The sequence below is a fragment of the Phaethon lepturus genome, unplaced genomic scaffold, assembly GCF_000687285.1.
Source record: "Phaethon lepturus isolate BGI_N335 unplaced genomic scaffold, ASM68728v1 scaffold55639, whole genome shotgun sequence".
Taxonomy (NCBI): Eukaryota; Metazoa; Chordata; class Aves; order Phaethontiformes; family Phaethontidae; genus Phaethon; species Phaethon lepturus.
Window position 1 is genome coordinate 1 of NW_010562507.1, and position 68,327 is coordinate 68,327.

At 39.7% G+C, this 68,327-nt stretch overlaps 3 protein-coding genes across 3 annotated transcripts; all 3 read left to right on the top strand.

Annotated features, from left to right (window-relative positions):
* Window positions 1-16,228: 16,228 nt before the first annotated feature.
* On the top strand, window positions 16,229-29,900 carry TGM3 (transglutaminase 3). The gene is made up of 13 exons (XM_010294265.1): window positions 16,229-16,314; window positions 18,177-18,344; window positions 18,651-18,893; window positions 19,465-19,583; window positions 20,089-20,217; window positions 21,673-21,850; window positions 22,015-22,150; window positions 23,059-23,162; window positions 23,633-23,878; window positions 25,351-25,656; window positions 27,355-27,512; window positions 27,719-27,852; window positions 29,753-29,900. The coding sequence occupies exons 1-13, from the start codon at window positions 16,305-16,307 to the stop codon at window positions 29,898-29,900; spliced, it is 2,079 nt and encodes a 692-aa protein (XP_010292567.1). The 5' UTR covers window positions 16,229-16,304.
* Window positions 29,901-33,490: 3,590 nt separating this feature from the next.
* Window positions 33,491-48,940, top strand: LOC104614316 (protein-glutamine gamma-glutamyltransferase 6-like). Its single transcript, XM_010294266.1, has 13 exons — window positions 33,491-33,497; window positions 35,421-35,594; window positions 35,796-36,035; window positions 40,333-40,451; window positions 41,197-41,325; window positions 41,488-41,668; window positions 41,922-42,057; window positions 43,663-43,766; window positions 43,865-44,107; window positions 45,517-45,834; window positions 46,773-46,936; window positions 47,660-47,784; window positions 48,790-48,940. The coding sequence occupies exons 1-13, from the start codon at window positions 33,491-33,493 to the stop codon at window positions 48,938-48,940; spliced, it is 2,091 nt and encodes a 696-aa protein (XP_010292568.1).
* A 3,098-nt stretch (window positions 48,941-52,038) lies between these two features.
* On the top strand, window positions 52,039-66,313 carry LOC104614416 (protein-glutamine gamma-glutamyltransferase 6-like; the record flags this gene model as incomplete). Its single annotated transcript, XM_010294267.1, has 11 exons — window positions 52,039-52,045; window positions 54,730-54,903; window positions 56,283-56,522; window positions 57,045-57,163; window positions 58,347-58,475; window positions 59,665-59,842; window positions 60,688-60,823; window positions 61,864-61,967; window positions 63,898-64,140; window positions 64,811-65,155; window positions 66,156-66,313. Coding segments are annotated over exons 1-11 (1,833 nt in total), but the record flags the coding sequence as incomplete, so codon positions are not given.
* Window positions 66,314-68,327: the final 2,014 nt, after the last annotated feature.

A 68,327-nucleotide genomic window follows, 5' to 3' on the forward strand; every position in this document is an offset into this window, starting at 1 on the left:
GTGTTTCTGTGATTCTGTGATTCTGTAAACCTTTTTGTGACTTCTCAGCACTCTAGGGCATGCTTGCCACAAGAAAAGCTGCCCTCCCTGGGATGCCGTGCCAAAATCCTGCTCCAGGGCCTGCCTGCCTCCCTGTACTTCCAGGCAGCCTGTGTCCACAGGGGCGAGCACACGCACTCTCTGGTGCTGGCAAGGAACTGGGATGCTAATGGTGATACATTTTTACGAAAAGGGATAAGGGAAAAGGAAAAGTCAAATCCACGCACTGGGAAGGCCATGCCCTGTGCTCCCAGTAAGGGCCGGAGCTGAGCCAGAGCCCTCCACCTCTGCCTCCAAGCAGTGATAGCCCCAACAGGCAGGAGACCTCCTCACCCACATTGCCTGCAGCCATCTGAAGGGCCACACTTACCTCACAGGGACCCCGGGCCCTTGACAACAGCCAGCCTGGCCCTCACCTGCCATCGGGAGAAGGAACCTGCCCCACCTCAGCACCATGCTGCTCCCGGGTACTGTGCATGTGCCATCCATGAATGCAGCAATGGCACAGGAGAGAAAAGGGACAACGCAGACCCCAAAAGACATCTCTAGCACATACACCCCCACATGCTCATACACAGTGCTGCTGCCCACACTGCTGCCCCCACTGAGCAGCGACCACCTCACACACATGTATCAGAGCATGCTACTTACACCTGGGATGACACACAGCAAGATCTGCACTGCAGCAGCTTGGCCTGTCCCAGAGACATGAGCAGACAGCAGCAGAAACAAGCAGATTCAGTGCCATTGTGTGAGCCCTGCAGAGCAGCATCAACCAGAGACAGACTGTGCTGATGGCCTGTGAGCCCCAGGAAAGGGCAGCAAACACAGCCATTAGCCAGAACTCTGGTGAACTGCACCAAATGGCACCTGCGTGAGCCTCCGGGATGCAGTGTGCATGTGCATGCCTGCCGGCTGCAGTACTGAAGACTAATCGAGGGAGGGCACCCGTGAACAGAGCAGGAAGCAGTGCACATGTCTGTCGGTTGGCTGTAGTACTAGAGTCTACCGCTGTGCATGGCAGATGTATTGCGCACGCGTAAACCTGCTGGCTGCAATATTGCCTTGGACTCAGGGAAGGGCAGTAGAGAGCATCCCCTTTCAAACTGCACTTGCGCGAGGTGGTTGTCTGCACTACTAGGTTGAAATCAACAGGGGGCAGCAGAGAACACGGCGGCCTGCAATGCGCATGCGTCAAGCAACTGGCCGCAGTACTACAGGACGCTCAATCGAGGGCAGCAGTAAGCGCGGTAGGCTGCTGCGCCCATATCCGTGTCCCAGGCACATGCAGTACTGGACGGTAGTCGAGAGGTGGCAGCAGTGCAGCACGGTCGGCCTTACTGAGCCTGCACGAGACCTCTGGATGTAACACGGCATGAGCTTTCCATTGGCGTGCCCGGAACCACTCACCGATTGGCCACGAGGGACGGGGTTGGGAGGGGGCTTTCGGGCCAGGCTGAGAGGAGGTAGGCTGAGAGGAGGTGTGAAGTGTACGCACTCCCCTGCCTGGCCGTTGGTGTGACGAAGGCCTTTGGGAGTCCCCAGTGTCCCGGGGTGACACCGGCTATCCTGTCTGTAACCTGCAGGTGCCGGCCAGTGGGAGTCTTGGGGCAAGGCTTGGGGGTTGTTGAGTGGCCTCTGGGAGCTTTGAGGAGCATGAGTCAGGCTTTGGAATGTTTTAGGGTTGATGGGAGCTTTGGGGCAGGGTTTGGATGAGTTTGGAGGTTGGTGGAAGTTTCGAGTTACAGCTCAAAGCTCCAGGGACCTTTGTGCAGGTGTGCGTTTGCATTCTCCTGACTGCTCTTGCCTTGTGATAGCTTGTAAAGGTCTGTGGTTCTTTGTGGTAGTGTGCAGTCATTCCCTAATGTTCTAGGGTTAATGCAGTTTATAAACACATACATACTATTGCTGTAGAGTGTTAAAACTGGATTAAAAATTTGTGCAACTGCAATAAACCTGTTCCAGTCAGACAAAAATCAGTTGTACTCACCAGTGCCTGTCAAGCAAGGCTAGCAACTTCTCCTAAGCAATATTCTTCCACATATCTCAACTTCCCAGTCTCAACTTGGACTCTCTGTCAGCCAGCGCTTCTGGAGGTGTAGCAAAACCATCACCCTATAGAAACATAAAGGAAGCAAAAATCAATGTTCGCAGAAAACCATGAAAAAATAAAGTTAGTATATAAGTGGATAGGCCAATTAAAAATGAGAATATACAAGCCACAAATACACTTCCCACTCGCTCCCTTCTAGAGGTAGAATAGGATGGTATTTGGGCTTCCCGTAAGAGAGAAAAAGGGCCAGTTAGGTTAGACTAAGAAGCTTTTGGAGTTTGATTTCTCTGGAACTTTCCATATTTTGGACATAACTGTGCTCTGCGCATCATTCCATTAATGCACAAGTAAGATGATCCACTTCTTGTAACGCCTGTTACAGTAATCCCTATGTTTTAATACTAGTGCCCACTGTGCCACTTGGGTGGATGGTACTCTGCTGCCTACTCATTTCCCTATATTGGATACTTCAGGAGGGTCTAAGCAGATTGGATTGCAACCAGGCTATCAGAGGTCAAGACCACTGTAGGCCAGACTGCTGCTAAACAGTCTCTCTCAGAGTGAAGAGAGTGAAGTTTTGATCCAACCCCAAAGCAATGCAATTCCAATGCTATTGGTACTCGCTTTCATGTAGTCCTATCAGTGAATGTGAAAATCCTTATTGTAAAAGGCTTTCTTTGTCTCAAGAACTTTAAGGCGGCAGTTTTTACAACTGCTTATTTAAAATCAGTGAAAGCAGCAGCATAGTCCTTGTTCCAGCTCCATTCCAATCCTTTCCAGTAATTTTCATTGCAGTTTGCAATGAATACCAGCAAGGTTACCTTCCACTGCTGTGAAAAATTTCATCCTCCTAAACCTGCTTTAAATTGGAGTTGAGAAGAAGCAGCTTTTATTCCACATAAAGCTTTAATCTTTCGTCTATCTATCTGTTTTCCCATTTCCCCAGTTACAGTTCCTGGGGTAGTACTAATTGAGCCTTACTGCAATTGATCTCTCAACTTTATAATTTAGATAGTTCTCCCACTTCCTCTTCCATAGCCTCGGTCACTTGACAACCATCCACCTAGGATAATAACTTGGTGCCTTGTAGCTTTTAAAAGACAATGCTTCATCACACACAAATATATGTGTATGTATCATACTTCGTGTTACATATACAGACTTTGCAGTACCTTTTGGTGAGCTATTCTCCTAATCACCAGGAGAAACTTGGCTTCTCTTATTTTGAGATAGAGGCAGCTTTCAACAGGATCTATTTGGTTTTATTTCTTTAGTCTGTTTATATTTGTCTGGCATCTTCAACTTCAGCCATGACAATCTAAAAACTAAGCATGGTATCTTTCTATTTTAACGTATGCATGTAAGAGTACAAACAGAACCATCCAAGGCAAAGCTAAGAAAGATACAGTTAACAATAGCGACAGGGTGAAAGCACGAGACAGAAATAATGAACAACTGTTATCAATAGCTATTTTAGTTAACCAGGCTGGAACACTTCCTTCTGTAGGAGCTTCTGGTGATATCAGGGGTTTGCTAAACCCATTCGCAGATCTTCTGGCTGTTATCTTTTAACATTTGCTGTCATTGGCTTCATCTCTGTAACAAAAAAAAAAAATTCACATTTAATTTTAGCTGAGGTACTGTTAAATTTATGCGTGTTCTATATGTTGAAACACAGACTGGGAAAACAAAGGACAGCCTATAACTAAAGATAGACTATGCACAGAACAGGAGGCAAAAGGACAGGCAGTCAATAAACAACATTGTTTAATGATGACTCACAGACCTGCGTCCCTGAAGAGTACAAAAGGCACTTCCAAGACGAGCACATGGTCACCCAGCAAAAAGAACCCAAAATCTGGATTGACTCCAAATCTGGCATCCTTTGTCCTCTCTTTCACTGCAAATCATCCTGGCTGGAGTAGCCAGACATACACGTCTTGGTCCTTGTTAAAACGTGGATATGGAAAACAAGTATGAAAGACTGACTGAATGAAATCTATAGGAGAATGACTGTGAGCAACAGAAATCAGTTTTGTTTAAAATAAAATCACCTTCCCCTTCCATACAGTCTACATATAGCTTTGGTATATTCATTTTACATCAGTAGCCACTCCCAGTTAATTATTTTAAAATTTCAATAAAACCTAATAGTGTGCTTAGAGAAGAACGTCAGAGAGAGAGAGCTGTTTAGGAAAGTGAAGACGCAGCAAGCTTGAAATAGCTTGCCTTTTTGAGGCAATACTTCCCCCCCCCCCCCTCTTTTGCCCAAAGGAAGAGACTTGGCACATTTATAATATCTGCTATTACACCAATAACTTCTTATTTCACAGTTCACAAAGATGAAATAACTGTTAAAACCAGTTGGTTTCTCAAAACTAGCCCCAAGTGTGAAATGACAGGAAATGTCCTAAACAGTTTTGTACAGTGACACATGCACAACTGTGCTAATATGAGCAACCTGAACAGAGGGAGGGCAAAAAAAATTAATATTTCTGTTTACCTGAAGATGTGAGGCTTAGAAACCAGATTTCAGATGCAAAACATAAATTGCAGGTTAAAGCGCCCTGCAGATTTCATGGCTTCTCAGAATGCTACTGAGTATTTTAAATTGAATGGAAGGAAAAAAGCCAGAATTGTTTGCAATAGTCAGTGTTGTTATTGTTAATACCAACAGCAGTAGTGTAAAACTTGGGGGAAATTTGGTACCAGTGACCTGTTCTTTCCCTGTGTAGCCACTTAGTCATGCTAATGATTATTCTGCTAAACGCAAAGGATAAATTACTGCAGTATCATTTATTACAAGGTTCTTTGCTCAAAAAATTTCCAAAGGGAAACATTATTCCTATATTTTTATCGTAAAAGACATTATTAAATAGGACAAAAGGGCTGACAGTAATGTACTAGGATGGGACTTAGGATATCAGATTACTTACAGTGTCAAGTCATGGCACCTATCTTGCTGGTTTCCGCAGCTATAAAATAGGGATACTATTCACTACAGTTACTAGCTTTAAAAAAAAAAAAAAGAGAGAGAGAGAGAGAGAGAAGAGTTCAAGAGAGTTCAAGGTAAACTGATAGTGTTATGGATGTTCTTTCTATAAGATTATTATGCTTTCAGGGACACAAAATGGATAGTATCAAAGCCATAATATCTGCAAATAAGAACATGTTATTTACACATGTCCGTTCCCCTCTTTCACAGTTAAAAGTGGCTTCAGACGTTCAAAAGTAAATCTTGCCCAAAATAGTAAGTTTCTGCTGTTGAACCTGTCTCATGATTACAAATGACAGCAGCCATCATTCTTTTACAATGGAAAGCATTTGCCTTCTTGTACAGCTAGAGAAATTTCATTTGCCTCATCCATAAAAAGAAACAAACAAGGCAGCTTCTTTAACATTTTAATGCTTCTTTAAATCTGCAGTGAGACTCACTTCACTCTCTAAAATGCAAATATAGACTGATCTATTGCCTTGGAAATAATCCTCAGAAAGTCCCTTGGTTTGATTGTTGTGTTTCTTGCTCGCCAATCTCTCCCCAAATCTTGTTCACTCTCTTTACTCCAGTCAGACATAGATTCAGTCTAGTTTGGGAACTAAATGGATAATACTCTATTTTAGCTATAGTCATGTATTCCAAACTGACCAGATGCTTTATTGCTGGAGGAATGCAAAACAAGCACAGGATGGCCTCAAAGCAAAGTAAGATACCACACTGGTGGCCAAAAATGTCTCCAGTCTGATTTGAAACTGAGAAAAGTCATGTGGTTATGAGCAAAGATGAGCTACAGAGACAGCAATTGTGTACAGTGCTAGATTCTGCAGAACAGGTTTGGTTAGTTTAGGTTAATGCTATGCTAGTGACTGGGGAGAAAACCTTCTCAAAACCATAACACAGTGTTTGTAGCCCAGTATACTATGGGCATGACCTGTTCCTTGGCGTTCATAGATTCCAAAGAATTCTGTTTCAGAGACAGCATCAGACACAATTATCTACTATGGAATATACTGTGAACTCCTAACTATCTAGTTACAGTCCTTCTAAATCCCTAAGTGCCTGTCTGACTGCCTCTGCTACAAGAAAATAGAATAAAGGGGCAGACGTGCCCACAGGGAGAAAAGGGACTGCTGGTGTGACAGGAGGTGTGGATGGTAACCACTGCTTCTGGGAGACACATCCCCTACTCTGCAGTAGTTGCCACCCCTAACAGCAGGGTGTCTCCTGCTTGGCAGCAGTAACAACTGTTGGGACTTTCCAGCACTCCGACACAAAAAAAAAGGCATCTTGTTGACTCCCCAGGAGCCTCTGTCCTTGGCAGTTTCCTACTTTGCCAACTGTTAGAGTCTGACCCACTATCAAAGGTGCTGGCAAATTGTGGAATATTACCTGAAATATCCTAGTTATGCACAGCCACAGTGTATAGCGCTACATGATTTCCTGCTAAAAGGAGAAAATGTCTAGCTATGAGTCAAAGGATTTGTGGACAGAGGTGCAAGCACTTAGTTCCAGGTGAAGTACTGCTTTAAATGCTTAGGATAAATCCAGCATTGCCAAAATACCAATGCTATTCTAGTGGTACAGTTTCTGTAGCTGTAATGGTCCAAGGTTACACAACAAACAAAATCTGCAGTGTGAAAAAGTCGCTTATTAAGCCAGCAGGTGCAACTGGAAAACATGGAAAAGGTATGGCCACATGAGATTTCTTACACTAGGTCTTGCTAATTCTATTTTAGAGAGCATGTTTGATTTCAGTACAGGAATTGAAATACATTATCTATATATATACTGATCATGTACTTTTTTTACTCACCGTCTCCTCACTCTTCTTGCTTGATTTGGTCTTCGATGCTCTTAAAGCTTCCATTTCCTTTGTCCCAGATCTTTTCTCTCTCTCTCATACTCCTATCCCTGCCAACCATACCCAGGCTAGGGATTCCCTCAGTACCTCTTCCTGATGGTATTTCCTCAAACTTCATTCTCCTCTTCCTCAATTCTACTCTTCTTGCACTTTAGTGAATACCAAACCATCATCCTGGTTCACTTTTCTTCATCTTTGACTCACTCCTAGATTCCTTCATTTCTGTGATCTTTTTTCCTCTTGTAGGGGAATATTTCTTCCATGAAAATAATAGCAGATGTGTGGTTTTCCTCTTCCCCTTAGCTTTACTCCTGCCTATCTTTCCATCTTTAATTTCTCTATTTCTCTTTTGTCTCAAATGTATGAATTTTTCATCTTCCTCTCCACTTCCTGCTGTGCTCCATCCAAATTACTGTTGTTCTTAATTCTGCTCCTTAGTCTTTCACACTTGTTTGGCTTCTCCCTAATAACAATGTTCTCTTCCATCTCAAACAATTGATTCCACTGGCCTTTCCATCTATTGCAGCATTTTCCTTGCAGTTATCAGCTCACTGAGCATGCTATTTACAAGTCCCTTGCAAATTAATTTCATACACTCCAATCCTATCCTTTCTTATTACGGATTCCACCCATCAGGTTGTTGTGCAGCCTCACTTCACAAGATTTCAAATATGCCCATTTTTATCCATCCACACAGCTAAATATCTTGTCCAGGGTCCTGTTATTTTATATCTCATTATGACACTATTCCTTTGTACAGGATGAACAAATACTGTCTTGTGGGCTGAACTAAGCAAATTCTTAACTAACAAACAAACAAAAATTGCATGAATAAAAAGTAGATCAGGAAATACTAAAAATCATTGTCACCGTTTTATTGATAGTGTATTCTCCCTGCTGATTCGTGTTCAATTCTTTTTCCTTTATACTAAAAAGTATACAGAAAAAATTGAATGAGTTTCAGGAATGCATGACATATTCAGACTAAGGTATCAGCATGAAAAGAGAAATTATGTCATTTGGAGGATTATAGTATCGTATCCTAAAGTATGATATTAGAGAGGAATACAAAGCGCTGAACAATAAAGTGAAGCAAAGCCATGGGTACCTTTTAACCCCAACCGTGTAAGAACTAGTGGATCTTAAATAAAGAAAGGACATGTTTAGAACATTATGTACACAACTCATAATTAGTGTGTGAAACTCATTGCTCTAAGGAACAAAAAAACCCAATGAACTTTAATGGATTCTAAAAAGGAAGCGGCTTTTCTCTGCACAAGAAAAAGATGTGGTTATTTTCAGGTCATTTGTGTAAATTCCTTCTTTCAGGGACCAAATACCCGAGTGACTGAAGGTAGGACAAATTTTCCCTTCACAAGATAATCAAGAAAGACTGCTGTGGGCCTTCCTGGTGATTCTTGTGAACTGGCTTATAGTGGCAGAAACAGGAATCTCAACTGATGCAGTACTGGACAGATACAGTGCTAACATTCCTCTGTTTCTATGTGAAACATTCTATTACTTCTTTGAAATGAGCAGTTCTTAAGATGAACACGACATGCAAGAAGTCTGCAGGCTTGTGTGTCATATTAGTCAGGAACTTGGTAACCCTTCACTGTAGGACACAATGTGAAGTTTATTCAGCGTGGGTAAGTTAGTCACAGCAATAAACCAATAGCAAGGAAATGAGACTGAATCAACACTGGACGCAGAATACTTCGTTTCCCTGCTAAGGCCCTCTCTACATCATACAGTTCAGCGTCAAGTACCAAGAGTATGCAACAGGGGGAAGAAGTGTCACTGTCACAGCTTTGACATCAAAATAAATTCCCTAAGGACAGCTCAACTACACACATATGTATTATCCTTGACAAATGTTCATTCAGTCCATTCTTAATCTCCACAGAAAAAATTATTAACATTTTTACAACCTACCTAGAGGGTCTAGCGAAGTACTTTTCTTCACTGCTTACATTTTTATTTTATGCTTCACTTCAGTGTCTTTAGTCAAAGACTAAAGTTTTTATGACCGTGACTCCTGAACTGGCCTCCTCTTTCTATAACCACTTTTCACCTTTTTCAAAAATCATCCTCATATCTCCACAGTTGCCTGTCTTTTAGACTGATCCAATTTGAGCCTTCTAATTTTTTTAACCTCTCCATTATTTGCATTCTTGACATTATCCAGCTGAGGGTAGCCCAGGGCTGACATAGTACTTCAGCTGAAGTCTTACTAACAACAGAAAACCAAGGGAGCTTTTAATGGTGGTTCCATCAGTATGCTCTTCCAGTTTGACAGTGATCCATTGAAACAATGCAGCATTTGTTTTTTTACAACAAGTTATGCAGTTAACTAATAGAAGTCTTGTGTAATCAGTGTTTCCAAAGTGTGCTTATGAAAATACCATGTGGGATCTTGTTGCAAATCAAAGTCAGTCTGTATGATAACTGCCGCTTCTTACTTCCCCTCTGGTGTATGGACCTGTCAAGAAAAAAAATTATATGGGCTTGACTGACTTCTTGGCAACTCCATGCTAGCTGTTAATAATCTTCTAGATGCTAACAAGTTTATCTGTTTCACTATTTTCCAGGAATTGACATCAACCTAGCTGATGTCACCTATAATTTCACAGCTTTTTTTCTCATGCCTCTTGCCCCATTTTATAGATAGATATTGTGCTTGCCCATTGTGAAATTATGAAATTTCTGCCCTTCAGGTTCTTCAAGGTAAGCGCTAACATTCCTGAGATTGCTTCAGTCTCTTCTCTTCATTGTAGATAAGTGAGATGAAGTAATAATAAAATGAGAAAAAAATACCTTATTCAAATCTGTGTAAGAAAAGGGAAGTTCCTGTATAAGGGGGGAGAGACAGAAAGAGATCTGTGCTAGAGGGCTGATATGAAAAATGAAGAATTAGCCTGAAAAAAAGAAATATTGTGAGGCCATGCTAACAAATTAATTTTCTTTAAGAAAATCATATCTATAAGATGTTCTATATGTGCAGATCAAAGTATTTTAACATTTATAGTCAGAAACTAGATGAGTACCTACCACAGAAGTACAAATTGTAGTCGTAATTTGTACCTGCTGCAAAACAAGCATTTTATTTTATGAGGATGAAGTTTCTCTTTGTGCAGGGAGAGTTACCACTTGAGATCCACTCCTCAAACCTATTCAGCATTCAGTGGTTTGTCAAGTTAATACTAGCTTACGTTACATTTACAGCATTAATACCATTAGTATAATTCACAGAGACTCTAAGGAGGGGCTGACACAAAGGCATTACTGTGGTGATCCCCAAAAAAGGACTGATGAGGTAAATGAAAAGTTTGGGGTTTTTTTCCTAGACTTATGAGTACATTCAGAGGGAGGGAACTCTATGAATTTTATTATGAATATATACTTCTATTGCATGAATACTCATCTGTGGATCACACTGGGAAAAGATATTAATTCATACTGACTCAAAAAATATCCCTTCCCAAGTGACGCATCATTGTATGTGAAATTTTGTATTCCAGGTATGCAATTAAATAGTCTACTTTTCTAAGCATCTCAGTCAACCCTCTGGATAAATAGCCTGAATTGCCTAAGTGCAATGTGTTAAAACCCATGAGCTAATATATGGTCACTAGGAAGTTTACATGCCCACTGGTATGACTTACCTGCCTCACCCACCTAATGTGAATTATAATTGGTTTGAACATAAGGAGAGGCCTCAAGTTTTCTCTATAAATGCTGCCACACAACCAGAGCTTGAAGTCTTATCATATATGCCTACAGTTGCTCACAGAAATACAAAGTCCAAGACACAGAGGAACAAAGAAGCATGGCTGGTAAGGAAAAAAAAAAAAAAAAAAAAAAAGAAAAAGAAAAAAAAGAAAAAAGTATCTTTGTACATAAGGAACGGGCAACTGAATAATGTACCATATGTTAGCTTTCTCTGTGGGGTTATGTTTTGTAAAGGGCTCTGAACTTTTGGAGTACTCTACATTTTGAGATTATGAATATGTTGTTTCAGCATTTTTCTTTCCTGAATCTTCCAAAAGACACAAACAAGGAAAAGAAAATAATCCATCAATTACCATACTGGAGCTAAATATTATAAAACCGCAAATAGTGCAGAAGAAGTTATGGCAAACTGCAAACTATCTTTTAGCATGAAATTTAATGAATCAGAGAGTAGTTCAGGTATGAATGAATCTTGCATTAATGGGAATATTTGTGCCAAGAATAGACTATGGGTTAGGTTCCTTCCTGTAGAATCGGAGTCAGCAAACTGCGATGCCATTTTAACTATTTGTTCAAATTAGTGTGAAAGGCAAAGGCACTTTAAAATACAGACAACACAAGCAGATGTACAGCAGTGAGGTCTTAGGAGGAAAGATATTAAATCAATACACTTTAGCAAGGTTGGCCATGTTCTCGCTTGGGCCTGACTTTGCTAGGACCTCTGTAAAAATGTATAATGATGAGGCTTGAGTGCAGATGACGCCACTTTACCCCTTCTAGGCATAAAGCTCGTGCTGCACTGGCTTTCTGTGACATAGGCTTGAAAAGCTCAGGAAATTATCAAGAAAAACAATCCACAGAGCAGAGGCTTGAGTGCAGAAAGGACAGGCATTGTTTTCCCCTCATGGAGGTTAAAAGAGGCATGGTTACCCCATTCTCACAGTTTTAGGAGAACCGATTGCATGAACTCTTAGGACGCAAGTGTTCATCCATATACTATTATTTGAAATAATTCATGTCATTAACCTATCTACTTGTGCCAGCATCCCTCAACAGCATCTGCTGTTTGCCTGGCCTGATGGTGCTTAGTTAATGACTGTCTCAATGCACCTGCTAAGTGTAATACCACCTAAAGGTTTACCTGTTTAAGAGCAGAACATAGGCTGGGAAGGAATCAGGTGCATACGATAGGCAGGAAGGCATTGATTCCCTCATAAATCTCCTCCACTGAGCAGAGCTTAAATAAATGGAAAAACACAATTTGATAGTCAAGCTGAAAGATTGGACTGAGTAGAAAAATCTTTAACAAAAGAACTATACGGTAAAGTGGACAGTAAAAACCTTCATCTACAGCAATGGGGAAAAAACCACAAACCAATTGGTTCTGCATTGTAACACTTCCTCTTAAGCAATGATTTGCCAATAACTTAGCCAAGACGTTTTAACAAGATGATCCATAAAAACTTCCTCTTTAAGTGTCATACCTCAATCTATCCTTCTTAATCACAGTTTTCTCATCGCACAAAATGCAAGAAGCAATAGGAGCATTTAACGAACAAACTGGTATTTGCTGATCATGGTCAGCACTTCCTTGTGAAATACCCAGTACCCAAGAAATGTCCAAGCCCAAGTTCAGTTGGAGATGTCAAAAGTGCCCTGGGATACTCCTTACAGTGCAATGCACAATTATAATGTAAAAAACTGTGAGGGTCTGTGTGCATGTGTGTGTGCTCATAACTGTTTTCACTCTCTCTCTCTCCCCACACCTCCTCCCACACCCCAACACACGCATCCTGCAAATACACTTTTATCCCAGAAAGTTTTTATGCATCCATGGGCCAATCTCTAATGGATCTACTTTAACAGAATCCAGAATGTGGTGCATAAGGAAAAGGGAAAAGCACCTAAAAAGATCCTATAAATCTGACAGCATGAATTTTTTTTACGGGTTTTGATAGTCTGCAATGCATGACTGCTACTAAGGATTCAGCAATTTGTTTCATGGTCTCACACTCAAAATAATTATCTCAGCTTCTGTCTGTCACTTTTATGCTTCAGTGTCATTACAACTAAGGCGTGAGTCACACCTGCAAGCATCTTGTTTGTGTATTAGAACTAAGGGTGCTTGCCTGTAGAATGGGACAACATGTTTGATTCCTAGATGAAATGAGCAGAACGACGTAGTGATGGGAGCCTGCAAAGAAGTGTTCTTTGCTGATGAGTGTGCAGCAGTAGCTGGAAGTTAAAACTTGCAAATAATGTCTTTAGTCCATTCCAATGAGAGAGATGTGTGCCTAAGTGGGAGAGGTAAGGAAATACATTTTAATATAATAGGCTATAAATAACAGGTTGCGTGTGACCATGTGGGAGCTGTCGGGGGAGCCTAGCATAAGTTCGTCCCAGTCTGTGTGCTGTCAGTTTGGCTTATTCCTGTGTACTGGTCCCATGGTAATTTTTGAAGTTCACATATTAGTATATGTCACTACTATGTCACTGTCAGTCTCCCTTCTGGAACGAGCCATGTCATCTGGAATGAGCCAAAATCCCAAGAGAAGATCTGAGCCCAGCTAATCGGGTAGCCTACTTTACACAGACGATATGGCAGCTGACTGTGCCAAGTTCAGCTACCTTCAAAGTCTGGCTACTGGAGAACTTCAGGAACAATCAGGAATTTCAGGAAGTATTCAGGCTGCAGCAGGCTGCAGGCTTCCATTCAGAATGCCCCTGCTACTTGGGGCATTGTGAATGGAAGAGGAAGACAGAAAATAAGAAGTACGTCTTGGACAACATATAGGGGCCAGAAGAGATCTCAGCCAAATGCCTTTCCATATGGACTTGTCCAATCTACATCACGGGGTTCTACTGTTCCAGGGACCCAGGTCTTTCCCCTTAGTGTGGTTCACAAATACCAGTATAGCTGTAGAAAATCACTTGACTTCCTGTATCCAGGAAAACAGGAGTGGGTTTTGCTGATGAAATTGCTTAATTATCCAACAAGGGAATGCAAGGGGAGACAGAATAGCCCAAACTTCTCAGGGTACTGAGGCGGTTCCCAATGAGTCATGGCCATATGGTTGTAGCATGGTGCTTTAGCGGTATATGTAAGGAAGAGCTGTGCTCAGAAAGAGTAATGGAGCAGATAGACTATTCTAGGGACTGGTTTCCCATCCTGAAACAAATGCACAACTGATAATAGGTGATATTTAATAGAATTCAAATGTCCGCAGTGCAACTGTGGATTCTTACAGGATTGGTGGGGAAGAGAATGACGATGCAAAGAAGGAGAGAAAGTAATACTGAGGGGAATTAGTCTATTACAAAAGATGTCCTTCACTGTTCAGTGTTGAACTCTTCCTCCTATATGTTCTTTTCTTTAACAGTTACTGGAATGAGGGAAGAAATCTGGGTATCACTGGAAAAGGATGTCATTAGTTATATGACTGAACAGCTTTGCAAAAGGTGATTCCGATACAGTTTATTCTGAGTACATGAAACAAAATACTAAAATGGCTTAGAGCTTTCATTTTCTGAGGTACAGTAGAATCTTCTCTTGCTATCCACCAGAGTTTCAAGCACCTACCCGTGCAATCCTTACATTTACAGTCACCACACAAGCTCTGCAAATACTACCTGGCTTATAGGGAGCTGCCTGGGTCAATTGCATTCTGCCTGACTAGTGTTCTTACTAGTGTTAATATTTCTCATTAAGTCAACCCTCATTCTCAACCTTCACCCATAATCTTTAATCCAAAGGTCTGGTATGTATCATTCATCTGTTTTACAAACAAAGCACATGAGAGGCCTGCAAGGCAACTCAGCCAGAGCTGGGAATAAACACCAGAATCTGATGCAACAGATGCAACTCATTCTCCTTACCATACTGTCTTCCAGAATAAATGAACTATATCTGTTTTTTCGAACATGCTGTTTATAAGTATACTATCATACCATCAAATACCAAAAACAATTATGCCACTGACCTATAGGACAATGATATCCAGCACACTATTGCTGTCACACAAAAAAGGGTGAAACATGACCAAATAAGCATCGGCAGCTATTTGGTGAATAATCACTGACTTTTTTTGTTTTCTTTCAACGGTAACTAATCTTGCTATCAGAGAGAAATGGTTTGCTATGTACCCAAGGATAGGCTGAAATCTTAAGGCAAATTTATTCTGAAAATTGTTACTGTGTCATTTAAGAGACTTTAGAAGTATGGGTAGGAGAGTGTAGCTTAACATCTGAAACCTCTGAACTTTGGACTTACTATTTTAAAATCAAATTCTAAGAATTTTTACATTTAAGAATTAAAGTCTTATCATTTTAAAATCACAGTTGGGCTTTGCATGTGATAAAACTATGGTCCCTCAAACTAAATATTATTAATGAAGAGAGATTCAAAGCAGCAGTCTGAATTATACCCATTTAAAAACTTTCTTCTAAGCACACATTTTTATTGGAAATATGTATAAAATATGTCTGCATATTAAATAGGTTGAGCAAGTTCCAATTCCAGAATTTCCAGATATGATCCAAATCTGGACACAGAAGGATTTGGGCTGCTGAAATACTGAGCCCAGCCAATTAAAATTCTGCATTTGGAAAGGCATATAGCTATGGCTAGTCCAGCATAATGGGTATCACTCAGAGACATCCTTAAGTCTGTGCACTGAGTACATCCAATTTTACAGGTCATTTCATAAAAGTATCAGCATTAGTCTCCCTCTCTCTTAACAGGAAGTGGACCCACCTGCAAAACATAAGCATAAATCATTCTCCTTGCAATTAAGTGAAAGATTTTTGTGCACAAATTAGAATTGCCAGTTTCATGTTCGGAGATACCCTATCAAAAAAAAAATAGTACCAGCTGAAAACAATGATAGCTATTTTATCACATCACAAATGTACTTACCTACCATCTCTGTATTGTGTCATGAAAATATGACATGGAGCTCTTGTATATTTAACGTTGTTAAACAGCAATTATGTGATAAATTAAAAATTGGTTTGATAAATTTGGCCTGATTAAATTTGGGGCAGAGGCAATAGCTTGCTTATTGTTTTGCAGTTACTACAATGCAGTGGAAAAACACACAAACAAACAGCTCCAGGAAAACAGTGGATTCAGTGAATGAACTTAAAGAAAAAGTCACTGTAAACATTGCTCATGAAATATTCCAAATTAAAAACAATGATGTGGTGCAAGGAGGAGTTATGCTATTCCTATAATTTTATCATTATAACAGCAAGAAAAGGAACTAAATGCTGAAATTCTTATAAATTTAAATACATTAAGAGACTCCTAACAGGTGGCCAGACTGTTAGGGATAGATATCATCCAAGCTTCAGATACTAAGTTGCAAGGAAATGAGCTCAGGATGTGGGGACTGAGAGAGCGAAAAATGAATGAAAAATGAATCCTCAAGCCCCATTGGTCAGATAAAGGTTGGGGAGCAAAAAAGGCTCCACCCCCACAGGAAATATTGCAAACAGGCAACTTTACACCTACACTTTTAAAGAAGTGAAAGGCACCAGCCATTCCTTGAGTCAACAGAAGTAGAGGAGGCCATTCAGAGGAAAGCTGCAGAAGCTGCTTATACAGGACGTATTGATCAGATATGGGCCAAGGTGAGCAAGGGGGAAGCCCCTTCTATGGTGCTTTGTTGTTTTCTTACATCCATACCTCATATTCAGTTCTGTAGTGGACACTGCAAGATCACTACTTCTCTAAGGAGCTTTGATCCAAGGCAAAAAAAGGAAGAGAAAATTCTTCCATCAAGAGTTAGGAGAAGGATTTTCACAGGAATTGCATTTTTTCCACTTACTGTGTACATGAGAAAAGCAAGCTTATCAGAATGACATTTCAGAGAACAGGTATATTATCTGATGTAAAAATGTTGTATTTTGCAAATTAGGAAGGAAGGGCAAGTCTGCAGGTATTTGAAGTTGTCAGAAAAGTGCAAATGAGAGGCTGAGAAATCCGAGAAAGAAGCAAAGCAGAATTTGATGAAGGTATTTTTGCAAAGGCTGAGGGAGGCTACAATGAGCAAAGGTTGAAACCTGTAGTTAAGGCAGAGAGGATACAAAAATTAGGGGTGGGTTTTTTGGTGGTTTGTTTGTTGGAGTGAGGGGAGGGGGTTTTCTTACACGCTAATATTCATACATATGCAAATTGACCAGTTTAATAATTATCGTAAATGGTCCCATGTTGTTTTTCCAACTTTGCCAAATAATTCCTGGCTTTTCTGAAGACAAATCTCCCCACGCCCTCAGTTCATTCAACAATAGATGTGCTTCATAGATAACCTTCTGAAGATGTTGCTTTTTTTAAAGTAGGTATGTTCCTGAAAAAAATCAAAGTATATGCTGCTTACCTCAATACTGTAAAAAATGTGTTCCCCCCATTTGAACTGTGACTACATTGCCAAGACTACTAATGTAGTTGTTTCAAGGCTTGCCTAAACTTGGTAAACTTAAGATCATAGTGTAAAAAAATCTTTACACTAATAAATCTGGTTGAAGATGGGATAATGGTTTTTTACTCAAAAATGGCACAGGGTAGCTGTGTTCCACTACTAAGGACCACACTATTACTCTTTCTTATTCTTCCTCATGGGGTGGGGGGGGAGGATGGGGAGTAATAAAAATATTTCTTTAAAAGCACACAGTGCCCTTAGGGAAAAAAAAAAAAAATCTCTCTTTCTTCTGTACTTCTGCACTTCATTTAAACCATTGAGCTATCTTCTGCTAGAGAACCCACCATAGGCTCTGATGATGTCCGAGCCAAACCAATCTCAGCCTCTGACTGAAGCCATAGTTCACATGCAAGAGCTTTCTGCCACATATTATTTCACATGCATTACTTTAGTAGTGTTCTCTCTCCAATTCTGCCATCTCCCCCACTGCTAAATGACAGCCCAGCATCCATAAACATATTCTTATTAGGTGCTTCCAACAGATAGCAGCTGTCAGTTATATCAGAGGTACATGACACGTAAGAGGGGCTAGAGATCATGCCATGGTTTAAAATGCAGAAGTGTTCCTCATCTCACTCAGATTTCTTTATTTCTTATTCAAAGGCATCAAGGCTGTGCCTCTGTTAGTATAATACCATGTCTTGGAATGGATGACACCTTAAAAAAATTAGCTGAGTTCAGCCAAATTCTTTATCCAAGGAACTCACAAGTACTCAGTCCCCTCAGGGTTCTCTCCTCTTAGATGCCTTTCTGATTTTTCTTTAGTACCAGATATACTACTCCTTCTATATTTAATTATGCAGATAATCTCTAACACTCAATGCAAGGTGGAGTCTCTCAAAAAAAAAAAAAAGAATAAAATGCTCACAAATAAATTATTTCCGTTTTTGATGGAAACCTCACATGGCTACTAGTTACCTGTAGAAAGTAACACGCAATTCTTGACAGTGTGTCCATGCTCCTTCCTCCTTGCACACACCTTCAAGTTTTCCTGCTCTTCTCACTTTTTCATAGCTGCAACGCAGCCAAGCACCAACTGGCACCTGAAAGAAAATGCAAGAGATCACCACACAAGTAAATTTTCTAGCAACGAGTTGATTGTAAGGAGAGGACAGGCCTTCATTGTCACCTTCAATGAAACAGAACAGCCTGAGCAAAACTTAATATTCATCGCAGAAACAGGTATGGCTCCCAACTTCTTTCACAGAAAAAGTAATGCTGCCTCGTGACATTCTTTTGGCCTGATATGTGCTATAGGGCAGCAAGATAATACCTTGGAGCCAACATGCTGGTTCACATAGCCATGGAACTGTTTGAGATGCTTGTTGTATTACTGCCGTCTCAGCTAGCAGTGATAGCTTCCTTCAGTTTCCAACATATGGCATAAATTCATCCGAGGGCAGGGTTACATCCCTGCTGAGTTTGTTGATGACTAAATCTCTATTTCAGCAAGCTGGGGAAAAAAATGTTGTTTATTTTCCTTAAAAGGTCCAAAACCCTCAAAGCTGGCTAAGACCCAGGCCACATTTGGTATCTCCAGCACAGTGAGCAAGGAGAGCTGGAGTGCAGTTCTACAGTCTACCAGTTCCAACTCTGTGAGCATCTCCATTTCCAGCCCACCTAATGCTGTCATTGGACGTTACAAGCTGAGTGTTCAAAGTACTTCAGGTGGCAGCTCCTCTCCAGCAAGCCTTGGCACTTTTGTTTTGCTCTTTAACCCTTGGTCTTCAGGTATGAACATGTTGATTTTCCCCTTAAAGAACTAAGTTGCTTGTAGGTTCATTAATATTTGCAGCTTCCCCATTTGATCTATACTTCTTTAATACAGGGGCTGAACATTCACCACATAATGTATCAGTGAGAAAAAAAAGGATTTAACAGTTTCTTAGGACCCTCTGGTACATAAAAACAGCTCTGTGTCATGCACTTACTGGAGAGCTCCTTGCCCTAAAAGATTAAGTTCTGCTTAAGAAGATAAAGTTCTGCTTTTGCCAGAGCTTCCCTACTTTTGCACAAGCTTAGAAGAGTGTATCTGGTCTCTGTAGAACCAAGAAGAGAGACATATCTACCAGCTGCCATCTTCTCCCAGATTTGACAGTGTCATACCTCTGTCTTCACTCAGACACCCCCCACCCCTTTCTCTAATTATAAGAAATCCTGAGTTTCACTATCTGTTTATAACAGCAAGAACAGCAAAGGGTGGATATTTACAAGCATTCTTATTGATGGAAACCAAGGCTCCTGAGGTTTTGTTTTATTTTGCCTTGCTGTGGTTGTACATACCTCTGCTTTGGCTTTTCAGGTGATGATGTGTTCATGCCTAACAAGGCTGAGTGTGAGGAATATGTGCTAGAAGAGTTTGGCATCATTTTTGCGGGCAATAAAAATCATATCAACAGCTTTGGATGGAACTTTGGCCAGGTAAATGCAGCACTGAAACACCAGACAGTGTTTTGTGCTCTCGTTTTCATGTAAACTGGATGACCAGGGCTGGTTTGATTTTTCCAGCTCATCGCAGTCATACACCTCTGAAGAGCAGGAGTCTGATATTGAAATCAGAACTCGTGCCAAGCCCTGTTGTACTGATTAATATAAGGATTTGTAATTGACTAGTCAGTGATATGACCTAGGACTCAGAGGTGCAGCCAGCAGAAACCTTACTGTCTGCTGGGTAGTAGAATACTGTAGCAAAGCTGAGAGGCAAAGTCCTGGCCTTAAGTCCACAGATTCCAAGTTTTGAAAAGCTCTTTGAGTTCTAATCTTCACAGTTTTTGAGGCTGCATTTTTATATGGTAATTCCTCACTGAGCTGAAGCACTTTATTCGGTGGTTAAGAAAAACATTAAACACTTATGTGGCTCTACTTATCCTGATTTTTAGGAGAGTAATCTGTGTTTCCAAAACACTGACTTATTTCTATAACACAGTTTCAAGGAGATATTCTCAATATTTGCCTTTCCATGCTGGATCGAAGCTTAAACTATCGTCAGGATCCTGCCACAGATGTATCTCACCGAAATGACCCCAAATATTTGGGCCGTGTTCTCAGTGCAATGGTAAGCAACATGTTCAAAAAGTCCAAACTACTAACTATTCATTTAAAGTAGTTAGTGAAAGTAAGTATGAAGACACTTCTCAGAAAATTTTAGGTCACTGTTTGTATGCACCAGAAATGTGAGCCAGAGAAACACCTAGATGGCCATCTAATCTGTGGTATTTCTGAAACTTATCACTTTCATATCCAGCAGTCAAAGTGAAAGTATAAGACATGGAGTGGTACATTGAGGGACCTGTCCCTTGGAGGTCTTTAGTCCAACCTTCCATTTGAAGTGGTACTAGATCAGCTCAGCCGTGGACTTAGGCTGCCTTGAAAATCTCCAAGGATGGAGGTTTCATGGCCTCTCTGGGTGACCAGTCCAGAGCTGCACTCCCCTCTTAGTGAGGAATTTTTCTCTCATGTCAAATATGATTTTCCCAAGCTACAACTTTCTGCTGTTGCCTCTGCCAGAACAGAGAAAAGTTGGATTCTGACAACTTGAACGTTCCATGGAACTTGAATGTTCCATTCAAGTAGTTGTAAGCCACTATCACATTCCCCTTATACCCTTCTTAACCAGGCTGAACTAGCCCAGTGCTCTCAACTTCTCTTTGTAGATTGTGTGCTCCAGGGTTCCTGACCATCTAGGTAGCCTTCCCTCCTGGGCCATCTTCAGTGTCTCAACATCCCCTTGAACTGAGGGACCTGAAACTGGAGACAGGATTCCTGGCACAGCCTCACTAGGGATAATTAAAGGGGGTTATCAGCTTCCCTCAGTCTCCTGGTCACACTTTTCACTATGCAACATAGCGTGGCCTTCCTCTTTATGAGGAGAGCGCACTGTTGGCTCAAATGCAACCTGCCATTTGCTGTAATTCCCAGGCCCCTTTCAGACAGGCTGCCACTCATCCAGCTGCTTCCCAGCCTGTACCAATGCATGGGTTATTCTGCCACAAGTTCTGAAATCCACACCTTTTCTTCCTGAACTTTGTGAGGTTGCTGTTGACACAGTACCCAAGATTTTTAAGGTGGCTGTGCCCCATTTGTTGTGTTAGCCACTTCCCCTAATTTAATGTAAATTTTCTGAGGGCTCACTACATCATGATCCAGGCACATTCTGAAAGCTTAGCTGCACGATATACATTGCTGAAGCGCCATTCAATCATACAGTGGTAAAGTTGCCACCTCATGTCAGGAAGGTTCACTGAAATCTTGTGTTTGCCTTCTTGCCTGGTACTACAGTACTTGGAGAAACAGTGAGAGAAACAGTGATTAAAAGCTCTCAATTTCTTGAGAGGACATATATTTCATTTCCCTGAAAAGCTATGGCTTCTTCTGAAGGCCAGCTGTATGAAGCAGCGACTTTGGTCCACTAAAATATCATTCAAGGCTTTTCTCCTGCATGTTCCCCTACTGCTATTACATCTGTTGTAAACAGTTTATCCCATCATAAATTTAGTGAATATATTTACAGGTCAACGCCAATGATGACCATGGGGTGCTGCTAGGAAACTGGAGTGGAAATTATGAGGGTGGGAAAAGCCCAAGCAGCTGGACTGGAAGTGGTGAAATCCTGCAAAACTGGAAGAAATCAGGATTCAAACCTGTTAGATATGGACAATGTTGGGTTTTTGCAGCAGTATTGACTACAGGTATGTTTTATGTCATACACGTAACTGACACTGCACTGATTCTGTTAAAAGAAGCACTAATAATACTTCCTACATGAAAGTCTTTCAAGACATTAGTACATTATATGAAATTTCATATTCCAGAAATACTGCTTTCTGACTATGGTTTTCTATTCGTTCTTTAGTGCTTAGATGTTTGGGGATTCCCACTCGTACAATTACAAACTTCAGCTCTGCCCATGATGCAGATGGCAATCTGCGTGTGGATGAGTTTTATGATGCTTCTGGAAATCATTTGGACAGGGCAGCTGACAGCATATGGTAAGGCTCTACGATATTTAATAGTAGGACCTATCAATGCCTATAAAGTCTTCAGGTGCAGAGTAGAGATTCTAACGACAAATGCTTTGTTACCTTCTTAAAACCAGCCTTAGAAACAACTACACACACAGAGGACCAATAAAAAATACTACAAAATAATACTACAAACCTCAGTGTTTTTACAGTTTCTTAGTTGAACAGAGAATTATGACATGAGTTACAACAGCAAATTGAAGCCAGGGCAGGCAAACTTACAGTTATGATGCCACAGATGACTGAAAATTTGTCATATTAAACTGGAAATGTCAAACATCCACAAAGTGGGACTTGACTTAGTTTGGAAATATTCTTCAAAAACAGTTCATGTTAAACTGTAGAAGTTCAACAGAACCAGCTTCCCTGACTTTTTTTTTCAGTGACATCATTTGCAGTGAAAATAATGTAATTATTGCCACTATTAAGCATCAAATGCAATTCAAACAAGCTTGCATTCAGCAAAGAACAGGTGCAGTCCCTCACTTTTTGCCTTGTTTACTCCTCTGCTTGGTTCTGGACCCATTCTAAATATAAGTGATAAATATAACTGTAGCATTGTGCTATAAAGAAAACAGCTAAAACCAAGGACATACACATGCTCAGAACTTTTGGAGAAAAACAGTCTCAAGACATTTTGTATAATTTTACAAATTTGCTTTCTGCCCTTGAACATTTATGTCTGTTCCACAATGCAATCTTCAGCTCCTTTCTAGTTAATATAGTCAGGATCAGAGTGAAAGTGGTCAGTCTCAGATAAGAACCTATGCAAATTAAGGAATTTAATACATTTAACTAAGAAAGCTGAGTAATGGATATGAACAGGAATTTAGAAACACATTCTAGTAGCTTACTTCGTTCATCCTTGCACATAGGAATTTCCATGTCTGGAATGAAAGCTGGTTTTCCCGCAGTGACTTGGGCCCCTCATACAGTGGATGGCAAGTTCTGGATGCAACTCCCCAAGAAGAAAGTGGAGGTACACAGATTTTATTTCAGAAATAATGTTGAAAAATTGTAAAGTCAGTCACTTTCAGGGAGCAGAAAAAAAGTAAAACCTTGGTAAAAGTAATTTCTCATGCTGCTCAGAAATAGAGTGGCAGAAGAGGATACTTTATCTTTCGGATTAGAAAAGCCTCAGATCAGCTATGGACGCCAAGAAACAAACTAAACTTCTAGGAGCAGTCTTTCACAGCAATCCCTATATTTCCAATGTAGCAATCCAGAGCTATTGAAAATCAAGGGATACTATAAAATATCAAGTGTACCTTCAGAATAAACACAAGACGCATTGATGATTAGCCTGGTATGAAGGTGTATGTGGATGAAAGGGCTAGAATGGGACAACAGCACTGGGCAACTCAAGAGTCATTGATAAATATCAGTCTAGTAATCTGCTTACCGTCAAAGAGTCAATTAGGCCTAAATTATTTTTTCTCAACGCCATAGGAATTTATCAGTGTGGTCCTGCCTCACGGAATGCCATCAAAGAAGGAGATGTAGATCTGGACTACGACTGCCCATTTGTATTTGCAGAAGTGAATGCAGACTGTATGTACTGGAATTATGACCCTGCAACTGGAAAGAAAACATTAATATTCTCTAAGTCTACCATAATTGGCCAATTCATCAGCACAAAGGCAGTTGGTAGAGATGATCGTGTAGATGTCACCAATGATTATAAATATGAAGAAGGTAAATAAAAACATTGGTTCTTCTGGTTATATAGCTGCTTCATTCCCAAACGTATATAAACTTTAGGACGGGAATCTCTTAGTGGGAAATTCTGGGCATCTATAAGGTGGGAGGAAAATTTATACTCAGTTTATTCAGTTCTAACAGAAGAGGGAAGAGAAGGTAAAGAGTAAAAAATACTGCCTTGCCCTTTCTGATATGAAGCTGCTTTGCGGGACTTAATATAAGGCAAGTCCAAATACCTCTGAATAAAGCATTTACTGTTCCGCTTGCCTACTGCTAATGTGCCTCTGCTTTGTGAGAATTAGTCTAGAGTCCAGTTATTAGCCAGATGAAAGGCCTATTACAGAAACCTAAGCTAAATCAATGCTTAGACCCAAGAGAAGCAATCTTTCAAAGGGTCAAACAGCATGTAAACTTGTCAAACCTTTGGGTTTGATAGTACAGGAAAAAAAATTACAATCATGAACTGAATTTGCAAGTGCAAAGAATTAACATTGCTATTGGAAATACATATCAGAAGGGTAAAAAGCATGATAAAGTAGAGCTCAAATAACTAGCTTCCATTGTGTACCAGCTCTGGCTGGGATGGATTTAACTTTCTTCATAGCTGCCTTCCTAAAAGTGCTGATAACACACCAATGTTTTGGATATTGCTGAACAGTACTTGCAGAGTGTCAAGGCTTTCTCTCTCTCTCCCTCCTCCCTCCCTGCCACAGTGAGTAGGCTGTTGGTGGCCAAAAGCCTGGCAGGGGACCCAGCCAGGACATCTGACCCAAACTTACCAAAGGTATATTCCATGCCATATGACTTAGTGCTCAGCAATAAAAGCTCAGCAAAAGGCAGAGAAAAGGGGAGGGAGGCATTCATGGTTATGGGATTTGTATTCCCAAGCAACCATTATGCATGTTGAGGCCCTACTTTTGAGGAAGTGGCTGGACATCTCCCTGCCAATGTGTAGTAGTGAATGTATTCGTCTTTTTGCTTCGCTTGTGTGCAGTTTTTTCTTTTGCTGTTAAACTGTCATCATCTTGACCCATGAGTCTTTGTTTCTTCCCTCTGTTTTCTCCCCATCCTGCAGGAATGGGGAGTGAGGGAGAGGCTGAGTGGATGTTTGGCTGCTAGCCAGAGTCAACCCACCATACGGTGCTGTCAGCCTTTACTTATATTAGGGGTGTTTTCTGTAATAGCAAATAAGAATTTACATTTCTAAATATTGCAACCATAAAAAGGGATAGAAATGGGAAGTGTGAGAAACTTTGAACTTAAGATTCTGTGTTAAAAAAAATTCTATTAGAGGGGCAGTGATATTACTGACTGCAGATCCAGAAAATTAGGTGTGGCTGTGGAAAACAGAGGCTCTGTTCATCTGTAAGTAGACACTACGTTCTGCTGGCTTGTCTCTAGCAATCATGTAAAATAAGAGATGTATGTTAACTGTTGAGGATGATTTTCATGTTTCTCTCTGACAGGCTCTACAAAAGAGAGAGTTATTTTTAAAAAAGCCCGTAAGAAGCTGGGACTTGAGGATAAATTTGATCCTACAGCACCAACACCACAGGAAATCGATCAAAAGCCTGACGTCTCAGGGAAGTTCAAGGTGGCTGGCCCATTAGAAGTTGGCAAAAACCTCAATCTAATTCTGGTTCTTGCAAACTTACAGTCTGATGCTAAGACTGTTCACGTAAATATGACTGCTTGGAGCACTCTGTACACTAGAAGACCAGTTCGTGAGATCTGGAAGGACTCCATATCTGTCACGCTGTCTCCTAAGGAAGGTAATTGTTAAAACAACTTTTAATCATAAATGTATAACTGTTTTACCAGTAAATGGGCATTAGAAGCTGGTCAACTGGGGACAGGGAAGCTCTAACAAACCGCAATCTTAAATTTCTATGCAGAAAAGGCTGGGGGGAAAAATTACATCGTGCTTATAAACGTATTAAAAAGGCACATTTCACACCATCATTTCCTTAAGTACTATTCACATTTTGGAAAATGTATCTCAGGAGTGAAGAGAAGATGGTAAGTAAACATGAAGTTGCATCTAACAAAATTTGCATTAAAAAGATAAGGACAACATAAAAGCAGAGAAATCAACTCCAACTAAATGTGTTCTGGTCAATTACGAGGGGCCTTACTGAAAGGTAAGAGAACGTGGCTAACAGCAGAAACAAGAAGCTGATCCATTAGCACACTAGAATGGAATTAAAGTGTGAGGCATAGAAATCGCTGAAAATAGCCTGCTAAACGCCACAGAAAAGAAAGTTTGTATCAAAGAATTGTTGAGGAGTAAAGGATCTCTACCTAAATATGCGTATTGTTGGAAAGATGAAATTAAGTTACCATTAGGAGTTCGGGATAATAGATATCTCAGCGTCTCTAAAGTGAACTGAAAGATCATTGATTCTCAACTGATACTATATTGTATTAATCTTAAGCTTTGAGTCACTAATGAGAAACAGAAATAATATTTAATTTCTTTAATATGTAATTTGACTTCTGGAGCTGGGATCTATCAGCTTCCTCTAAAGCATTACGAATTAGACTCACGGTGAAAACAGAGTTTATATGCCTAAATGCATTACAGTCATGCAGGCGCCTTGTGGTGTCTTGTGCTCACACAGGCTGTGTTAAACCAGTGGCTGAAGTTACAGTTAGCAGGGATGTTTTTCCCCAGATCTGATGGCAGGGACCATTTGAAGAGAGTTTTGCCCTCTTCTGGAGGTATGCTCTGTTTGCTAGGATTTGTAGTTAGCAAATACATTGCTATTGGAGGAATCTAGGAAATTCACATTTTCTTGCTTGCTTCTGTGGGACATTGCATTGGTGACATCTTTTCTTGTGTTTTTCATCTGCTGTATACTGCTGGAAAGTACTTTGTGGCTCAGAGTGTTTGTATGCACACAGCTAGTCTACAGTTCTTCTGAACTTGATGTTTATTGTACAAATGGCCAAAAATGTGGAATTGCCTGGATTCAGAGTCAGAGGAGATCCCTTGACATCCAGTATTCCTTAATTTTAATTACAGCATGGAAACTACTGTAAAAACACGTGATAATAAAAAGCAGATAGGGCTAGGAAAGATAAAAGAAATGTAAAGGTGTCATTCAGCTCGTCTCACCATATCATGAGCAAATAGGACTGATGAGGCATATCAGACCATGCCCTGTAACAAATGAAGGGGCACTGGTAAACTCTGTAAACTCCAGCTGTCTTATCTTTTGGGATTGAGCAATTGGGAAGAAAACAAGCCAGACAATATAGTACTAGAGAATGGAGGAGGGATAACATTGAAGAAATCACTCTCTCTCTACAGCAAATGCATACATTTGCATGAATTGAGTTTGGCAGTGATGGCTGAAGGCCTTCCTAGTCCCAGACACAGCATAAAAGGAAAACACTAATATTAGGTATGAAACTCTGTGGGCCTGTAAAAATGTGTATCAATTCTTTTCTTTTTTTTTTTCTTCCAGAAAAACAATTTCCCATTAAGATACTGTATACTGAGTATCAAAAGCAGTTGACTACAGACAACACAATCCAGGTAACAGCTTTATGTCATGTAGAAGGTGGGATTCAAGTGCTAGTGCAAAGAGACATCACCCTGGACAATCCTGCCATCAACATACAGGTAAATTGCTGTCCCTTTGCTCTAACTGCAGTGGCAGAGAAAGGGGAAAATGAGCTCTAATAAGCACCTTCTTCCCTGAAAGAGATGTTCAGCTCACATTCTGCCATGGTCCATCATAGCATCTCATATCTCTTCTTCTGACAATTAAGAAGGCTCTGATAGAAAATACTGAGAACCTGACCTTTCAAGCATTTTTCTTTGCACAGGTACTTGGTGAAGCGAAAGTGAATAAAGAAGTGGATGTGGAAGTGATCTTTACCAATCCTATTGATACGGAAGTGATGGACTGTGTGCTGCAGGTAGAAGGCAATGACCTGCTCAGAGGAATCCTTGAGATAGAGTAAGTACAAGAAATGCCTCCTTCCTGCTGTTAAAGATACATGAGCAAGAACATAGGCATGGCTGACTTGGAACTGAACAGTGGGATGAGACAGCATTTTCTTCTTGCTGTAACTTGGGAGGCCAATCAATGTAGTATCTTGTAATGAAGCACACAGCTTTGAACCATTTCCTCATCTAGGCTAGGCTTAGGCTCCGTAGCTTAGGAGGTCAAATAATTGCTGTCATAATTGGGCAGAACTTGTTTTCCTGCCTATCTATCAGGACACCCACAAAATGGATGCTTACCTATGCAGTAAATTTTTCTGAGGCTGTCTATGCTGCTATAGGCCAGATAGGCTGAACTTTCTTGTTCTGATCATAGGTCCAACATTAGGTTTCTGTCTATACTATACCCAAATTATAGCATATATTAACCAGGATTATTTTTTTTCCCCACTTTATTAAATGGACTGCAGGTACCAGTCTGGGTGTGCAGCCTTCTAATCAATTTGTGTTTACATCAAAGACATACATGTAAAAAGCAGATGCACCAGTGTCCCAGCTTTGGAAGCAAAAATGAACACAGACACAAGTTGTGATCTGAATAGGTGGTACCTCTGAAAAGTACAACCCCAAGTATGCTCCATGAATAGCTATTACAGACACAATACATGACAACTAAGGAGCTTTGCTTTTAAAGAACAGACTAAGCTACTCCTTACATGATTGAATTTATTTTAGTAAGGCCTGGAACTTGAACACACTTGAAATCCATGAGGCAGGCAGGAAGAGAATAGGAAAAATGGTGAATATCACAATAAAAGTTTGGGTTGGAATGGGGTTTTTAATTAAAAAAAAAAAAAAAAAGAAAAAAGAAGTTTTTCCACAACAAAAACTACAGACACACTGATTTTTCAAGTTCTGCTTTCAGAACTCTACAAAATAATTATGTTAAGAGATCAATAAACAGAGTCAAGAAACTATAAGATGGTGTTGAGATGGTGAAGGAGAATCCTGGAATGAAATAGATTCCTTTTACTATAGATCCCAGGTTCCTATTTTTATGCTTTGATGAATTTGTATATTGTCTTGGTCTTTTTCCTTCAGTGTTTCACAACTGAAACAGAAACGTTAAAGTTTCAGACTGTCCCCCACTTTGTACATATTCAAAATTGCACACAAATTTCAACATATGCTAGAAAATGGAGTTATTTCTAAAAAATACCTTGGATATGGGACTGTGCTCTTTAACTGAATACACACACACACAGACAAACATACACAGCAACTTAAAATTGCCATTTGTGCTTCAGCAGCTAAGAGTGGTCTATCCCATAATTTATAAGCTCTCCAGAGGGATTTAGCAACCTCATGTTGTCTATCACACAACTTTATCCTCAGGCAAGACAATAAAATATGACAGGGTAAGGCTATTTGGGAAAACCATAAACATGAGTTTCCAAGAATTACAAAATATACTGGCTTAAAACATGTTAACTTCCATTCAGAATTTTCTGCTGTGTAAACACTGATGTTTTCTTGGTGCTATAATCTATTCTAATTCAGGAGTCTGTGGTAACATTCTTCATGGTCTCAGATTATTCTTTTTTAATAATTGAATGATGTGTTTTACACCCTCTGTTCTGCATGAAGTTTTCTCTCATATGATACTAGTATATACCCCTTTGTGTGCTTATCTGGGTCACTGCGTAATGTATTTGTGAGAGACCTTAATGCATGGCTTTGGGTATTTAAATGCATATCAGATAGCCAAGTCCTGTATGGTCCTTTCAAGGCCATCCTACACTGAACTGATAGGAATTCTTACTTAAGATGGGAGACAGTTAGTGAAGAAACTCAAGTATGATGCATAAGCCTGTTTTCAGCTTCTATTTTTTCCTTTTGTGTCCTATTTTTAGTATACCACCACTGAAAGCCAGTGAAAAATCCAGTACAAAGTTCAAACTCATTCCTTTTGAGACGGGTCCCAAACATCTACTTGTTAATTTCTCCTGTGATAAGTTTGCAGATATCAAGACCTTTAAGATGGTAAATGTGATTGACTAACAAGAAGATACACAGTGAATGCTCTGTGTGTGTGTATAAATTGAACGAAATGTCATAAGAAATGTTGTATAAGAAAAGAATGAGAAAATTAGCAAAACAAACTCCTCACTTTTGTGATAAAGGATTACCAACATCACATCATTAAAATTTTACATTGTAATTTTAAATAAACCGAGAAATAGTTGATTCTTCATTTACTGTTGTGAGTGTCCATGTTATTAAAAAAAAGCATCTTACCTTCTATTCAGACTGTTTGTTTGACTTTTGTCTGGTTTGCTTTGGAAATAATTCTTTCTGGCTCCAGATGTCTCTGCACAAACATTCATAAATTCATTTTTACACATTGAAAGCCTTATACAGTGGACTTTCAAAGTGGTGTTTCTCCTTACTGCAACCATGATACTAGAAAGTAGTCAGGATGAGTTGCATGATTTATGTAATTTAGCATTGTCTTCTTTGCTGCAAAGTCTGTTACAACATTTTTCCTTTTCTGGTAAATCACAGTGACCAAATGAGGCATAGGAAATGTTCAAAAAGAATTTGGGTGGTGTCCAATTTGAGAGCCATTTGAGAAACACCTTGAGATAATTGCCCAGCTCAACATACATGATATTTTTGCATGCTGATATTTTGCATTTGCTGAAAGTTTTCTTTGGCAATCAAAGGGAGAGTAATCTTAAGTCTAAAGGTATGTTTAACTTGAGAAGAGTTAGGAATTCTTCACTATAGCTTGTGTGTCAGGAAGTCATCTTTCAGAGTTCAAGTTTGGTAAAGCTTACTTAAACCCTCTACAGGAGGATAGGTACGGGCCAAAAGCTGGGTTCCAGGTACAAGTGAACTAGGTGTAGCCCAATGAGTGACTTTGTTTATGGCCAATAGGTACAACAGTAAGTCAATCTCTCATTGAAAATTACCTGTGTAGATGCAGTGAATGGCAAGTCAAGCTACTGCTCTATGGCATTTTGGACTGCTGTGCCAGGAAGCCAGTAAAATCTTAACAAGTGCCTGGAGCCAGCTCTGTGCCCCTACTTCCACTGCATAGCACAGGGTAGCTGTGACTTGCCATAGTGATTCCTCACTGTTACACAAGCAGCCCAAGCTCAGTTTGGCTATAAACTCAGACAAAAGGTCCTTGTGGCCTACAAAATCACTTTAGGAGGGCACTTGGCAGCCACCTAGTTTTCCACTGCCAGTCACGTGTCATCAGTATGAGACCATATTGGACATATACAGCCTTTCTGTAGCTTATCTCATTATAAGTAGCCCACAGTGGTACCCTCTCTTTTTCTCCTGATGTTCCTCAAGGCTCACCAGAGCCAAGAGCTCTCATCACATAGACCAAACAGTAGAAGTTCAAGCTCAAGCATAGCCTTGGATTTAGAATGTGGATATACACTTAATTACTTCTTTTTACATCTCTTGTATGCATGAAAACAACCAGACTATGCTAAAGTCAAGCAACTTGCACTAACAGAAATGACAGAAGCTTGTAAATTGGACCTCTAGGGGAATTAACATGAAGGCAACACCCTTCCCCTGCAACACTTCACATGCACATGAAGTTAATGTGTCTAATTGAATGTGTGCCTACTTGGATTCAAACTCACAGGAGGGATTCTGCAATGTTTTTGTAGACGTTATATGGATCTCCTCTTTCTAGTAAAGAGTAGCAACAATACAAGTGTAAGGTGCAATATGGTTACCCTAAGGATATGATACTTGAATAGTACTTGAACAATAGACAAAACTATTAAGGAGATGAATGAAATAAGGAGATGATGAGAGTATGTTTTTCTCTGAAAGTTAGCAAACTGCACTGCAATTTCAAGGCTCTGAAACAAGGGAAAAAGGAGGAACAAAATATTTTGAACCATTTTGTATGATGGGTAGGTGGAATTGAACTAGGAAGAACATCTGTGACAATGTTAAGTTATTAGTCACTTAGGAATCATGACCGCTGCATTCCAAAGGGATTACAAAAGCAGCTGCTGATGCTTTGCTGTGGGGAAGGTGTGGATTGGCAGGTGCCACTTTGGGATGTAGGCCAGTCTGAGAAAGAGGTTGTGGTCGCTTGGTGAACACCGCTGTGGGCGTGTCTTACAGAGGTAAAGGAGGTGGCTGCAGCTGAGACAGAAAAAGTGTTCTGAGATTTAATTACTTGTATGAGTAGCAAGGAAGAAGAAAGGAAACAGTCATACTCCAGCAGGAGCAATATGTAACATCTGAAGCAATCACTATAAGTACTGAATGCCTGAACTTAAGAACTGGTCGATGCGGTTTGTCACTACGGCTGTGTGTGAAGATCAGGTAACATCAGAGGCTTGTGGCTCTTATGGTTTCCAAGGAATATGAATTAAGGAAAAGAGAAAAAGACCAACTAAAGTAGCTCTGAACAGCAATCAAATCTGAGGTGATTCCCGGAACAAGTTTTGACAGCCTGAACATCCTGGAAACTTCCAAGAAGAGGAAGGACCTCTGAATTACAATGTAAGTGGAGACACACCATACCAGATATACTGCTGCCAAGTCTGAAAAGTTTTAGTGGGGTTGGTTTTTTTCAGGATAGGGCTAGCATGAATGTCATATAAGTAAGTACTCTTTTAGTCTTTGTGGTATCAGAACAAAGTTTCTCAAAAAGGTGCAAGAAGCCCATTTTTTTGTAATATCAACCTTAGAAACAGCTTTTGGAGCTTAATTTCTGCTTCTTTTTCAGGTTGATTTTTTTGGTAAATTAAAATTCAGACTAATTTATTTTTCAAGCTTTACTGAGTGCTAAAACATAAACAGTGAAGCTGCAGAATCTTAAATAGATAAATATTCCTCCCCACAATAATGTCACTTTATTACTTGTACACTTTTAAGCAAGGGTACAAAAATAAAGAGAAATATATTCACAGTTATGAAGATAGGCAGGCTTAGAGTTTGCACTGATAAAAATTACTCATGGTTAATAGTTTGAGGGTTCTTTCTGAAATAAGACTTCTGCTGAAATAGTAGTATGGAGCTGGTTAATGTAACAGGTAAACAGACATTTGTTTCCGGTGGAAGTTTATAATTTGACATAAGTCAGGGGACATTGGAGATAATTTGAGACTCAAAAAAACCTCTAAAATCAACTCACAGCTGTTAAACAAAACCAGAAGTGACATTAACCAATCTGGAAGTTAAGTAATCAGGAAATGCTCCGTTTTCCTTCACATGGATTTTACATCCCACCACACTCCTCATTTCCTCATCCTTAAAGGTAACTTATTCATGGCACACCTATTATCCTTTGTAGGAAGTTCTTCTTGTCTTGGGATTCAAGAGAATGCATTTCCTCTGAGTAAATAATTTTGGTATCTCCTCCCATAATTACACCTACGCTGAGTAGGAACATTGGCATTAGACATACATATATTATAGGAACTAGTTAATTCATTTGACAAGTCTACAGGTATTAATAACAACTGCTAAGTACCTCTCCCTTCTCTCAAATTTCAGCTGACAGCACAAAAAGATTGCTGTTTTTTTTCTTTTATGATTAATGTGACTTGGACATCCTTGAAGAACAAAGTAGAAGTTGTATGCAATTCTCATAAGCTGAGGGAATGGCAGGTGAGTTCTGCATGTCATTTGCTTCCCTTCAGCAGGTACTTTATTCCAGACTGCTTCCTTAAGATACATGCCCTGTAGGTATCTGCTCGGATTTCTTATCTGAAGGAAATTTTATATTGTAATTTGTTCTTGCACTTAATTTTCAAACTTTTGTTGTTGTTATTATTAAGACCTGTTTGAGAATAATTTTTGAGCTAAGCAGAGGATACCGGGGCGGCGGGGGGTGCAAAAAAAAATTCCCATTACTTCAAAAGGCACCATGCAGAACTCCATCTAAACCCTCTATTTTTTAAATGCTATTTCAGAGATGTGTTATGCTTTGTATTAATAAAATTAGTGTAATCCATTCTAATGGAGCTGTGAGCATGGAGACCATAGATGGGAATTCAAAGGTGCATTAAAACCCTACTAAAGGAAAACAATAATGAAAATATTTCTGCTTTTTAAAGTTTAAAATGAAGATTATTATTGAACTGGGCAATTGCAAAGCAGGGTTCTCTGTTGTTTAATGATGAAACAAACATTTTCAAATCAGGTTTTAAAATGTTGCTTTGCAGGGAAAGCAGCAGCCTACTGCAGTTCACTGTTGTCCCAGATAGTTGTGCTAAAGATTCTCTTTTTCACCCCTTCAACACTTACTCACATTACTACTTTCTGGTGGACTACAAAGAAAAAAATTATTCTTCCTTGAATTTAATTGTGGCACTTTTTTGCACACGTTAGATTTTACTTTTACTACGTCTTCAAAGATTATATGTAAATTGTAGTTTAATATGCAGCTATATTGTTTCAGATCTGACTTAGTATTTTATTGCACTGCTATATGGTATGAGATAGATTTGGAAGCTTGCTTGAAGATCCCTACTATAATAGCGCATGGTGCCATAGGCCTTAATCCATCCTTTCCATCCCACTCTGTTGTTATTGTTTTCTTTTGAATTACCTTTAAAATGGTGGTGGTCATGTCCCTCCATCCTGTCCTCCCTCTTCCCCCCTGCCAACCTCATTGCATTTATGATACTAGCATTAATAAAAGTAGTTTGGAAGGTACTTCACCAAGGTACTTGCCCTGAGCATTTGCCAAAACTTGCAACACAATGCTCCAGGTGTACTCCTGCTCATAAGGAAGATATAAACACAGAGGACAGTGCCTCTCAGAGCTCCCAAAGACAATATAACTGCTCAAGTTTGAGTGTGGCAATAAAACATGAAATATAGAAGGGAAAACAATTTTGCAAGGAAGATTATATGCATACTCGCTTGCCAAAAAAAGTAGTTTAGCATTTAAGGTGGCAAGAGACACTTTATGGGTCTTAAACCACAGAACATAATTGCCGTATGTGTGCAGGAGGACACTTGATATCAGAGAACCCCAAGCACACTAAGTCATCAGAATTCCTCTAGGTCATGAAGATATTGCCTACTAGAACAGGAATTCCAGTGGTCCAGTTGTCAATTTGAACAGAGCTAAATTCAGTCAGATTGATTTCTTTGTCAAAATCTCTGACTTATGTCCTCAAATACCTCTTGTTTTTTCATATAAGACAGATGATCTCTCACTATGCATCTTTCCCAGCATCAGGGTGCAAGCGGGAAAAGTAAGATGTCCTAGTAGCCATTTCTGGGATCCTAAAAATATATACGTTGAAAATGTAGAGGGGCTACAGGCCACTTTATTTGGTGCTGACAATGAAGTGATACTGATTTGTCCTGTAATTTTTTTTCCAAGCCCAGTGATAAAACGGTATCCAGCACTGTATAGGAAGTATGTAACTCTTTGGTGTTTGATAGCCCTGTAACAAAACCCATCTGCTTTTTACTTGTCCTTCCTCCAGTAAGAGATAACTGCTCTTAGCAACCTCACCTTAAAATTACTTCTTTCCATGCTGGCTGCTTCTTCATGTCTTTTCTTTTATTTTACAGATCTAACACCAACACACATCAGCTGGCAGCCATCAGTAAATGCAGGCACACACCATACTGACAGATATGCCAACACTGAGTTGACTGTGAGGCGAGGACAAGCCTTCACTATTACTTTGTACTTCAACAGACCAAAGCAGAATGGGGAGAGCCTAGGATTTGTCACTGAAATAGGTAACACTCCCTTAGCTTAATCCATGCTCTCATAGAACTATAATCATTATCCATTGTAGTTCTCCCCTTATTCTAATTAGAGATTCAGGTTTTTTCTATGTATTTTTAATGCTTCCCCCCTTAATGTGCTCATTTCAAGTGTGAAGTTAATATTGAAACCACACTCTGGAATGGAAACCAATTACCCCTTCTTTTGGGCAGGACCATCCCCCTCAGAATCTCATCGTACAAAGGCTGTATTTAACCTCTCTGAGGTGGGGGCAAGTGGCTGGAGTGCTGTCCAAGGACCTAGTGAGTCTGGCTCTATGAACTTTACAATATCAAGCCCAGCCAATGCTGTCATTGGACGATACAATCTCATCCTCCGGGTAACCTCAGGGAACAAGATCTTCTCCAGATTCCTGGGGCAGTTTGTGTTACTCTTCAATCCTTGGTGCCCAGGTAGGTAGCAATGCCTTCACTCTGGAATGTAACTGGCCTATTTATTTTCATATCTACACAGTGAGCTTGCTCCCTTCAAGCTGTCTCTCTTTGGGTCACCAGCAGCAATCTCAGCTATCTGTTCAGAGATCTGGTTTTACTACATTAAAAAGCTGCTGCTGCACCCCACCCTACCTTTTTATCCTAATGAAATGTGCTATATGGGATGATATCATAGACTCTTTCTTTCTTCAAGACTGAGCAGATCACTGTGTAGGTGAGGGCTGACAGACTTTTAAGTCCATGTACTTCTCAGAACTTGAAACAAGCACACAGCAACATCCTTAATTTGCACCTAAATCAAAGTAAGATTGCACTTGTAAATGCTAACTGGAAAGACAATAGCTCCACTAACTTGATGAAAACCTAACAGAGGGCTAGTGTGAAGACAGCTGGCATTTCCCCATGTCTTTCATCATGGGTTGAAAAGGGACATCTCTTGCTGCTCCGTTTTTTATTTCTGCAGCCTCAGCATGTTGCAGAAGAAATGCAAATTCCTAAACTCAGATTTTGCAAATCTGTGATAGTCTGGAAACCTAGATTAGCCTTAAAACACTGTAGAGTTAAGGGAGCTCTTAGCCAGCCAAGTGACTAAACAGCTTATAAAAGAAAAGTAACTACAAACATCCACTATTTTCTTCTGTCACCATATGTTAATCAAGCACCACTAACAAATATGTCAAGAGCCAAGATGGAAAAAGCTGCTAATTAGCTCAGCATGTCTTGGAAGACAGAAATAATTGTAGAAGTATGTTCAGGAAACTCAGACTGTCTCTGCATAGACAGTCCTGAGGAGAAAAGCCTGCTCAGAACCCCCTGAAAGATCACTTGTGGTGTAACTTCTAATGATGGAAACCACATGGCAGGGACTGAAATATTTGACAGCTCCTTAACTGGAACACCAGAGTAGCAGTGGTACTCATGAGACCAGAAAAATTTTTCTCGGATTAAAACTGAGAAAAATTAATCTGTGCCATTCCAGTTTAAAACTACTGATTTTGCAGAAGAGCCTTCCAGATTTATCAGACAATGCAATGACCACTGCCAAACAAGAGGGAGTATCCTCATAGTAGGATGCTGCTGAATGAGCTTCTGCAAAGTGGAATAGCTCCCTAGTCCTGACAAACAGGAACAGATTCAGTTTGAGGGTATGTTACTGCTATAGTAAGTGTCGTAGCAGAAGGGAAATAGAAAATGTATTTTCTCAGCAAAGGATAAATGGCAGATCTGGCCTGTAGATATGGTTCCACACAGGAGGTTATTCATTAAGCTGGAAGAGACAGGAATTCATTCAGAAGCTGTAATACCAGTAAAGAACTACGTACAGGGAAGCAGTCAGAACTAGAGATGAAAGGAAAAGCACTGAGTTGGAGAAAAGCTACTAGTGAAACCTTAAGTGTCATCTGAAAAAACACTCTGATCAAATGGTTCATTATTGACTTTGATACACTGACATTAGGCAGCATTGCCCATACACAGATAGGCTGAAATACCTCATAGAAATTACTGCTTGACCTCAGACTGGAGTAGTTGAGAAGGGATAAGATATAATAATACAAAATAAAAGACCATACGTTTCAGGAGAAATAACAATACTTTCAATGGCAGACTTACCATCTGGAAATCATGAAGAATGTGACAGTATTGGTTAATCAAAGAATGAGAACCACAGTTAAATGGCCCTGAAAAAGGCAAATGCAATCTTAAACTGTGTAACAGGAAACACTTACTCAGATTCAAATATTAATGCCATTGTACAAGGTGATGAGATCTCATTTTGGAATTTTCTTTCAGTTAATCTTTCCTGAACAGGAATTATGAATTAGAACATGTTCAGTGAAGGGTTACAAGGATAGCTGAACACATGAAAAGCCTCTTGGACAAAAAGAAAACTTCTAGTTTAGCAAGCCAAAAGCAATTAGTTTCAACAAGTTATATATCTGAAATAAACACAGGATTTGGACACAGAAAATACTGATCTTACAATAATGATAACAAACCAATAAGCTTATTAATTCACTGATGTATGTTTCAAACCTGTGGATAAAACATTAGGTGATGTTTTAACATTAATAAAGTTTCTTAAGGACATTTAAAGAGATATCTAAGATACTTGCAAGCCAACCTCCGATAACGACGCGTTATGTCTTAATGCCATTGAAGAAATGTAAAGTTAACTGCTAGAATAAAGAGTGCTATTGTTAATTAAATGAATGACCATACACTGCTTATCTACAGTTCACAAGTGAACGTGTCAATTTTAAAGCTTTAGAGGATAAAAAGATACGTATGTCTGAGAATATTGTAGAATGTGCCTTTTCTCTGGCTTTCTGATACTTGCCACTTGTTTCTGTGCCAAAGATTACATGAAGAAATTACTAGAAGTATATGTATGCTAGAAAGCATACTTAGATATTGATTTCAAACTATCGATAGAAATTTACATCCTGCTTTTTTCTCACTGTGCCAGGATAAATTTTAACTTCATTTTAACTTCAGAATGAGAGGATAGAATACATATATATATACACACACACACAGAGTATTTTTGTATTGAAAGGCATTAATTTAATAAAGGATTAGGTCTATAGTGGTCTGTCTTTCTATAAATGTCAGAAAAGAGGACTATCAGTGGCTGATTGTGGTTTTTTCTCCTTGTGTACTGGGAGTAACAGAAGAAGAGATTGTTACTATGTAGTCATACTTGAAAGGAAGAGATTTGTTGTGGTGGTTTTTTCCTCCTTTTAAACTAATGTTATTTTTGCTTTGAGTTATTGGTGTTACTATTAAAAAAGTGTAAGTATACTTATTCAAAGAATTGGTTCTAGAATATTACAATTGAGAGCATATAAACCTTAGAAAAAAAGATGTTCTTTAAGTGATTATAGAAGGACATTTAGATTGTTCAGAATCAAACTCATAGGGCTAGAATGTTCTTAGGAAGTTTTCTAGTCACACCATGCTCTAAGGCAGGTTCAGTCTAGCACTTAGGTCATTCCTGACACATCTTTAATTTCTTCTTAATGATCAGCCATTAGGGAAGCTCCAGTACCTCCCCCAACAATTCACTCCAATAAAACACTAGCCTTTCCATTAGAATTTTTTCCTATTAACTAACCAAATCTTTTTTGCTTTGATTTCAGCATATAATTTCTCATCCTACATACGACAGACACCAAGAACAGATATCCTACTCCCCACCCTCTTCACAAGAATTTCTGTAATTGATTACCATGCTTGCCCCGTTCCTCACACCCATTTTTTTTCTACCTTAAAGAACTCTGAGTTAATTCCTAAGTTATATTCTTTTCATAAGTTATATTTTTAGGATTGCTGAGCACTTTCAGTACTCCTCTGACTCTTTCCAACAGGTCCATAGCTTGAAGTGCAGCACCTGGAACTGCACACAGTTCTCTAGGCCTATGCTGGCCCGAAAGCTTGGGAATCAACATTGATGATGATATTAAAAAAAAAAAGTGTGGACACCCACCACAAAAATAGACTTATATCATGTGATATAATTTGTTAAATAAACTACACAATCTGTTTATTTGCAGGAAGGGAAGGATGGCAAGTTCCTGTAGGAAGGTAAAGAAGCTGACTCAATAAAATAGAAAAGCTGATTTTTATATGTATTTCCTGAAATTATGAAGCTTTCAGAAAATTATTTTAAACATTATGAAATTAAACATAGAGCTAAGTAGATATTACTACCTAAAGAGTGACCAAAACAACCTAAACATCTGTGGGAAGCCAATGCTTTCGTAACAGCTACATACTGTGCCATAGACTAGGGAAACCAATGAGTAACAACAAAGTCAAAGCGAATGGTTGAACAGGCTATCCTAATAACATTCCTGATAGCACTTTGGATCAGGCAAGTAGAGAACTTTACTTAGGAATCTTAAAACAAGATTAACATGACTGGAAAACAGAAAAATGTCATCTGTGTGATTCTTTTCAAATGGCTATTCTATTTCTAACTACCCCAAGAAGGCAGAAAAATACAGTGAGCTAGCCTGGACTTCCTCACAAAAATACAATGTACAGATAAGGGACATTCACATAATACTAAAATTGGGTAAAAAAAGTTGAAGTAATAGAACATGGATTTCCCCCACCCAGGCCATATACAATAGCAGGAATTTTCACTACACTATGCATGCTCAGGGAGCTATAACAATGCGAAATCAAGATATAAATGTTTTTGAAATGTTGCTAGCTTTAAGTGTAAAAGCATGTCCAACTGTGTTTTCAGGTGACGATGTCTACATGGCTAATGACAATGAGAGACAAGAATATGTTCTAAATGAAAATGGAATAATCTTTGTGGGCAATGCAAAGTACATTGAAGCAAGAGGATGGTACTATGGACAGGTAAGCCATAAGGAGTTCATTTGGGCTCTTACTTGTCTCCAATAGCATTTTCTCTATAGGTATGCCTATTTATATGAAAATTGAACAAACCTGGCTATCCTTACTTGTGGTTTGCTCACTGTGTGCCTAATAGGAGTTTGGTGTGAGAAATGGCTTAGCACAGAACTGCAGACAGGATTGACTTCTACATACACTTGAAGCTCATGGTACAAGTGTGGACCTCATCTGTGACCAAAGCATCCAAAGTACAAGTGACAATACACTTGTGTGGCTCCAACATACCCACTGTTTTTGTGATGCAGTTATAATGGGCCAGAACAGACATTGAATAAAATCATAGAATGGTTTGGGTAAAGATCATTTAGTCTGATCTCCCTGCAATAAGCAGGGACATCTTCAACTAGATCAGGTTGCTCAAAGCCCCATCCAACCTGATCTTGAACATTCCCAGGGATATAAGTCAAGGGAATCTAATAACTGCAGTCAGAATAAACTTGGAAGTTTTAGTTTTACTGCAGTCATCTCTTCTGATGGCAGAAGGCATCATGCCAGATTTTTGCTTTATTTAGTTAGTCCTGTTTTTAGCCAATGTTGCAGTGTGAACTGCACATTACTGTCTTTGTGTCTTACTGTCCCTACCACCTTTGGGCTGGAATATCTTGGAAAGGAGAAACTGCAGTAAAATCTCCTCTAACTCTGTTTGTGAAACTATCTATTTTCTTAAATTTATCTTATCCAATCACAGTTTCAAGATCATCTTCTTAACATCTGTCTCACCATGCTCGATCTGAGCCTGTACTATCGTCAGGACCCAGCCATTGATGTATCCCGAAGAGGAGATCCTAAATATGTGGGCCGAGTAATCAGTTCTATGGTAAGAAATGGACAACTTAATCTGAATCCTACATGCTTAAGCAGAAATCATTAGTTATACCACAGACACTCAGTCACCTGCACCTTAAGCAATATAATTAACTAGATATGGTGCGTTACACACAGTTGATTTTGTGCATTCTGTCCATTGGCTTATTTTTAGATCAATGGAAATGATAATGATAATGGAGTTCTCCTGGGAAAGTGGCAAGGAAGTTTCCATTCACATGAGAATCCATCCAGATGGGATGGCAGTGTGGTAATCCTCCAGAAATGGCGTCAAGACAACTACAAGCCTGTTCAGTATGGCCAGTGCTGGGTTTTTGCAGGCGTGATGTGTACAGGTAAGCTTTAAGAATAGCTGACTGGTGAAATGGGAGGTATTTGTGACCTCTGGTTTTATAAAATAAATTGCTTTGTAGTTTTGATAAGAGGAACAGTGCTCTGAAGACTGCAAATGCTGATATATATAAAACTACAAATAAATAAAGCTACAAAATATTTAGACACTTAACTTTGCTTCTCAGGTATTTGTAATCATTGTACTAAAACTGTGCATTTTTCATGTTTGTTTTTTGTTTTTTAAATATATTTCAGTTCTGAGGTGCTTGGGGATTCCAACTCGTTTGGTTTCAAATTTTAACTCTGCCCATGATGTGGATAGAAACCTGAGTATTGATAAGTACTATGACAGTTCTGGAAAGAGTCTTAATATCAGCAAGGATTCCACATGGTAAATACATTTTTTCCATCTCACCAATAATTAGAGAGAGGATTTGTGAGACTTAAACATGAACACTAGTAGTACAAAAGCAACCGAGTGGACAAAATTTAATACAAATATCTAAATTAATACACGAGGCATCCATTTGGAAAGAAAACATACTTCATGGCTTTGAGATAATTTACTTCAAACAAACAACAAGCCAAATTTTTTGCAGTCCCTGACCTCAAACAAGTTGCAACTCTCTTTCAAAAGCATGTTTCCATTGACAATGTACCAGTTCCCAAGGCTCTTTTAATTATTGACACCTAACCAGTCTGTTCCTGATAATGCAGCTGTGTACCTTCCATGCTCCTAACTGGTTTACTGCTGCCATAACTTTCTCTCATCACACATCCAAAGCCTGTGTTTCTCAGCTTGGTGTGTCATTCTCCCCAGGTAGATGGGAGGCACCACAAGAAGTTTTCCAACACTCCTTTTGCTAGACCTTCCCTTTGTGGGCACTGAAAAAACAGAGAACAATCCCAGCTCTCTCCGGACTTGGTTATTGGACATTGTAGTCCAATGCTGTAAACTGCTAGTGATCCATGATCATCAATCAAGCACCAAAATTTGAGTAGACAAAGAAACATGATATTCTTTAAATAATACCATTTTATGCTTTAGTTGCCCTCTAGTTTTAACATCTTTACTCTGCAGCCAGATCACTTTCTGAAAAGTGAAGTAACTAGGCTTAAACGTATATCATATAGCTCAAAGTTTCTGTGCACACTAGGCTTCACCAAAAGAATCATTTTTACCTAGTCTGCTTCATTTCACTGAGTGTATGTGGTTCAAGGATATGGGAAGTATTTCACCTCTTAAATTCCTTAAAAGTATTAGCCTCTGAACAAAATTCAGCCAACAGATCTTCTTTTCTGGGTCCTTCTGTGACCTACATTTTACCGATCTTTCGTGATATTCTTTCAGAGTTTGTGGAGCTAAATAACACTGTATGCTGTTGAAAACAAAGCTATAAAGAGTTTTTAATCAGGACAAAAGAGATTCATAGAGAATAAGATGACTAATGACCATTAAAGGCAGTGGTGTCAATGTAATGACTAATTCAGAAAGTCCCTAATTCTTTGACTGCAAGAAATCATAGAGCATATCAGGGGAAGAATCATTCTATTCATGTGCTGTTCTTATCTCTTTTCTAAAGATCTGCTGCTGCACGCTAATATAGATGGACTAGTGGACTTTATGAACATTTTATCTGACCCAATATAGCTATTTTAAGTTTCCATTTAAACAAAGCATTTCTCACATTTGAAGGTTACTGAACTCAATCACCAAGTGTTGCCTATATCCAAGGCTTAAATCTTTCACTTGTAGTTCATATTGCTCCCTAAGCAAGATGCTGACATCTGTTCTCTCCCTCCCCATGCTGAGGTTTACACCTCAAAAGCAGGCAGTAAAACTATCCTTTGAAAGAGGTAGTGAGTTGCTGTAACTTGACAGCTTGTGTCACATCTTAGAGAATCTTTAAAAAACAAAATTCCCTATTCCTTTCTAATTAGAAGTTTCTATGACTCAATATGACTATGTTTTCTAGACATTGTTCTTTGTCTCCAGGGATTATCACGTCTGGAATGAAAGCTGGTTCATTCGCCCAGACCTGGGAACGTCATACAATGGATGGCAGGTTTTAGATGCAACTCCACAAGAACAAAGCAAAGGTAACATACAGTATAAGTTCTTAGCATGCCTTAATATTCCTTCTCCAAACTCAGAACAACTAATAAAGTTTGACTTTTTTTTTCTTTTCATGTTTTAGGATTATTTCAGTGTGGCCCTGCATCTGTCATAGCCATCAAAGAAGGTGATGTAGATTTGGATTACGACACCTTATTTGTGTATACAGAGGTGAATGCTGATTGCAACAGATGGATTGTATACAATGATGGAACTAAGAAAAGAGTTTATTGTGACACTGAAATAATTGGCAGGTTTATCAGTACCAAAGCTGTGGGCAGCAATTCCCGTGTGGATGTCACCTATAATTACAAATATCCAGAAGGTAAAGGAATTATCACAAATTTTCTCCTTGTTATCACAATTATCTCCTAATGAATTCTTGGTGCTAGGAAGCTAGGATGGGTAACCTGTTTTGTTTGAGCATCTCTCCCCTTTCTTCAGAAAATATTTCTGCCCGTGTTCTCACACTACTTTCTTAATACAAGTATTATATTTCTGGTTTTGTGTATTTAGTAATTTCCTTATTAAGGCACAATACAAAATATACTTTAGTCCCTTACACAAAAGTACAAAATACAATATATACACAAAACAGGGCTATAAAATACATTTTACTACCCAAGGCAGACAAACCCTCAAGCTATCATACCAAAGAGTCTTAAAACTGAGTCCATCATGTATCCTGAACTGTGCACAGGTCTGTAGTATGGGAAGTTACAGATTAATAAGTACTAGTTTTCTGGCATAGCTGGCATAGGGAGTGGGGCAACAATCAAAACACCAATCCAAAACCTTAAGCTCCAGTCCTCTAACACCATCTCCCACATGACCTCATGTTCAGTCTCTCTCAGCAAATAAGTTACTTCTTGCTGTGTCCATTCCAACTCCTCATCCTTCCTTTTGAAGGCCCCATTACATCCCGCTCCCAAGAGGAGCAACTCACTCAGTCTCCCTCTCTGCCTGTATAAATTCACCAAGTCATTCTCTTGCGCTCCTGCTCTGACATCCAGCCATCAGCTACCCAGCCATTCGGTCGTTACGTGTTTGTACTCCCAGTGGACTCACGTCTCCACATTATTGGATTCTGGAAACAAAACTAACAGGAAACAATAAAGGGACTAAGTGCCATTCAACTGTACTAAGGAAAGCGAAGCAGCAAAGGTTAAGAACTGCATAGCCATATGTTTGCAGGAATATTTTTATCTTCCCTCAAAAACTTGGTACCTATGTCTTTCCATTTGTTTATTCTTTTATTTAGGGTTACAGATTTCATATAATCATTTGCTTAATGTTTGTGGCTCAAAGTCTCAAAAAAAAAAAAGGAAGATGTATCTCACTTTTTTTAAAGTTTGCCATTCAGAATCAGTGGCCGTATTTCAATACTTCACTCCTCACAGTTTTAATGCAACCGTATTTAATACAGAGGCTGGTGATCATCAGATTAGCAAGGTAACACTTATCACACTACTGCATGTTCTGGTCAAAGCAAAAGATATCTTGCATCATAAATACAAATGCATCATATTTAATCTTAGTGACTTATTCCAGTATGTTTATTACTTTCATGTGAAAAACCTGAACAGAGGCCTAAAAAATATGGGGAACTTTTAGGTATTGCATATTGCTGGGTGATACAGAGCTGACACCCTATATCATTCTGAAAGCCTTTACATGGAGAAGGTGCAATGGCAACAAAAGTATGAATTTTACTTGGTTCTCTCCTTTGACCAGGTTCTTCTGAGGAAAGACGAGTTTATAAAAAGGCCTTGGCCAAGATATTTCGATCAAATATCACAGAAGGACGCACAGAAACTCCAGATGAAAGATCTTCAGAGACAATTAGAAACCCTGGGATCTCTGGGAAATTCAAGCTGGCTGAACCTCCAGTGTTTGGCAAAGACATTACCCTGATGTTAATTCTCAGTAACCTATCTTTTGACCACAAGACTGTGAAGGTGGACATTAGTGCATCAACCATCCTGTACACAAGGCGAGCAGTGGCAGAGATCCTGAAGGCAACCACTTCTGTGGATCTTGGTTCTAAACAAGGTAACTTTTAATGTCCCTAAGGAGCCAGTGTAGCCCTCCTCTTATTCACACGAAGGCAACTGGAAGGAAGAAACATCAGTATCGTATCTGTATCAGCCTTGTAGTGCATCTACTTGTTCCATCTCTTAATAACATTGCTTATGACTACATTTTACAAAATTTTTTTTCCTCTGAAAACTTTCACTAGTTCAACCAGGAATTGAAGATCTCATGAAATACTATATAGAACACTACATCTATGTTATAGCACCAGAAGCACTATATATATGTGTGTGCACCTATCTGTGGTGATTATTACATGTACAGGAACACATCTAACTCTTTTAACAAATAAAATGTCTGATATATGCTCTCTGGCATTCAACAGGCAACACTTTCATACAAATTAACTAGGACAAAGGTTAAGTTACGTGAAACTCTGTCTCTCTTAAAAGAGTCAAGGCTATTAAAACTATTACAGAGGTCTTTTTCATCCCCAAGGGCTACAAAGATAAACATTTTTTCCATATACAGCAGAAAAGTTGTAGGACTACAATACATAGCTGACCAGGTCACCTGCAAAGGATCCCTGTGAAACTTGACCCAGACCTTCTTCTTGACTGAGGTAAAACAAATAGGATATAAGGAGACAATAGATAAAAATAGTTATACCTCTAATTATAAGAAATACACAGGGACAGGGATCCAGCGAAATGCAGGTAAGCAGATTCCCTCAGTTTCAGGCTGAAATCTTCCATTCAAAACCATAAGGGTCAAGTAAGTAGAAAAGGATCACCAGAACAGGGAAATACACAACCAGTTTCACAAGGAAGAAATATTAACAGACTCTAGCTGTCTTCTGTTCTCTTCAATAATTTCAAAACATCCTCACAATAACTCTCTCTTCTTTAGTATTCTTTGAGAATATAACGGTTCCTAAATATATGTCTGAATTCCAGGGAAACATATCCGGTTAAAGATCCCTTATTCTTATTATGGAAAATACCTGACTACTGACAAAAGGATCCAAGTTACTGCTTTGTGTGAAGTCATGCACACGCACAGGCTAAAGCTGCTGGTGGAGAAGACAATCATTTTAGAGGACACAAACATTATCATTAAGGTAAACAATTCTCTCCCTGATGTCCTGAACAGACAGAAAGAACCAAAGAGTCTTTCTGGAGCTCAGTATTAAGATGGGAATTTGGGGATAAAAGCATTAATTTAGGCTGCAATTTCAGATGTTGTTCTAAAATTGAGAGTGTAAGCATGCAAGACACCAATTTTGAATATTTGCCTGAATCTGCCCCCTGTTTTTCCAGAACAGCTCTGTTACCTTCTTTCTTTCCCAGTCACATGCCACTGCTTTATGTTCACAGAACTTGTTTTCATTTTCATCTGTATTCTTGTTATTGGCAAGTGCTTGTGTTGCCTTTAAACAACTTTGCCTACTCCCAAAATAGAGACTTAAACCGTTAATTCTAACCTATGTTAGGGCCATTCTATATTGTTCTAACGCTTTAATCCTAATCAATGATGTGCCAAAAAAACCAAAAAGCCACTCAGCAACCCAAAGACCAGACATATTTAATGACATATGTCTGTATAGTCAGCGCTCTATTTCACTGAAATTGTGCACAAAATATTGCATACAGCTTGACAGCACTATTTAGCTAATCCAAATGAAATCCAGCTTCAAGTATTAGCAAAAGCATACTGTCAGTTAAATTTCACTGCTCCTTCCAGTACCTCATTCATCCTCAAATATGAGAGATGTTTTGCTAACAGTTTGACTCCAGAAAAGTATAAAACAGTGAATGATCAGAAATGTGTCTTCGTCATTTAGATTCCTCGGCGGGTTGTAGTGAACAAAGCTGTCACTCTAGAGATCTCATATGCCAATCCCCTCCCTGAACCTGTGAACCGCTGCGTACTACTAGTGACTCTGATGAATCAACAGGTCAAGATACGGTAAGTGAAAGCTGTAGCATTTACTCAGTGCTTCCAACATGACCAATAGCATGTCTAGTTTCTCAATAAGAAAAAAAATCACGGCTGAATTGTCTTTTTCATATTTTCTACTTATAAAAATAAAAATGACACCAAATATTTATTGAGATATTATGATTTCTCTATTTATTTATTTTTTTCCATAGGAACTTCGTTAACAATTAAAAACTGCTAACATCATTCCTTCCTGGGAAAGCAAATGAGCATGTCAGATTCTTTTGTCTCTCTGATATTTCTTCTACAGCTTGGCTTTGTGTTCCTATTTTTATAAACAGTATCCTAATACTAAGAAGACACTGCCATAGCTCCCTTGTTTCAGCCCAACCAAGAAGATGCTCTGTTCTCCTTTAAAGTAGGAGAAAATCATGCCTTTTCAAAACATAAGAGCAAAAGGTTCTATAACTTTTTTATTTTCCTCTGGACTCTATTGGTTTATGGATTAACTCAGTGTTGAGAAGCTCATATTTCCTAAAGCTTGGTTTACTATAAAATAACCTGACTTGCTGTGGCTCTGGAAATATTTGGACATAATAATCCTTAAAAATATGGAAAACATTATTCCAGTGAAAGCCAGTTTAGGCCAAAAGGAGACACAAAACAAAGCACCCTGGCCATTAGAAAAATCATATTATTGCCAAAATGGGTATGAACCAAGCAGGCATCAGACAGAGCACTGACCTTTGACATCCAAATTTTCCTATCCTGAGTTTATATCAACTATCCAAACTTGTATCCAGCCCTTACACAGAGGCATGATATAGCACTTCTCATTTCCATTAGTCTATTCAAGAGTAAATGAAGATGGTACTATCTTTTCTCATTTCTTAGTCTACACAAAGCCTCAAACACTAAGTAATTCTCAAAAACTAAGGCTGGGTCTCAAGTAACTGTTCTGCTTCTTGGGAATCTCAAGGCAAGACAATGCACATCTGAATTAATTGATTATTTAATATATTTTTTTTTCAGTCTGGCACGACTGGCACCAAGGGAGAGGTCAAAAATTTATTTTGAATTCACACCTCGCAGGACTGGGCCCTTACAGCTGCAAGTAGACTTCTCTTGTGACAAATTTTCACACATTAAGGGATTTGTAACCATTGCAGTAGTACCTGCATAACGTGATGGAATCAATCTCCTATTTCAGCATTAACATGGCGAGACATCCTCTTCTGTATCGGGACAGCGATGACAGCAAGAACCTTTCCACAAAAACTGGTGACCTCTTACACTGCAATAGAATCAAATCTCCTGCTTTCACAGTGCTTAATTATTTAGTCTCCAATTATATTGCCTTTTTTTTGTCCTCTTGTTTAGAAAAATGAAGCCCCCTCCTTGTAGAAATAGTTTCACTGTTTTATCAAATCTCATTGTGTTAAGCTCCTGGTTTTGACTTTTCCATCAGATAATTAATACAGTCTCTTTGTGACCACATTCTAATTGTCAGCGATAAATAAAACACTATTCATATAGCTGTATTCTTTTGTAATGAATTTGTACATTCCATGGAAATATTACGAGAAATCACAAGATTGATGAAAGTTCTTTTTCCTTCATTGAACAAGTTTCTTATCTAAAAAAGTAGAACATTTCCTCCATTGTTCATTTAATTTCTGTATTTTGTGACACCTATAACACTCTGAATAGGGAGAGGGAAAAAAAAGCGTGTGAGGGCTGGAAAAAGTAATGTTTGGGGTCCACGAAAACAATATTTCTGTAGCCTGTGGGCATAGGCCTGTCACAGAGCAGAAAACACATGTACATATTCAGATCAGTGACTTAATTCCTAGGTAACATGACAGAGTCCCAAGCACCACAAAGCTCGGGGATAGTCTTGCATTAATATGGAAGTCCAGCAACACAAGGTAACTAACATTTTTTGCCCACCAGCGTAAGATGACTGGAGGCAAGGGACACATTTGTCTTCAAACCCTCCCAACGTAACTCATTTGCAGGTAGCCCTTACTCCACGCCTCTGCCACAGTGTTTGCATAGAGATGTCTAGATGCCTCTTTTGTGGGTTCCCAATCTTAACATTGCCAGGTACCAGGTCTCACCTGAAACACACTTTCAAGTATCCTTAAGGATTCTCTATTACTGCAGGCAACGCAGCCTCTCCAGGGACTGCTATGAAAGCTAATAAATTACAGGACACAGTAACCACCTGCCCACACCTCAGAAGTAGAGTGTGAGGCAGTAATGGTGTACAAACAGCTCTACCAAGCCTGAAGATTTAGATTTGTTGTCCAATTTATAAAATGTTTAAAGCAGAATTAATAAGGCCAAAATTCTGAACCACAGAGCTGTCAGGAAGTTAGATATGGACATCTTTTGTCTGACAGATGATAATATTTCAGAGAACCTGATGCATCCAGACATGATCACAGATTCTTACTGAAAAAAATTCGCAACAAACCATAACAAAACTTTAGATTCCTTTTTTAAAAATATATTTAAGCTACAAGTAATTAATTTGCCTTTTTGGTTGCCAGCAATCTTGATATGAATGGGGAAACAAGACAGAAAACAGCAACAGACAAGAAAAGACACAATGTACAAGTGTAGAGGTGAGGAAAATAACAGATCACCCCTTCTCTCCTTGCACCCCTCACTCCTCAGTCACAGTCCATTGAAAGTTCAGAAGAACATGCAACCTCCTCTCAGGAAAAATTGGCAGGGCATGTTTCTAGGTAAGTTGTGACACAGGATGAGGGAGGAGAGAGCATGAGGGAGCTTCAAGAGTGGAGAAGACAGTGTATGTAATTGGAGTGGGCAGGGCTCACACCAGAAGAACAGCTCTGTATCTTCCTCCAGGGCCTAACTCAAGATGCCATGACAAATAACTACAGAGAAACTATGTACATGTATTATGAACATCAAGCTATAAACAAAAATTCTTAAAAGCAGAGGCAGCCATTAAACACTCCTCTGTACTTCACAGAAATCCCTGATGCACAGCTGACTGCCTAAAATATGCATTCCTCATATAAGATGCAATACATTGCCCCCTCAGTGCAATGTATTGCTTCTTATACAAGAAATGCATATTATAGGTAATCATGTCAGGAACAGATAATGAGAATGTCACAACTCTGTATGCTTCAAAGAAAGAATGAATTATATGCAGTTACGTGAAAGACCTTCAGGAAGACCTGCCTTAAAACAACACAAAAAAAGAAGTGGCTTATGCTATGCAAAGTCATGATGCTACTTAGTGACAGTAAATCACAAATCTACTTAGATCACTCCATGTGCCATACATCCATGTTGTGCAATTTGTGGATTTGTCTATACCTGCCCCCTGTACATATGGTCTCCTAAAACCTAAACTGACACAAACTGAACCACCTTCTGCCTATTTCTAGCCCTCAGCACAGGAAAGACATGGACCTGTTGGAACAGGTCCAGGAGGGCCACAAAAATGATCAGAAATGGGACACCTCTCCTATGAGGACAGGCTGAGAGAGTTGGGGTTGTTTAGCCGGGAGAAGAGAAGGCTCCGGGGAGACCTTATTGCAGCCTGCCAGTACTTCAAGGGGGCCTATAAGAAAGATGGGGACAGACGTTTTAACGGGGCCTGCAGCAATAGGGCAAGGGGCAACGGTTTTAAACTAAAAGAGAGTAGATTTAGATTAGATATAAAGAAGACATTTTTCCCAATGAGGGTGGTGAAACACTGGCGTAAGTTGCCCAGAGAGGTGGTAGATGCCCCACTCCTGAAAACATTCAAGGTCAGGTTGGATGGGCCTCTGAGCAACCTGATCTAGTTGATGATGCCCCTGCTCACTGCAGGGCTGTTGGACTAGATGACTTTTAAAGGTCCCTTCCAACACAAAGAACCCATGATTCTACTTAAGAGTTTATTTCCTTCATTAGATCAAATTTGGGATGTTTTCCTCTCTTAGTAGTTAAGACACCAGGATACTGGTTATCATCTTTCCTCAGCCACTCACCAGTTTTAAATAAGCATAATTAGATTCAAGATTGTGCAATTAAAGCAGTCATAAGTAGATGCTTACGTAGGATGTTACTACAAAAACAGTAACTAGCAACCACAGGTCACACCCAGCTTGTATAAACTCTAGCTTATGTAGTGAAGTCAAGAGACCCAAGCCTTTCGTTACTCATGCTGGTGGAAGAGGATTCAGAATGTTCTTGCACACTTTTGTGTCCATAACCTGAACTACGCGCAAGTGTGGAAAAGAAGAAAGAAACCTTATGGCGGGTAAGTTAAAAACAGCCTGATCGCTCCAGACATGACTCTTCCAATACAGATGACTGACATTTGCTGAGGAAACAGGATAAATTACATTCAGTTGTTCTCTTGGCAATTTAGCCCTTTTTAGGTTAAATGTATTTATGGGTTATTCTACTAGAACTGATTTTTCTTTTTAATATCATGGGTCTTGAACATATTCTCTTTTCCTGTAACACAGAAAAATAGAATAAGAAAAGATTTTTCTTTCATATCCATTGACTAGACAGTGCTTTTGCAGCCACCTAATCATATAATCAACCACTGTTGGCTAATGACTTGGGCATCAAACTGCCACATAGAAGTCCCTAACTCTAATCCCTCTCTGATACTGAATTGCTGTCTGACCTCAGACAGGTCACTTGATGGCCTCTGGACTTCCATGTTCACCTCCCTACAGAGTGCCTATGTTAGCCTGTGTGCTGCTTTGACAAAGTGCAATCCCAGTATCTATGTATTATATTGCACTTGCTCTCACTCTCATGCTGACTGGAAAGATCTCTAGTTAGAAAGATGTATCATATAATACACACACACACACAAAGTCTATCTACAATTTAGCCTAAAGATTTTTTTTCTGTTATAGCTTCAGCTTTCTGTCGGAGGCAACAACAAGAACCCTGTGTGCATAATGATCAGCATTTTCAGCAGTGATCACCAATTCTGCAGACTTTTGCTTATGAGCATGCTCCCAATGGCTATCCATTAGAGGATAAACACTTACTCAAACAACTTTTTATAAGTTTATCCAATTGTACGTTGACAGGATGATTGAAAATATGTTTTTCCAACAGAGAGATACTGAAAGTAGAAAAAGAACTTATAAGATTTAAATTGAAACTGTGAAGATCAAAACAAGGAGAAATTCGAAGTACACATGGAAAAAAGACTGGTATTAGTCTTTATCGTGTTCTTGCCCCACATATAAGCCATTTTTTGCTGATCTCCTGCACATATTCACTAGAAATTCTTGTGTAACTGTGGACTTTGCAAGGCAAAACAAACTATTAACACAGTAAGTTCTTAGAGCTAACCAATGCTAGCCACTGCCTTCTTTATCTTTCCTACTTCTCCCTCTTATTCTGTTTTACATCGTGTCTTTGCCTGTGACATTCCACTCTGAAAGTCTTAGCAGCACTGTTTGGGTCCTTTAACATCAGAAGGACCTAAAAGACATCAAACCTATGTCTCAGCTGCTATTAAATGTTATATATGTTACATTTTTATTTGCAGGAATAGGAATTAGGTTAGGAATCCTCTTTTCTGTAGATCTTCTTCAATTAAGCATATTTAAGTCAGGAAAATAAAGTGATGATGCAAGCAAGAAACTTTCTAGACATTTTACATCACATGACTCAAACATCACACTCCTATCAATTCAATTTTTTTATCCAGGTAACATATCTGAAACAAGACCCTTCACTTAACTGAAAATACTTAATCATGTTTATGCTCATGGACTACCAGAAAGCAACTTGCTCCAGGCCCTTACTGCAACCTCAGAACTGCATGTGCACATTCATGTTTCTTCCAAAAATCTGAAAAATTAGTATAATTATGACTACATCAAGACTTCACAGAATATAATTCTATGCTGCAAACACAGCAGAAAAATCCCACCCTCTCTGTCTCTATAGTGGAACCCTATGGATTCCCTCAGATATGAATCTCATTCCAAGGTGGTGCTAAACCAAGTCCTGTATCCGAGTTCAGTGAAATGATGGAAGTGTTCCTTACAGCACCATTAGTCTACAAAGGGTTAACATGATCTAGTCATGGCAGGAAATTTTCTTCAAGTGAAATTCCTCTGGAATATCATACTGGGGAAGGGCACTTCAACACATGTATTCACAGAGGGATCTGTATTTTTTTTCTACTTTTTGTTTGTTGGTTGTTTTTTGTTGTTGTATTTTTTTAATGGATCAGGGAACAAGAAAGGTTGAAAGCTTTTGTAATCTGTGCTTCAGTGTCCCATTTTAAATAGCGAGCAACCTATCTTGATACAATAGAGCAACCCATAGCACTGCCTCAAGACATGCCACTCCTACTCCTACCACCTGTCCTCTGCTGGTTATCTTTTTCCAGCAGAGTGTGAAATAATGCCCAGCTTCAAGCAACAAGAATGTAAATTAACTGAGATACAAGACACCTGACAAGATAATGTGCAAGTTTGACAATGAAGATATGAGCCTTCTATTCATCATCTGACATACAGTGTTTCCAGGATCAGACATGCACTTGCTCATGAGAGTTTTAGTATTTCTTTCTGTACATCTGTAAAGCATTCTGGGAGCTAGAGATCCCCCCCAAAAGAGCAGGGACATGGTGGAATAGAACAGTCTCTTCAAACTTTAACAAAGTCTTATCTAAATACAATAGGGTTTTGGCTTTTTTTTTTTTAAATCAAAGATGAATTCTCTGAATGGGCACTTTTTCTTTCTCTGGAAGACGCCTGCAGAAAAGATATTTTAGCTGTTCCTCTAAGTTGTTGTTTTAATTTTTAATAACAACAGTGGATTTCTCCATTTTCCTAAAGCATAGAAAAAAATGGTTTCCTCCAGCTATGTCATAAAATTAGTACATTAGAGAAGCTGAAGAGATGTAAAAGTTTGAAGGAACAAGGTTTTTAATTAACTTGCCTTGTGTCTTTCTAGCCCTGAAAATAACAAATGTCAATTGGCAATCCAAACTAAATAAAGCTGCACACCACACCTCTGATTACAGCAGCACAGAAGCAATCTTGAGGAGAGGACAGGCCTTCAACATCACTCTGAACCTCCAAACAACGGTGCAATCTGGGGACAACTTCACCTTTATTGCAAGCACAGGTAATTTGCTCCATGGCACTCACCTCACATCCAAGTCACTCCAGCTCCAAAACATCTCTGCCTTACAGCTCTGTGTGGTCCATTCCTGAATCAGTAAGCTTTGTCCTGTATCATTCAGGATTCATTGTCCTTATAGGTTTAGGAGTTCTAATCTGAGAGTTCAATTTGCACCTCAAGGCAATAGACAGTAAAGGCAGGTAGGGGCCATCCTCATTCTAAAAACAAGCATGTATCTCTGCTACTAAGGACCAACCTACAGTACTGCAAGTTGTCTTCATTCTGTGATGCCTGAACATTTTGCTACTCTAATAGACCATCGTGCCCCATTTGTCTCCTCTCCTGCCTCTCTACTTCACCTGTTTAAACTCCCCTTGATTAACTTAATGTGTTCCCTATTACTAGAACAGTCTACATGACCCCATTCATAAGACTCTCTCCTGGTTTCAGCTGGGATAGAGTTAATTTTCTTCCTAATAGCTGTTATAGTGCTGTGTTTAGGATTTATTATGAGAATGATGTTGATAACACACTGATGTTTTTAGTTGTTGCTAAGTAGTTGTAGTGCTTATACTCAGTCAAGGACTTTTCAGCTTCCCATGCCTTGCCAGTGGGGAGGTCCACAAGAAGCTGTGAGGGGGCACAGCCAGGACAGCTGACCCAGACTGGCCAAAAGGATATTCCCTACCATATAACATCATGCTCAGTATATAAAACTGGGGTTGGTTGGTGGGCGGGAATCACTGCTCGGGGATGGGCTATCGAACACCTGCGGTGAGCAAATTGTTGCATTGTGCATCACTTGTTTTTGTATAATTCATTTTATTATTGTTGTTGTTATTTCCTCTCCCTTTGCTGTCCTATTAAACTTTTTTTTTTCTCAACCCATGAGGTTTTTTTCCCAATTCTCTCCCCCATCCCACCTGGGGCCAGTGAGGAGGGGAGGCAAGTGAGCATGGTGCTTAGTTGCCAGATGCGGCTAAATGACGACAGACTCCTATCTGTATCTTCCCAAAAGGCTTCTCCAAAAATTTCTCCGAGCAGCTGCTAACTCTTAATGAAAAGTGTATTGAAATGTGTGGCCCATCCTGCCTACATATTTTTTAAACTGTCAGGTTTTCAGGACAACAGGTTTGCCTCCTCACTTGTCTAGAATGATTAAGGGCATACTCACCTTTACTGGGTTGTGCACTTAACACAGAGGGCTGCACAGTACAATTCTGTGGATTGGAGTGCAGCTAGTTTACAATAAACATTTGATCTGATAAACCACAATCTTTCAAGGTAGTCATTAGAAAAATATGGAATTAGGATCATTACTGACCCCAAGTTTGTCACCCACAGCTGTCATTCAGAATTGCTGTCCCTGTTCCCTCTTGCAGGACCATCACCAGCAGAATCACAGCAAACCAAGGCCATATTTAACCTTTCTGAGGAGGGCACCAATGGCTGGAGTGCAACCCAAGAGCCCAGTGAGCCTGGCTGCATGAACTTCACAATATTGAGCCCTGCCAATGCTGTCATCGGACGATACAAACTCAAACTCCAGATTGTTTCTGGGAACAAGGTCTCTTCAACACTCCTGGGCCAGTTTGTGCTACTCTTCAATCCCTGGTGTCCAAGTACGTTTTGATGTATCATGTCCTTCAAATAACTCATTGTCTCAGTCAGGAAATGCGGGTGTCACAGTAAAGCATGTACCTGACAGTCACAGCTACAGAAAGATTTTACTTTTTTTTGCTCAACATCAAGGATCGAGTTTTTGCCCCTTCTTCAGTGCTGCAATGCATCAAAGATCCAAGCCTCTTGCTTGTAGAATAAGAAATCACAGGCAGTAAATATTCCAAATATTTATTCTATAATTTTTTTCCCTCCGATACTTGTGTTCAGTTGTAAACCAAGCAATATCTACCAGTAAGACAACTACTGAGATTACTGAAGGGACAGGAGCATGTCAGTTCCCCTCAAAGGAACTTCACGCTTATTTTATTCACGCTCTAAATGATTACAGAGGTATAGCAGGGAGTCCTAAGCCTGAATGCGCAGGCAGCCAGACCTGTTCCCTAGAACTCCCCTTGAAGTGAGATTTTCAGTTATAGCAAAACAACTTTCCTTTCAGCCAGCATGTCTCATTCTGCTTCTAGATGATGATGTCTATATGGCTAATGAAACGGAGCGACAGGAGTATGTCCTGAATGATAGCGGAATCATCTTTCAGGGACTGGAAAAATATATTCAACAAGAAGCTTGGAACTATGGACAGGTAAACAGCATGACCTATTCCAGAACTTTGAAAATAAGAACAGTGGGTAAATAGGCTCTAGAGCAGAGCGAATCACTATCTCACAGTATGAGAGTTCAGTGTTCCTCTCTTATGATTTTCTTGCAGATAGTCTCACTTGTCAATACATTACAGCAGCATCAGGATCATTTCCCCTGTCTGGCATGTGCCAATACAGAAATAAAAGAAACAAAGCACAATTTTAGTTTTATTTTGCCTATTACACAAACTGGCAAAATTCTGCTTCTTTCTTGACCCTTGTAAAGGGCAAAAGAAGCCATTCCAGTATTAAGCTCTAGGTATTGTGAGGCTAGTACATCTAAGTATTTACACAGTTTGTTCAGTAGGCAGAAGACACTGAAAGGATATCCCAAATCTACTCAACTGAAACAACTTCAGTTGGAATTTTTGAAAATCAGTTTGGCCTTCTAAGCGTAACTGCTACAAATACAGTCATAACTAACAGCCCATCTGTAGTCACACAGCTATCCTGCAACTTGCTGGGTCAATCAAAACCATTCCTGACCACTTCATGCCTTACAACTGCGCCAGCATTTCTATTAATCCCTCTGATCACTGTGGCTACTTTTACACTAATAAATGAAACAAGGATAGGTCTGCTTTCTGCCTCAGAGGCCAAGTGGCATCCTTGCCTGACCACATCCATACTGCACAGCACTTTGGCATTCTCTGGCCCAGTACAGTCTCTGTGACCCTAACCCACAATGATTATTTTGTGGGTTTCTTTCAGTTTAGATCATCTGATATAAGGTAAAGGCAGCCCATCAGAGTGAAGCTTTCATAACAGAAGGGTACCTGTAGGGGCATGACAGGATGTGGGAGGGTGTGAAGCCTGCTGAGCCAGAACTGGAGTGGTCTTGTCCATTCCAGTGGACAAGACGTACAGGCCACGTAATGTCTTCATGAATCCTAGTAGCTATGGCCCCAAACCATGCTCAGAAACATGCTGTCTTTAAAATACTATGGACAGTCAGCAGCCTAGTGCTTATGCTTTCTTATTGGCCTTATTTTCTTTAACAGTACAGAAAATGCCTGTGTTACCAACATCATCCTATTGTGCTAGGAGAAGAAAAATAGGTGGGGAGTTTATCCTTGGGTTTATTTATTAAATTAGCCTTTAATATATTGCTTGGTTTTATTTCAGTTTGAGGAGGATATCCTTGATATCTCTCTGGCTATACTGGATCGAAGTCTGAACCACCGCCAAGATCCAGCTGTTGATGTATCCAACCGAAACAATCCTATCTATGTGAGCAGGGTTATCAGTGCTACGGTAAAGTGATCTATTAGTTACAGCTGTACAACGCACCTACTAACAAAAACCTCAATATTTGATTGTGAATGCCTCAGTGTTTTATAGAAGTAGATAACTTTTCTGCAAAAAAATAGCTACAGAAGAGGTAAAATGGAGACTTATTCTCAAGGAAAAATACCTCAGAAGTTTAATTTACCTTCTTCACAAAAGTTTGCTCATAACTGAAGAAATGTTTCCAAGACCTTTTGGGGAACATTGAATCTCAGATGTATCTTCCTAACAGAATTTCAGTCCATTAGATCTTCTGCTAATTTGGAAAGCCTGTGTCCATTCTGAAATCATTTGCCACATTTTTCAAACACCAAGAGAGACACAAAACATTCTGGAGAACCAGTGTTGGTATGGCTGCCTTTAACGTGTATATTTAGTATCCTTCACTTAAGGGGGAATTCAGTGAGGTCTGTATGCATCTCCTTCAACAAGTAGTTACATCTTCTCAACACCCCCCTATATTCACAAACATACAAAAGCACGACTAAGCATCTGAAAAGTTTTTCATTTTATAAATAATACATGCCTTACTACATTCCTTACCTAAGAATCCTCCAACAGCCCTCACTTCAGGCCATTTCGACTTCAATATGAAGTAAATAGCTCTACTTAGATGTACAAAATTACTAAACGTATGAATACTTAAGGGAAAAAAAATCATTAAAAAAGAACTTACTGTTCTTTTTTACATGACATACATGACACTAAACAGGTCTCTAATAAGTCTGAGCAAGCTATATGTACTATATGCACACTTGCAACAAATGCACATTCAGAGAAAGTATGTACTTCTTTTAGCTTCCATATAAATCACTTGAGAATGTCAACCAATACTGAATACACAGTATAACAGTACAATGACTTATAAGGTGAAATTAATCAATGAAACAGAGAAAATTTAAATAGGCTGGCAGTTAGTACATTTGGGAACATTGTACCGAAAAGCAAGTCAGTTTTGAATCATCACTCTACAATCTCATCTGGGTTTGATCCAACTGTTGCACTTGAGCAGACAAAATTCTATCTAAGATTCAAATACTATGTCCCACCAGTCAGCCTGTGAGAACAGTGGTACAAACAGGGTCATTTCTGCCTATTGCCCTCTCTCTCTTTTCCTGTAAATATTTTAATTCTCTCATGAGAAGGACTCTTTCAGGTTAACAGCAATGATGAAAAAGGAGTAGTGGAAGGGAAGTGGAATGGAAAGTACTGCTCAGGAACCAACCCCTTACACTGGAGTGGAAGTGTGACCATCCTTCGAAAGTGGTACAGAGGAAGATACAAACCTGTCCGGTATGGCCAGTGCTGGGTCTTTGCAGGAGTAACGTGCACAGGTATACATGAAGGGATGAAGAATGCTATCAGAAAGCAAGCTTACTAGAATTCCTGTAGTTTTAACTTTGTGACATGATTGTTGAAGTTTTTTCAGCTTTGACAAAGAGAGTGAAGTACCTATGCTCTCCATGCACGAAGGGTTATTTTCATCTATTTTAAACAGCCATAGGTTGTAACACTGCACACCAGTTTTGTGTCATCAAACAAAACGCAAAGTGGTTTGCCAGGCTGGGCTGGTGAAAAGAGAAAGCTTTCCTGTTTCAAAGCTAGGATTCAAAGAAAACCAGCACTCTTTTAAATCCATCTCCTCACAATGCCAGTTTTCTGCTGTTATGTCTTACCTACTGGTGACACAAAAACAAATCACAATTCTTAGGACCTGTAAAGGGAGATGCAAGTTGGGAAAAGCATTTCATCCTAGCAGTTTCCATTCAGAGCTGCTCTGAGAGACAAGAGTCACTTCAAGGAAAATACAAGGGAGAAATGATGCAATTGAGAGGTATGTCTCAGAGAGGAAGAGGAAAAAGCAGCAGGTAACAGAAACAAACATGGAGAGGAAATGGGAGAGAGAACAGGATGAAGAATGAAAGATTAGAATAAATAGGTGAATCCAACTTCTTAAAAAGAACACAGCAGCTAGGAACGTCCTGTGAGTGGAATTGTCTTCTAAGCAATTGTGTACAATGACCGTGACTTGCATCATATCTGAAAGGGAAGTTTCTGAGGGTATGTTTCCCCACTGAAAACATACACACTAGACTGCTTTGCCAAGAAAAACAGAAAAATACTTTCTAAATGTCTGTGAAATAGGTTTACATCACTTTTATGGTATCCTATATTGCAGTTCTGAGATCCTTGGGAATACCTACTCGTGTTATTACAAACTTCAACTCTGCCCATGACAAGAATATAAATCTGAGTATCGATAAGTACATTGACATTTCTGGAAAGACCCTGCACTTGACTGAAGACAGTGTGTGGTAAATATAATTTCTTTCTTAATATTTCTTCCATAATATTCTCCGCTAATTAAAAGAGCTAGAATCATGCTCCTGAAAAAACACCCCAACCTCATGCTCCCAGTGATGTAAAACCCCATACCAAAAAATCAACAGTGTTCAGAAATGCAGTATGTAGTCAGTTTTCATCATTCTGAAGAATTAACAGAGGAGATACTTTGTACCATTGCTATTCAACATATAATTTGAATATAAAACTTGTCTCTATTGTATGAAAGTTTAAAATTTTCAAAAAAAGGTTGGAGTGATTAATCTCTTACATAAAAGTGATGTCAGCTTGACCCTCAATTCCTAGAGCAGAGCACTCCCAGAAGCCCATAAGTTTTAGACCCAGCTCCTCTGCTACATGCTGTTGATTGCCTCAGACTTTCATGACTACTATTATACATCCCTTGTACAATACTGAGAGGTTACTAAAGTAAAGGTAATATGTTTAATGCTGCTGAGAAAAATTCCATCCCATCCCTTAGGCAGAAAATCCTGTTTCTTTCACCTCAAAGAAGCTGTTAAAAATAATGCTTTTGACAAACAAGTGCACAGAAACTACCACACAGCACATGTGTGCTGTACTGCATGCATCAGTGTTTCAGTCATCAAGCACCCTATACCATGTAGACTGAATGGGACAAGGGTGACATGAAGTAAAAAGTAACTATGAATTAAATACCAACAGATAGCCATGTGTGCAGGAGACCTTTGGCTGCACAGTATGTTATTCTGGAATGTCCAGAATTGAATACTTGACTCTGCAATGAATTATTTTCCTTTTAACATAATTTTTTTCATAACATGCCAACATTTCTCAGAGATTTGAACACAAAAAGCTGGCAAAGAAGGGGAAAGAGGTACTCAAGAAAGGAGACAGCAGCTGCTCTCTCCACAGAGGAATTTCTATCCATTCAACTAGGGTTATTTCTTGCATTGCACCAGAAATGTATCAGATCTTCCAATATAAAATTAATTGTATGAATCAGGGATTCCCTATTCTACCTCCCTTACAGGAATTTCCATGTCTGGAATGAAAGCTGGTTCATTAGAAGAGATCTTGGCTCTTTTTATGATGGATGGCAGGTTCTGGATGCAACACCCCAGGAAAGAAGCAAAGGTAACACTGCTGTAAATATAAAAAACTGTAGATATTGTTACTCCTAAAGATTGCTACTGACATTTCAGGACAACTCTCTTCTATCTACTCCCTGTAGATGTAGCATTAATTCAGGTGCACAAGAAAAGCAATACACACATCAATCTCCAGTAGGTTACTTTTCTGTCAGCCTCTGGATTGCCTACCAGTATGCAAATTCTTACTTTTTTGATCCTTTGCCTCCACAAAAGCCAAGACATCTTAAGATCACTTATCTCACCCTTGCTTGTCTTAGCTTCCAACATTACACAGATTCATAAAACGACATAGAATAGCTAAGGTTGGAAGAGACCTTTAGAGTTTGTTTACTCCAACCCCCTACTCAGCACAGGGTCAATTAGAACAGGTTTCTCAGGACTGTCTCCAGATGGAGACTCACAAGCTCTCTAGGCAAACTGTTGCAGAGTTTGACCACCCTCACAGAAAAAGTTTTTTTCTTGTGTTTAAATGGAATTTTCTGTGTTTTGGTTTGTGCCCACTGCCACTTGTCATTTCACTGGATATCACTGAGGAGAGTCTGATTCTGTCCTCTTTACATCCTCCCATCAAATATTTATACACATTGATAAGATTTCCCCAAGCCTTCCCTTCTCCAGGTTGAGCAGTCCCAATTCTTATCCCTTAATCATTTTTGTGGCCCTTTGCAGGACTTGCTCCACTATGTCTGTACCTTTCTTGTACAAGGATCCCAGAACTGGACACAGCACTCCAGATGTGGTCTCACCAGTGCTGAGCAGAAGGAAAGGATCTTGTCCCTTGACCTGCTGGCAATGGTTGTCTTGATGCAGCCTTGGATGTTGTTGGCCATCCTTGCCACAAGGGCACATTGCCAGCATTAGACACATTTGTTGGCTTGCATTGGTCAGATTTAGCAGCAAAACATACTAAAACCCCTTTTAGCAAGATGCTAAGTAAGTAAAGATTTTAGAGCTTATAGTCACAGAGTTGACCCAAAGAGTTTACAACAGAAAATAAAATATGCCCCATGACTCTACCCTATATTTTACAGGACACACTGGAATGGGTAGGAAGATATTTCGTATGATGTCCCCATGGCATGCAACAACATGGCATATATGTACAAAGATAGGTGAAAGATGCCCCAAAAACTGTTCTCTGGTTCTGAAACCAAGTGACATAGAATGGCTTTTGTTCAGAACACTGAACTCCCCCTCCCAGACCAAAATAATAGCACACCCTGCTGGGAACAAACCCTGGTCTGTCCCATTCCCTGAATTCTTCACAGCCACTGTCTGAAAGATAGCTCATTGACAAGGCAGGGAAAAAACACACTAAGAAGCTTGCTAGCAAGTAAACAGTGTGAATGACCAATGGCCAGCACTTAGGTTCACACTTTGGCTCTGGTTTTATTTACTAATACAGACACAACTTCATTGATCTAGTTTGATGGCCTCTCTCAAAAAGATTCATTTATTTGGCCACTTAAAACCTGTCAAACTCCAAATAAACTGCTTATCATTCCTCACTACTAAGTTTACCAAATTTAGCTTCCTCAATGCACATACAGCATTGATGACTCACATCTCATAAATCTGATTGTACTTCTGACTCCTCCCCTCTCCTTTCACTAGAGAGCTCAGCATACAGCCTTGCAAGCTTTGGAGGGTTAGAACATTTCACATAGCACACAACATAAGAAGTGTTAGCTCTCCCTACACCTCATTAGCCTTACAACCTCCTCTGTGCTCCTACCTTTTGATAGAAAACGCATGTGGAATCTCTGATACCATAATGCACAGACGTAGAAATAATGCACTTTATCCAAACTTGTCTTTGGAGTGACTACCTCTCCCTCTTGCTGTGAGCATGAGGATTTGTCAGCAATCTTTTGCAACAGGCATTTAATTTCTCCCTCTCTCTCTTAATACAGGCATATATCAGTGTGGTCCTGCCTCCACCAGAGCCATTAAGGAAGGGGATGTGAACCTGGATTATGACAGCTCATTTGTGTTTGCAGCAGTGAATGCTGACTATGTTACTTGGATTCACTATAGCAAGAAAAGAAAAGAGAGAATTTATTCTGATACTAAGAAGATTGGAAAATTTATCAGCACCAAAGCAGTGGGCACCAACTCCCGTGTGGATGTCACTGTTAATTACAAATATCCAGAAGGTAAATCCTTTATTACAGTTGTCTTGTCACTGATGGTCAGAAGTGAAAGGAATTTAGGCCTTCATTGGATTGAGCACTGACTTAATTTCTTTACTTCTGGAGGAAAGTGAATTTTCAAAGTCCTAAGGCTCATTGTCAGCTGATAAGTGATTCAATATGGCCTTTGTGGCCCTTCATGAAGTACTCATGTATTCAATACAAAGTCAAAGCTACTTCTGTAAAACATTCTGTCCCAGCTGTTCTGATAAGCCAGTGAGAATATTTCTGTTATGACATGCAGCAATAGCCATTCTGGAAAGTTGCTTGGGGATAGTTTCTGCAGAAGGATTTTTTCACTCTTCTTAATTTCAGAGGAGATGGCAATTGCCCCAGCTTATGCAGAACTGAGCTCTCCCGGGAGTTATCTTTCTACTGCTTACAGCTTCTAAGAGGTGCCCATGAACAGCCAGCCAAAGCTGACCGGCAGGTTTTACTTTCCAGCCTTCATGGCCATGTATATTCATTTGCTTTTTGTCTCAAAATTAGCATTTAAGTTAGACCTCATGTCCTCCTCTTGTGTATCTCTGCCCTCCTCAGCTTTCCCAAGCAGTATTTATTGAGAGCAATTATGGCTCCATTGCATTATATACAGCATGCATGAGATCTCTGACCATGTTATCTTTCAAAGCAGGATCCTTGAAAGAAAGGCAGGTGTATAAAAAAGCACTGAAGCTGCTTGGTGTGAGAAGCACTGGAAAAAGAACCAAAACTACAAGACCTAGAAGGCGATCTTCAGTAGCATGGAGACAAAATATGACACAGCCTGCACAAAAACCCAGTATCTCAGGGAAGCTGACCCTTGATGCATCTCCTGTAATTGGCCAGGATATCCTCCTTACCTTGGCACTCAGGAACTTGATCTCAGACTTCAAGACTGTAAAGGTTAAACTGAGGGCTTCAGCCATTCTCTACACAAGAAAACCAAAGGCAGAGATTTTGCAGTTGTCTAGATCTATTAAACTTGGATCTGAAGAAGGTAATTTTAATTTTATTACAGCTTAGAACAAGACATAGCTTTGGTTTGTGGCCAAATCACATAGAAATAATGGATGGCTCAGGAAATGCATGACGTGCAAAAGGTTGGAGGTTAAGGCTATTCAGGGGAAGAGAAACATATATATTTGCCCTGTCTTAAGCATTTGCTTTTGCACACTGCCAGATAGGATACTGAACTGGGTGACCTTTTGTCTGACCCATCACAGCCACTATTCGTTCTACATTATGACCATTTTTGCTAAGAGAGAACAACTGAGAGACATATGCTGGAGACTAGTCAGCTACCAGCTCCCCATAAGCAAAGTATAAAGGCAGATTAAAGGGTGAAACATAAGCCTACATCTTTTGCAGCAGTAGGACAGTAACTACAGACCACAGTAAGAGCTACGCTACCTGCAGGTAGTGGCCTTTGCCCTGCTTTTATAGGGACAGAGTTGAAAAATGAGATGTGTAGCACAGATGAATATAACTACCCTCTCAACCTAATACACAACACACTATGATTCTTTCCATCATTCCAGCAGCAGATGAACAGTTTTTCTCAAGGTACTGAGACGCACGGCCTTCCTCATTGGCACAGAGACCCTGACTGTGCACCCTCTTTAAGGCAGAGGCTGAAGAGCTGCGTCAGCAAAGGCATATAAACCAACCCATCTTTTCACTTCTGCCTTTTGCAAGGAAGGAGCATTAAATGTCCAGCTTCAGATAAATGCAAAAACCACCAGCAGGGGTTGCCACATATATCCATCCTCAGAACTGTCCAGCTACCGAACTGTACCTGATCATTTAGTCTTTGATGTGAATGTAAGTAGAAGTCACCTATGAGCATCATTCCTGGCTACTGGCTGTCAACACCCACAAATGGACAGCCCCAGGGTGATAGCATCCCTGCTCCTTAAAATACAGATATATTACAGATAGCTGGTACTTAGACACAGAAAAAAGAAGAGGGGGAAATTCTGTTTCTATTTCCATTCCAGTGAAAGAGATTGCATTCAAGATCTCCTATTCCCAGTACAAAAACTCTCTGATGGATGACAGGAAGATCCTAGTGACTGCTGTGTGTGAAACCAAACAGGGAGCCTCGCTTCTAGTGGAGAAGGATATTGTACTTCAGGATCCTTTTCTCACCATCAAGGTAAAAGCTAGTCCTCTCTGTGTCCCTAGAGAGACATATTGAGAAGCAACAACTAGAATTCTTGCTCCACCTATTCCTCATGGGAAGTGAAATCATGCCTGAGGGTGATTTGATGTTGTTGCTCTAGTAATAGGCAATATGACAGAAGTGAAATGAGATACATTAAGGAAAAACAAGCTTTTTCAAGGCATAGCTGTGCTATGGTATTCTTGCCAGTGTTTGTTGACATGGCAGTGATAAAGTTCTCACTGTTATGAGGGTTACAAGGTAAGATTATCGACAGAGAGATAGACAGAGAGAAACAAAGAAATCTAGTCCATATCTAGGCCTCTACTTTTGTCAGGGAAGTCTGATCATTCTCTTCCAGTTTACTTAGGAAGCCTGATTTTTACTTTTTCACTGACTGGCTGATAATGCCTGGGGCTGTGAGGCTCATTATTACTAATACTCAAGGAAGTTCTTTCACCTTATTGGGAAAAGTGGCACTTTTCACCTTCTATAACATCTTCCCAAATGATTAATAATTAGAACTGGAGGCTTTTTTTTCCACTTAAGGCTGACTTCATATAAATGTTGTACAACGCGTAAAAAGCAATTCTTAGGCTACAGGAAAGACCATGCACTATGTGTGCCCAGGGACAGTCCTGGGTTTGCATGGCCCATCATATCCACATAAACTAGCTTAACTTGTTTTGGACAGTTCAGCACATGCACATGCTGTATCAGACATGGGATCAAATGCTATCTGCCTACTGTACTGTCAACAACATAGAGAGAGTATGATAATTCGCAGAGTCTTTCAGCACCTCCAGACTAGATTAGCTATCCCAGACCACTCTGTCAGTTGCATACAGGAAAAGGAAGGTTACACACAGCAATAAAAAGGTTGGATTTTTGCAAGTCTGGCCATTTCTGAATACCAAGTTCTAGTGGCATTTTGTAAAAAGCTTTCTGTGCTGCATCATGCAAATAACAGTCAGCTTATATAGGGCAGGCACCCGAATTAAATTACTTCTATTCAGTGACTAAGTTTCTAGAGGGGTTTATGTTTCTGTTGATTGAAACTTATGTATAAACATGCAATAATAGAGAAATGCAAGTGGACTGTTTGACTTCCCCGTTATGTTAATTAATATCACATTATTAGAAAGAGACCTGATGGGCAGACTAAAGGGCAAGAAGGAAATGCACAGGCAATGGAAGGAGGGACAGGTATCCTGGGATGAGTACAGGGACGCTGCCTGGTTGTGTAGGGATGAGGTCAAGAGAGCCAAGGCACGGCTGGAGCTGAACTTGGCAAGGGAGGCAAAGAATAATAAGAAGGGCTTCTATAGGTATGTCAGTCAGAAAAGGAAGATCAAAGAAAGCGCACCTCCCTTGATGAGCAAGACTGGCAAACTGGCAAAAATGGATGAGGAGAAGGCTGAGGTACTAAATGACTTCTTTGTCTCAGCCTTCACTGGCAATGTCTCTTCCCACACCTCTCGAGGGGATGGCCTGCAAGACAGGGACTGGAGGAGCAAAGTCCCTCCCAACTGTAAGAGAATATCAGGTTTGTGACCACCTGAGGAACCTGAACATGCACAAGTCTATGGGACCTGATGAGATGCACTCGGGAGTCCTGAGGGAATTGGCTGACATAGTTGCCAAGCCACTCTCTGTGATATTTGAAACGTCCTGGCAGTCAGGTGAAGTCCATGAAGACTGGAAAAGGGGAAACATTGCACCCACCTTTAAAAAAGGTAGCAAGGAGGACCCTGGGAACTACTGACCCGTCAGCCTCACCTCTGTGCCCAGGAAGATCATGGAACAGATCCTCCTAGAAGCTATGCTAAGGCACATGGAGGGCAGGGAGGTGATTTGAGACAGTCGCATGGCTTCACCAAGGGCAATTCCTGCATGACCAACCTAGCCAGTTGTATGACAGAGTGACCACATCAGTGGACAAGGGAAGAGCTACAGACGTCGTCTATGTGGACTTCCCTAAGGCCTTTGACACGGTCCCCCACAACAT

Coding starts and splice junctions, on each gene's coding strand:
- TGM3 (XM_010294265.1), top strand. Junction 22,151..23,058: donor AGGGCAGCTGACAGCATATG/GTAAGGCTCTAC, acceptor CCTTGCACATAG/GAATTTCCATGTCTGGAATG. Junction 23,879..25,350: donor TGATTATAAATATGAAGAAG/GTAAATAAAAAC, acceptor TCTCTCTGACAG/GCTCTACAAAAGAGAGAGTT.
- LOC104614316 (XM_010294266.1), top strand. Junction 43,767..43,864: donor TCCACAAGAACAAAGCAAAG/GTAACATACAGT, acceptor TTCATGTTTTAG/GATTATTTCAGTGTGGCCCT. Junction 46,937..47,659: donor ACACAAACATTATCATTAAG/GTAAACAATTCT, acceptor TTCGTCATTTAG/ATTCCTCGGCGGGTTGTAGT.